At 49.4% G+C, this 70,079-nt stretch overlaps 2 protein-coding genes and 1 long non-coding RNA gene across 4 annotated transcripts; all 3 read left to right on the top strand.

Moving 5' to 3' along the window:
- Positions 1–35,344: 35,344 nt before the first annotated feature.
- BCL6 (BCL6 transcription repressor) lies at positions 35,345–51,404 on the top strand. Its single transcript, XM_048954607.1, has 10 exons — positions 35,345–35,436; positions 43,272–43,310; positions 44,226–44,393; positions 45,078–45,299; positions 45,436–46,416; positions 47,013–47,194; positions 47,993–48,160; positions 49,282–49,412; positions 49,583–49,720; positions 50,181–51,404. The coding sequence occupies exons 3-10, from the start codon at positions 44,233–44,235 to the stop codon at positions 50,322–50,324; spliced, it is 2,127 nt and encodes a 708-aa protein (XP_048810564.1). The 5' UTR covers positions 35,345–35,436; positions 43,272–43,310; positions 44,226–44,232; the 3' UTR covers positions 50,325–51,404.
- Positions 51,405–56,412: 5,008 nt separating this feature from the next.
- On the top strand, positions 56,413–58,643 carry SST (somatostatin). Its single transcript, XM_048954649.1, has 2 exons — positions 56,413–57,265; positions 58,124–58,643. Exons 1-2 carry the CDS (start codon positions 57,128–57,130, stop codon positions 58,334–58,336), a joined length of 351 nt encoding a protein of 116 aa, XP_048810606.1. The 5' UTR covers positions 56,413–57,127; the 3' UTR covers positions 58,337–58,643.
- A 1,269-nt stretch (positions 58,644–59,912) lies between these two features.
- Positions 59,913–67,855, top strand: LOC125697443 (uncharacterized). Of its 2 annotated transcripts, XR_007378793.1 has the most exons (4): positions 59,913–60,292; positions 60,764–60,914; positions 62,189–62,405; positions 64,044–67,855. It is a non-coding gene; the product is annotated as an uncharacterized LOC125697443 (long non-coding RNA). The 2 variants fall into 2 exon arrangements; XR_007378792.1 differs by having other exon boundaries at positions 59,913–60,914.
- The last annotated feature ends 2,224 nt before the right edge of the window (positions 67,856–70,079 follow it).

The raw sequence follows: 70,079 nt of genomic DNA, 5'->3' as shown, positions 1-70,079 counted from the left end.
AGGAGCCCTCTTATCAGAGTCTGGAGTCTAGCTGGAATCCATTTGGCTCAACCCTTCTCAAAGTTCATTTGTTTGGATTGAAACTTCTGATTCAGACTTATCTCTGATTTCAGATGGCCCCCTGGAAGATGGGTCTGCCAGCTGGCTTTGCAAGGGCTTGCTGGATGTCCAGTTGCGTCTGAGCTTTCCATTTCCTTCCCCTCTGCTCCTGTGTACATTGGGCTCCCAGCTCACACTTCACCCTGGATGTATTACATCATTGCTCCATTCTTAGGATGCTGTCACAAATGACAAAAACTTATGAACAGGATTCCCAAAGGAAGCCATGCTAAAGAAAGAGATGAGAGAGAGGGAAACCTTGCCTTTGCTGCTTAACTTGTGTCGAGCTCAATTCTTGTTGCATTTCTTGAGTTTCAGAGAAAAAGGAAGTGTGTCTGAAAGGATGCCTTGAATGGGAGAGGATGGTAACATGAGCAGTGAAGGATGAAAAGAAGAAGTAGGCACTGTGGGAGATTAGATGGGCTCCCACCCTGGGCTTGTATGCACCCAGAGGAGCAAGAATGAAACAGCCACTGAAACCAATGGGTTAGACAGTGCTTGAAGAGCAAACATGAAATGGAAGACAACTTTTGTGAATAAAATTTTAAAATAATTTTAAAAATCCCACTGTAGGTCAATTTGGAAGTGAAAACATTAAGAAACAATGTCCCTGCTTCCAAATAGAACACGGTAGAACAGCTAGAAAACCAGAGCTGCCGAGCTCTGAACCTGGTGTGCCACCAGCTCCTTGACCAGAGTGCCTACTAATTGCAGTGCTGCAGGCAGCTTTCAGAAGCTAATATAAAAACACAGAGAGGGGTGGCCAGAGCTATGGGGAAGCAAGTCAGGATTGACTCAAGGGGATCTGAGAGCGTTTGGAGTTTAATATCTCTGACCAGCTTTTGCCCATCTGAGAAATGGAGCATGTCTCATTTGCCACAGACAAAGCTGGGAAGTTAATAATGGTATTTCATGTCTGAGGTCCTCTGACAGAAAGCTGCCACGTAACACAATGCATTATTCTACCCTAAAGCCAAAGTCTCCTCCACCCAAATAAATATGTATTTGTGTTGCCTGCCTCCCATTTTTAATCTACCAGCTATTCTTACCAAAAAAAGCAACAACAAATAAAAATCTCTGGCCATACAAGTGTGCCAAGAGCTTGGCTAATCAGCGGGATTCTAGTATGTCGCTACAGATTTTGGCAGCCTTTTGTCAAGAAAATGATGCAACCCTGTTCCTGGGAACCAGCGCGATGGAAAGCACTTCCAGCTGATGCAGATTGTTTATTCTAGGTGAAAGTTTGCAACATTTCCATTTGGTTTCGCCACTGTGAGCTTTGCCAGGCCTTCTTCCCAGGCAATGAACGCTTTCTCATTCCTCTGCTTGATCTCCTATTTACAGGATTAGTTGCTACACTGCTTTTATTACTCTGGAAGGCATACACTTGATCAAGAATGGGTGGATTTCATCTTGCAAGAGGTGTAACTCTTTCATCTCGTGCTGACTTCAGTCAGGCTGCAGAACTAAACACCCATCAGCATGAGCAAAGAATTTATGGTTTTGACAGATTATGTCAGAGGAATGGCCAGAGCCTGGGCAGGAATGCGTTCATCATTGTTATTACATTTCTATGCAAGTATTTAATGTGTTAATGCTTTCATGGAATAAGGAAACGCATAGAAAATATTCCTTGCATGGCTACAGCCTGCAGTGCAATCCAGCAGGTGGTGTTGGGCAGTACCTGCAGCCTTGCATAGCTTTGATCCATAGAGCCAAGAGAATTGGTAGGAACAGGAGATCCAACTGTACACAGGAATTCCTCCCTCAGCATGAGCCAGGCCTGCACAGAGGCTGAGTCTACTTCCAGGAACATATTGGTCTGTTTTCAGCCCAAAACAACTATTTCCTCATTCTCTTTGTTCCCCTCTGTCATTTCTTCTTTCTGCAGCAATATAACCAAGTTCTACTTTGAAATGAATCACTGTTTGAATGCTCATTAAATTAAGGAACTGACCATTCTGGTGAAAATCAAGCTGACTAATTGCAGGTGCAGGTCGAATTTCCCCAATAAAACTTCTACAAAATCGAAGCCATTCCCAGCTGCCATTCAAATGCTGGGTATCTGAGGAGCTTAGAATATCTAGTCAGGGTGGCTTTCTAAGGAGAAGCCTCTCACAGTAATTGTCTTAGTCCATCCCAATCTGTCTGAGATTTTGACCTTTTTATTTCCAAATTTGGTGTAAGTGGCGAAGTAAGCTAATGCTAGATCTTCTGATCATTTTGCAGGCTGAGCAGTATTTCTCCAAAGGAAGGAGTGCTGACATATCAGCGGGCAATGTATTCACATGAGTGAATCATAATACCATAGAATGATAGGATTGCTTGGGTTGGAAGAGACCTTTAAAGGTTGTGTAGTCCAACTCCCTCATGTGCCCACTCTGTTAAAAAATCATGATTAGGACATAGATGCTTAAGATTGTCCTCTTCTTAGCCAATATAGAATTTCTACTAATCCACACGTCGTCATAAATTCTGATCCCTTTTACATTAATTATGGCCCAGGAAATTTTCCACATTTCTTTTCCACATCACTCTATTGGGGAAAGCAACAGATCCAGAAATACCCCTTCACTTACACTCTAGACAGTGTAAGTGTAAGTAAGTGTAAGTGAGGCCCTGCCTTCATTCCATATTTCCTGGGCTTTGATCCCCACCTATTCCTGATGGGAGGAATAGTCTCTTATTGTGATGCTATCATTTGCTTCACTTTGTAAAGAGCACTCCGGAGGAACCTCCACCACTTACTAAGACTTTTTGCAAAGTGTATCACGAGGAGCCTTCAGTCTCCAGGTGCTGCTTTTTAATAATAAACTCATTGTTTATTTTGCAGAGCTCATTTCCTAGACAGAGCACTGAGATGTCATGAATGCCTGTATGCTATACTCACTTTCCCCGTGGTTCCATGTGTCCTGGGTGCCTACAGGACAGTACTCTCGTCCCTATTGAGACTGGGGGCACAGAGGCACATCCAGGTGCTCGTGGCTTTCCAGCACCTGTGCCTCAACCACGCAGCCAAATGCATACTGAAGGCACCTGTATTTTACTGCCCCCCTTTTCTGCATTAATTAAAACACACCACTGCACACTTAAGCAATTTAAATGTTTTGGAACAAGTCTCAGGACAGCCAAGGGCATTCAAAGTGAAGAGAAGGCTGGCAGCTTGCCTTCAGCTCTCCGGCTTGCCTTGTCTATCAGTAGCACGCATCATGCACTGCAGAACTGTGAGATCTCTGCAGACCCAGAAACAACATTCTGGGGAAGAACACAAGGCTCAAGGCAGAGATCCTTGGTATTCCTGGGGCCCCATCGCACTGACCTGCTGCCAACATCTCCACTGATCTTCTTTCAGTTTTTCCTTTTTCTATTTTAACATTTCTCTATGAAAAGCTGGTGAGAACTCTTACTGTAGAAGTGCTCTATTCAGAATGATGGCTAATGAAAAGATCTGCTAGATCTGGGGTATGCCTTCATCTTGGGAATTTTTTGGAGCTATCTAAGGCAAGACAGAGGGAATTAACAGCATGTCAAATAAAATTCAGGGCTCACAAAGACTGTGTTTTGCACTTGAGGCCGTACTGAAGGTCAGGGTATAAGTGAACATTCCCCCAAAGCTTTGTTTGCCTTTCCGTCACCTATCGGTCGTCAGCAGGACACTGCAGGAGAAGGGAACCTCGGGTGACCTCCAGAGCTTCTGGTGAGCTGTGGACTCCAGGCAGCAGACAGTTGACTACAGTCTAGAATGGAAATGAAGGACTAATTTGCCCAGGGACATTCCCTTTTGTATTTTAAAGTAATGCAAAGTGTCTTTTCACTTTCAGCTCTGGATTTCAGGCCTAAGATGAAGAGTCACTGCCATTAGTTCCACACCATCACAATTGTAACATCAAAACAAGCACTGTATTAAAAATAAACACAGCAGGCATTCACTGGCATGATTAAAATGTATACATATGGGTGAGGTCATTGTAATAAGGACCTTATGCACAAACATATGCATTTCTTACCGTGGCCTTAGGCTCAGAGCAGGAACACTATGCATCCACAACTACCTGCTCTTGTGCAGTTGCGTCAGCCCAGGCTTTCTGGCTGTTCAGAACACCTACCACAAAGGTTCTTGTTGCATTCATGTGCAGTGACCTCCTCTTAACCCTCAAAAAGACTAGGAAAATCACACCCATGGTTTACCACATCTCTCATCACCATCAGACCAACATGTCAGGGTCCTCCATCTCCTCTGTCAATCTTCTGAAGGTATATACCAATGCTACTTGGAAATAGCTTGTTAAAAATAATTCCTTTCTCCTATCTTTATGCCTGGAAAAATCTCCACTTGTCAAAGGAAGGTAAACTGGACTTTCCAGAATTACATGAAAATCTTCAAAGCAATTAATGTCTATCTACACACTAATGCAGATCTTCTGTATGGCCCTGGTAAAAGAAGCCAGCAGCTTCCCCAGAGGACAATCTCCCCTTCCTGGACAGGGCAGAGGGAGGGCTGCAAGGCTACTGAGAATTGAGCAGAAGCTGTTTCCTTTCTCTATTTCCTTCTTGATATAGAGAGCTCTTTGGAAATATCTCTCCTTCCGAAATTTCTGTTGTTGAAGGTGTTCAAGAAAACTTTAGATGTTGTACTAAGGGACATGGTTTAGTGGGGAAATATGGGTGGTAGGAGGATGGTTGGACTAGATGACCTGGGAGGTCTTTTCCAACCTTAGTAATTCTATGATTCTATGATTCTGAAGAGACATCCAGGAATGTGCAGGAAGATGAAGTTGCCAATGGGTTTTACAAAGTAGTATAGCAGACAGAATGAGGACGATGTGAGGAGACACAATTGTCCCCTCACAGAAGGAGTCACAGAAACCCCAGAAGACACAAGAGGAAATACATCAGCCCAAATGTTGAGTGAGCATTTCCAAACACACCACGTGTCGTAACAACAGCCAGGCTGTGGGGCAGGGCAGCCCACATGGGTGACACTCAACATGGAGACAAAAAATCCTTGTGCCCATTGGGAGCATAGAGGCACCTGATCCACATGAACAGGATGAGTGACAAAATCAAGAGTGCAGAGAGTGTCACCTCCAGCTCCACCTCCAGCTCCCCTGGCCACTGTTCCCCTCTTTGTCACAGCTAGGTTCCCATAGATGACAGCTTTGGTGGCAACCAAATATTTGAGCCAGCTCTAATTCCCCTCTAATTCCCATGGTGCTGGTTCCAATGGATCTTGGCCTACAAAGTTTATTCAGACCTTGTCTGCACCCTTTGATCCTGCAGATCTGCAGCACACACCTCCCTGGATTTTTGCTGATCTCTGCTGCTGGATGAGCCATAAATTACCCCACAAATATGTTGCTTTGCTGATGTGTATTTTCAACCTCAATTCCATTTTAATATATGATAATATAGACGGTACTGTCCCCAGCCAGGATCCAGAAGGAGTGAGATGATTAAAAATAATTCATCTTACACTGAATTAAACAACTGAGAGCTGTGGGAATGGTCCCATTTGGGCTCAATACAAATCATGGGTGACAATCTGGGTCAGTTTTTATTGGGCACACACCTTTTTGTCAGCCCTAAATCTGCCAGCCACCGGTTAAGTTTAATAGGAAGGGACAATAAGGAGACAACAGAGGTCAGCCTCTACTGGGGAAGGTGGTGGAGGAGGAATGGCAAACGAGGCAGGAAAGGAGGCATTTCCCAGCAGATGTCCCAGCAGTGATACATCCCCAGCAAAAGAACAAGCAGAAATGCGTGAGGCTCTTTGGAAAGCAAGTGAGCTGCACCTGGAGCCCCTTCTGCTCTTTGCTGAGACTCAGCAGCCCAGATCACTTGCGGTTTCCTCTCTGAGCCTTGCCTCTGCCTGCAGTGACACACAGAAAGTGAGGGAAGGGAGACGAGACGCCTGCTGCTTTCTGTCCAGCCAAGGCACAGGAGCACAGGGCTGCATACCCACTCCTTCACTTAGGAAAGCAGCAGCAGGTTCCCTTCCCATTCCACCTCCACTGGACAAAACACCCCACAAGTCCCTTTCTCATGCCAGAGGCCTGTGCATTGCATTCTCCCACCTTGGATCAAACCACCTCACTTCCCCCTCCCGGAAATAACACGAGCAAGATGAATGACTCATCTGTGCGTATGAAGACATGCATACTCACATACACGAACACATCTTACATGTTGTGAGCCTGGGGCAAAAATTTCACCAAGCTTTTGAGCTCTCTGGTTCGCACAATTCTGTGAGGTTTAGTAAAAAGAAGGAAAGCCAAAGTTAAAAAAACGAAAACAAAACAGTAAAAGTCAGAGCCAAATCTTGTTACCATGCTTCTTGCTTGCAATGAAACCTTCCCCCACTACCTGCTGTCGCACACAGGTCCTGCAAAGCCTCAGCAGTGTGCCTCTGTTCTGTTAGAAGGAAGTTGGTTTGCTCAAGGTCTTGTCCACCAATGTCTGCTTCCAATCCAGCTGTGCCAGGTAAAGCTCTGACACTGCAGTTAACTTGGGAGATGGGTAGGTGGTGTCATTCTGTCTGAAAACCAGCTAATCTGACATGGTTTCTGATCAGTGATGCTGATAAAGGACTCTGCACACATGCCTGTGCCATCAGGTCGAGGCTAAGTGATGATGGTCGGTCTTGAATCATTCTCGCAGCTTTACAAAGCCGCTCCCTTCCATAACAGTCTCTGGAAAAATGCACCATACCAACAGAAGGAGCTTCAAGACCTTGTGAAGTTTTGTAGCCTGGTCTAGCATTCCCTTGTCCCATTCTTCACCAGGTTGCAAGAAATCTGGTGCTGAATGGCTGCACCAGGGGCACAGAGGCTTGTCCTATATTAAGGGTGGATAAGTGCATCGGGAGATCCAGATGGTCATTTCCCATCACAGCAGGGAACATGTGCAGCCCCCAGCAGCAAGCAGTGGAAGGCAATGGAGCTGGACCCTCAGCCACCAAAATGTTCCATCCAATGACACTGTTCTGCAGTGGGCAGCCACCCTATTGCCACCCCTGCACTCTGTCCTGGTGTGTGGTGTTGTAGTACTCTGAGCTCCCTCAGCCAGCACAGCCAGACATGATAATATGATGGGTCTTGAAAAAAGGGAGACCTTTTAATTATCCTGCCAGCAGAGCTGAGCTGGTGGATGGGTCTTGCTGCACAGGCATTTTGCGGCAGGGGAGGAAAATCAATTATTCACCACAGCATTGTTGTGACCAGGCATGACAAACACCCCGAGGCGGCTGTGTCTGCTGAAAGAGTCATCAGGTGGCATAGCCCAGGAAGAGCAGCTGCTCCACTTCACTTGGGTCAAAGCTCCTTTCTCCACAGCAGCCCCCACAGCCACTGTTTGTAGCCTGGCAGCATGACATGATGCATTTAATCAGCTAGTGGGAGGATGCTAAACTCAGTGACACTCATTTTACTCAAACTGGATTGCTTAATAAAGAGCACAATAATCAGAGATGCTAGTGTCAAAGGATTAGGTTTGCCTTTCCCCTCCAGTGTGTCTTACCATATGCCTTTTTGCCACATGTTCTCTGCACCTTTGTTTTTTCCTGCAGAAGGGAAGGGTAAGAAGAAGACTGCTGCAGAAGGGCAGGGTAAGTGTGTGAATGGTACGGCTGCAAAGGAAGGAAGTGGCGATGCTGATTCAACAGTGTGCTTTTCCTTCTGAGTCAGTGCAGAAGTGTCTCATTGGGCTCTGAAGATATTAGGACAAGAAGTCTGCTCTGAGTGTGTGTAGGCTTGTGTTTTAATCCCTCTCACTCAGAACATGGAAAGATTGCACAGAAGGGATGCTAATTATAATAAAATACACTAAAGTCCAATTAAAATTGTTGAGTCAGCGTGGCAGGCCACCTACCTGCTGCATCACTCTGTGGGCCCTTTGTTGTGATAGAGGGATATATATAACAATCACAGGGCATGAACCTGCTTCTAGAAAGCAGAATGTGTCAGGAAGAGGTATTGCTAAAGTCTAGGTACACGATGTTCTTGGATTGCAGGAGTTCCTGCTAGGAACTCCAGCCTGGGCTCCTGGGGAAGATCACAGCGCACTGCCGTCACCAGCAGCTGGGTGCTGGGTAGGCAATGTGAGTAGCAAAGAGAGAAAGCTACCAACCTGAATTTCCAACATTTTCTGCAGAATATCAGAAGTAGGAGGCCTTGCAAGAAAAGCTGTGGTTTGCTGGACCATTCAAAGCAAACACCCAAGAAAAGGAAGTCACACGGCAAACACATTATGGCTTCAATTCAGCCTGAACCCTCCAAGGCTAGCAGGGTGAAACCTGGGTCCAACAGGAAGAGATGATGTGTTGGTATGCTGAAGTTTTCATCATGAAGAAAAAATGTTGAAAACATCCTCAGAAGGATAAAGTCATAGTGTTTGTACCGCCTGTGCAAAGGATTTGGTGAGAGCCTTAGGGTGACGAAGACAAAGATTTGCACACATCAAGTCAAATCAATTCCCATATATTTGAGTTAGAAGGTAGCAAGTGTTTTGATTCATATTTTTGTTTATAGTCTTACTGAAAACATGAACCAGCCTCCAATCTCAAGGTTTCATGCACGTTTCTAGAGAACAGGCCCAGGCTGGAGGAAATCCGGCTAGTGTCCTCTTTCATGATACTTTCTGTTGAGCTCATTTCACCTCAAAGATTTGGGTGAGCCTGAACCCTGAAATGAAAGCAAAACCCAGGCGGACATAAAGGTAAGGCAATGGAAAGTGATTGCCCAAGCCACTGTGAACTGAAACTGCCATGTTTTGCACAGTGCAGGTGTCAGAAAGCTATTGACTTCACATTGCAACACCCGGATGCCACAAAGAACTCTGGCTTCCATCTCTGAAGCTGCTGTGAGAACAAGGCTTCTAACAACCTGCTGAAAGCTGCCCATGCATCACAAATGTTGATGAAGAAACATGGATCCAGCTGCTGGTTGACCCCAAGCGATGTCATGTAAGCTGCCCAGGGAGGTGGTAGAGTCACCATCCCTGGAGGTGTTCAAAATCCACGGAGATTTGGCACTGAGAGAGTTGATTACAGTGGGCTTGGTGGGGATGGGCAGAAGGTTGGACTAGGTCGTCTCTGTGGTCTTTTCCAATCTTAATGATTTTGTGATTCTAAGTGTGGGGATTGTAATTATCTTCTGGGCTCTTACAGCAGCCTCCTTCTCACAGTGTCTCTGTGTTTTTAATTCAGGCATTAAACAGCAGAGAAATATCTGCCCCGTCTGAGGCTTTGTTTCCATCAGTGCTGGGCTTTGGGTGAGAAGGAGCAGGGATTTGCTTGGTGGGGTCTGAGGCTCAGTGCCATAGCTGTGGTTCAGCTCCTGACAGTGCTTTGTCTCTTGGTACAACTCAGACTCTTACTGCAGAGAGCTCTTATGTGCTAGGGAAAAGATGTTACCAATTCCAGAGTTGATTTAGAACAGTCTAGGCCAAGGCTGTCTCAAAAAAGGCTGTCTCAAGGATAAGGCTCCAGGCTTCAAGCCTGACTCAATGGCTTTCTGTCTATCCATAAAGTGCTTTCGGTGCTCTGCAGGAACAATGTGGTGTTTGAAATTAAGTGTAACTCTTTGGCAAATACACATTATGCTGCAGCTGAAATACACTCTTCCCAAGGCTTTCTTAAGACGGCCTCAGATTTGAAACTTGTTATATTTACACACTTACCTCCTCATTCTCTGTTCCCCACTGAACTTTCGTCTCTCATTGTGCTCCTAAATCAGATTTTGTGACAGCAGCAGGTGTGTATGCAGGCATACACACGGACAGGCACAGGCAGAGGCTGCAGGAAGGCTGCTGGGTTGCAGAACTCCGTGTGCTTTCACGGTATGAATGTGCTGCTCCACATGCTGCTGCCCACAGCCTCACATGTCTGGGATGCAGCCTGGCCAAGAAGTCATAGCAAAAAAAAAAAAGGAAATCACAAAAAGAGAAAGCTGACCACAGCTGCTCTTCCTCTGCAGGTCTCCACACCCCAGCCTGCAGCTCTGCAGACAGAAACTCCATCCTCAAAGGGAGGCTGACGGTCCCAGCGAGGCATTTCTCAGAAGCTGGCAGCTATCTTTTCACTAGTTACAAATCTAACACGCTGAAACCTGGCATTCCTCATAGCCCTGTGGCCTGCTGGAATCCCAGGGAGCTGAACCCATCCTCCCCTGTGAGGGCTGTGCCAGGCTGAGCTAAAGCAGAAGACTCGCTTCTCCTGCCCTGCTAATCTGAGCCTGGGCACAAACACCTGGAAGGTATAGCTGATTTCTTCCCTCTCCCCTGAACTGATCCTGGGAAGGGAAGGGAAGGGAAGGGAAGGGAAGGGAAGGGAAGGGAAGGGAAGGGAAGGGAAGGGAAGGGAGAAGTAGCTATACAGCCTGCCTGCCTGTGTGGAGAGCCAATACCGCTTTTACCCATGCAAACTGCTTGGCACTCTGAAAATCTGGTGCTGGATATTGGGCAGACAGCTAAGCACAGAAGGTGGAGGTCTGGAAGCAAGGAGGGAAGGAAGAGTACAGCAGAGAAGGTGGGAAGATGGGGACAAACATGATGCATTTCAGTCACTTCCAGCTTAGCTGCAATGCACTGCAGTGGAAACAGGAGAAACTATCTGAGATGGAGATGGAGGAAGACAAGCTGCCCTAGCAGACAGTCATGCTCCCTTGATTGCAGCAGTTGAGAGCAGAAACACTGCAGAAGCAGCAGGCACCCAGGAGGACCCTCAGCAGTGCTCCCATCGGTGTCTCAGGTTCAGCAGGCCTCTGGAATGTTCCTCACCCACATTCAAGACAGCTTGGCTTGTTTAGTCTAGCAAAAGTAAGGAAGAGAGGGCATAGCTTTGTTGTCTGTAAATACACCAGAGGCATGAACACCAGGGTGGGAGAAGAGCTATCCAAGCTAAAAGATCCTGTTGGCACAAGAACAAGTGGGGGATCAGTTGGCGTATGAAAACAGTTGGGATAAAAATTATGAGGAAGCCTCTAATCTTAGAGTTTGACAGCAGCTGCCTGCAAGAGACAGGGTAGCAAGGAGCTGCACTGGTGCGAGGATGAAATTCATCTTGTTTCTGGAGGGATGTTGGATGAACAGGGGACCAGAAAGTCCTTCATAGCTAGAACAGTGGCAGAGGAAACACTGGGGACACTGGAAAGCAAAAACTGGAACTGAGCTCTGTTAAGGAGAGAGCACAGGAGGAAGCATTTCTAGACTGGGAAAGTATAAACCCCACTGAAAAGGGGAAAAAAGGCCAGAACATTTGGAAGCACCTCTCACCTCAGCCATATCTGAAGAACCACCTGTCTGAACTGACCTATCCTTGTCAATCAGCACTCACCCAGAAGGCAGTATGGTATTGTAGATGGAAAAAAAATACCAAACACAACGTCCAAAGATCTTCAATTTTCCTGTTATGTATGTTTGAAACATCTTAAAGCTGCTCCTCCTTGAGAAATCCCAAGGTTTTCCATTACCTCTAAGTAGTAAGAGAAGATCCTCCAATTGAAAGATTTTTGAGGAAAGTCGCAATATTTAGAAACTGGCCTGCTTAGGAAGGAGAACAATTCTCAAGTGCTAACCAGACCAATTCCCACCTGGTGGATTCGAGGCATATTGATGTATTTTCCATGCTTGCATCCTTTGAAAGACAGATGCAGGACCAGGATGCGCTGAGGATCAGAGACTGCAGCCAAACAGCCTTGCTCATTTTGCCAGGGAGAGAGGAATGTGTTCAGAGTGCTGATCTGTGAGTGGGAGGGAAGGCAAGAGCTGGGAAATCCATGCACGTATCTGTGTCTGTGCTTCTGCATATGCATATATAAAAATATGTATACACACTGAAAACAAAACAAAACAGTCCATTGCACACAGTCCTCCCTGGGGAGAGGGTGAAAGAGCAAACGAGCTGCAGATGTCAACCACATCACCTCACCTTCTGCTGGGAGAGCATCGGATACCAACATGGCATGAGCCCCACCATGGTCAGATCCCAAGGAGTTGGCCTCAGGAGAGCTGCAGCATAGCCTCAAGAACAGACCTCTTCCTTAGCTAGGTGTGTATTTTGTCTGTCTTACAGAAAAGCATCAAGAGCCATGGAGCAAATGAGAGTGTGGGCCCCCTCTCCCCCAGCGGCTCTTCAGAAGTGTTTTGTCACCTTTCATAGGTTGATGGTTGAACTAGATGATCTTAGTGGTTTTTCCAGCTTTAATGATTCTATGACTCTACAATTCCTCGTCCATCCTGGGCAGTGGTGCTGAATGCTGATAAGGCCAAACTTGAACAAACCTGTCAGACAGCTGGGGAAACTGGACTTTAAATAGCACTTCATGATTTGTTGTGTGCAGCAGGTTGGGATGAGTTGAGTTATTTGTTGTCGCTGCTGCTGTTTGTGCTGTCGTTGCTTCTCACCTTCCTCCTTTTCCAACCAATTAACTTCAATTTGTTTTGGCAGAGGACGTGATCATTGGGGCAGGGTTCCAGATGGTTGGGCGCTCAATCGCTCGCCATAAATAAGGCTGGATGAGAAGTGCTCCTGGCAGTACGCACTGAAAGCTGGGCTGCAAAGAGCTGGAGCCGCTGGACCAGAGAATTCCAGGGAGGAATGGGAGGGGTCTGCAAGGCACAGACCTACTCTAGCCCTGTTCAGAGGGCATCACCTCACCTCTCCTTAGAAATCTCTTGCAGAGCACCTCTAGCCTTGTTACTCTTTTGTCTCTGAATTAACATTCCCTTGCTATTGCCTTTGGAGTCCTTGAGATGTGAAGAACAAGCCTCTTCAATTTTCCTTTGCATAGCATCATGGAATCATAAAGGTTGGAAAAGACCACTGAGATCATCTAGTCCAAATGTCAACCCATCCCCACCATGCCCACTGACCACGTCCCTCAGAGCCACATCCCTGCATTTCTTGAATGTCTCCAAGGACTGTGACTCTCCCACCTCCCTGGGCAGCCTGTGCCAGTGCCTCAACAACACCTTTCTGTCCGCTTGAAGATCATCTCCTCTTGCTGCTGGCATAGACAACACAGAATCTGTTCTGCAAGGCTGGCAGCCTGTTGGACCTGGCCAAACACCACAAGGAAGCAAGTCCTTTAAAGAAATTCAAGATGTTTTCAAAGTTTTTCTAATTCTGAGATATTTTCAGTGTATTCCTAACAAACAGTGCTGTTAACAAAGCAATGCCTGACTCCCTCTTGTTGTGAAACCTTTATTGATTGACTTCTGTAACACTTAAAGATCTTCTTAAGAGAGTTGAAAGTACAAGGCTTATTATTGTTATTGTCTCAGGATTTACAAAACGGTGAACTGCAAACTGAATAGCTATCCAACATTTTATATTAGCTTAGACAGGTAGGCATTTGCTGGCAGTGTCTTATGCTTCAAGACAAATCACATTATTGATACATTTAGTAAGTAACAGATAGAAAACAATATTCTGGCAGAAGAGCTCCATTGTGGGAATGCTGAGCAATGCTGCTGTGCACCATGATCCATGTCATACTTTGGCCAAGCTCAAGGCAGCTGTGCAGAAGCGTTGCACAGGTGCGATGTGTTTATTGAGGCATTGAAGCTGGCCTTATTGCCACATGCAGGTGTCAGGAGCTCAAGCAAAATGCTGTTGCAAATGCTGCAAGGGCCAATGCAATCAACGGAATATGTCCCATCTTGTCTTGAGCCCAGTCATCACAATGTCGCTCCATTGCACAAAAGCAAGGGTATTTTTCCACTCACTGCATTGTTTCCAGTTGAGGATTTTCTGGAGGGATGGTGTAGAAACAAACTTCAGGTTGAACACAAGGAAATGGGCTCTCTTGCAGGACATACCCAGACCCTCCACCACTGGGAAACTGCAGATCCCATAGCAGTATTCATATGCAAAGAGATGGAGCAAACATTCAAAACTGGTAACACTCACAGATGGGCAAATGGGAGCCACAGATGTAACACCGACCAGAACCCACAGCTCATGCAACTGCTCTGAAACAGGTTTGGATGTAGCTCAGTTCACCTCTAAGCCCATTGCAAATGCAAGTATCCTGACACACCTATTTTGCAAGATGAGAGAATCATGGCAGTATCTGAAGAAGTTAGAGATGAAAGTGATCTATGAGGTCTGTTTGCAATCTCTCATAAGCCAGGCAGAATTTTGCCTGAGCTGCATTTGTTCCTTTGCATGGTCTTGTTTTTAATCACTCAAGCAAAGGGACTCGAGCAGCCAGGCAAAGTTATGTCATTCTGCTGCAGCAGTGACACTGGGGAACCTTATATCTCTGATCAGAACTGAGCCCCACAGTTGTACAATGTGTACTTAGGCATGTTTAATGTGGTTGAATGAATCCTATGCAGAAATGCATTTAATTTCTGTAAGTACTCATCTTCCAAGAATTTCTAAGACCTTGCAATAAACACAGCCAAAGCCATCATTCAACAAATTGAAATCACAGTTATATAAATGGGGTTGCTATATTCAGATTAATTTTAACCCCGATGACCTTTCTTTGTAATCCAGCAAAGTGAATGGGTCACCAGAAGCCGTGATCAGAGCGCTGAGTGGGCATTTCTTCATTGGCATCTCACCACTGCCATCATGACTTAAGGCAATTCCCCGAGGAGCCCCAACTGGGCAGCATGCACTGGAAAACGTATTTATATGGATGTTCTGTTTCCACTGAGAGTCATTCCTGGATTTGACACGTCAGGTGAATTCAGTGTTGTTTTCCAAGGTCTACATATCAGTCTGTCCTTTTGTGGCAGTGACTGCTTTCAAGTGAGTGATGCCCCACCGCATGCAAACCAATAGCAGTCAACAACTCAGATAAAATGTGATGGTGAAAGTCACTTTCTCACTATTCAGGGTGGTAGTTTACTTCCCTTGGAAGCATACACAACGGTGCTTTCCTTCCCAGCAGCTCAAAGAGATTGCAGTTCAGATAAGTCACAGTGTGCATGCCACGCTCTGCTAGTTGTGCTCACATAAGGTAGAACAAGACCCTTTTGCTGGAGGCATGGCACTCTAAGAACAAATGCCCAGAGGATTTCCTAGCTCAGTTGCTTCCAGCCAACCGACATGCTTTGTTTTCTTAAAGTGATCCTGGAGGTTTCTGGGGTCAGCAGAGCTAAACAAAACAACCAGCAGCAACACTGTAGTCTAGGAAAGGGCAAGCTGCTTCAAAGGCAAAGTTCCTCTTGGTGGCACAGCTCCTCTACAGAGAGAAGAAAGTTTTTAAGTCGTAAGAGAAGCAAGCAGTGACCTGTGGAGAAATGCAGGGCCTGGTGAGATACGCAGCGCCTTGCTAACAGTCTCCATAGGTGGGTCAGAAAGTGCTACTGAAGGGGACAGCCTCACCAGAAATCCAGTGCCTCCAGTCAGCTGCATATCCTGATGGTTGGACTTGATGATCTTAATGGTCTTTTCCAACCTTAATGATTCTATAATTCTAAGCTAAAAGCTTCTCTGACACGTACCTTTTTGGTCACCAGATTTAAACTAAGCTAGTGATGAAATTACATGGACCTCTAAAACTTGCAAAAAAGGTTGGGATTTTCTTGGCCAAATATTTGAGTTAGGAAATTGAGGACATGTGTAGATTGTACCCTAACAAACTCATCCTTTTTCTTCCTCCTCTTCCAGGCAAAGTTGGCAGTTTTCTGCCCTTAGCACATGGTGTTGCCTAATGAGAACACAGACAGGCCAGCCTAGAGCCAGCTTTCTGCCTGGTCCAGAAACCGTCTTCTGGCACTGAGAAAAATGGCTGAGGATTGATGGGTTGGGAGTGTGGTGCCAGACACATCCTGCTGCTCCAGCTCCTCTCGGATCTGTCTGGATCCCCTTCTTCCTGCCCAGCTGGCAGAGCAAACGGGCTGCAACAAGGTAAGCTGGGGCTCGGGGCAACGCAAGCCTTCATTGTGCAGCATGGGAGCTGATCTGGTTGCTGAGAGAGGGAAAGGCGTCCTGGGAGGCTTTTGAATTTAGAGCCATGAATGCAATTTCAAATAATGAGGATATTTTGAAGTGGTCCCAGGCCTTGGCCAGGTATTGCAATATTGGAAAGCCATGCAGCCAAGTCAAAGAATAACAGAATCATTAAGGTTGGAAAAGACCACCAAGATCATCTAGTTCAGTCAGTGACTCATCCCTACCATGCACACTAACCAGTGCCATATCTCATATTTCTCAAACACCTCCAGGGATAGTGAGTCCCCCTGGGCAGCCTGTGCCAGTGCCTCATGGCTCTTTCTGGAAAGAAACTTTTCCTAATATCCAACCTGATCCTCACCTTAAGGTGCAACTTGAAGCCATCACCTCTCATCCAATCCCTGTTACCTGGGAGCAGAGGCCGAACCCAACCTCGCCACAACCTCCTGTCAGGGAGCTGTAGAAAGCAATATGATCTCCCCTGAGCGTCCCGTTCTCCACACTGGAACATCCCAGTTCCCTCAGCTGCTCCCCATAAGCCATGTTCTCCAGACCCTTCACAGCTTCGTTGTCCTTCTCTGGAAACCCCCCAGAACGTCAATATCTTTCCAGGTCCTTGAGAGTACCATGAAAAGAAATACTGTAAGCATTTCTCCTCCATTAGCATATCCCTGCTGCACAAGCCTCAGTTTGGCACTGCACGTGTTGCTAAACCTCCACGCCTCACAATCCTCACCCTCTGCAGAGAGACACGGAACCCAGCGCAGAACGGAGAGGTGCCACACACAGCCCTCCCCACCGACAACTGCCACCCCACTGGGCATGGGCAGGGTGCACCGCACCTCCTAGCAGCACCCACTCCAAAAAAATAACGAAATTTTAAACTTTGGGCTTAGGAGACGGTCTGGGGGAGGGCTGGAGGTGGCCCCGTTGCTTCATGCTGTGCATTAGCAGCCGAGTTCGCAAACACAAGGTGCGCTGTCAGAATGGCCTGGGGCAAAGTTTGTACTTTGCTTGAATTCTAACTTTTGTTTACCAAGGTAATAAACCGGTCTTCTCTTCCAGGTGTAAATGCTATTATGAAAAGGCATATTTGTGTTTCATCTCACCTCAGATGTACAGTATGTGCTCACATCCTACACCGTGTGTACAGCCCACACTGCTCCGAGAGCAAGAAGAAATGAAAAGGGATAAAAATAAACATCCCTACTCTGTCCTCAGCAATGCAGTACTTGGGACCTGAATGGGATCACTCACTTCACACCTGTGAGTAGCCTCGAGGATGGGCTCAGCCCTTTCCCACATCCCCCTTAGTGCAGACCCAGAGCGGGGAGCTGGGGGAGGTGACCCCATGCAGACGACAAGTCTAGAGCTTTTAGTTTCCACCCAACTAGTCAGCTTGGGTCCCTTCCCCTGAAGCTGCCCATATCTCCATAATGCCACGTGCATTCAGATACGTATTTGGTGTAATCTCACTGAAACCAATGGCAGAGAGAGGAGAAGTAGGTGAAAAAAAAAAAAAAGAAAAAAAAAACGGAAAAAACCCTGGCATTGTTGTTTCTTTCACTTCACCTCCTGTTCCTGGTGGCGTGCCCACTTGGCAAGATCTAGAGATAGCAGACGCGCTCTGGATAAAAATGACCTAAATGTTTCCTCATCCCTTCAAACCTGTTCGGTGGCCTTCTGTCTGCAACCCACGAGTAATTTGGCCTGGCCGCTGAGGCCGGCACCTGAGCACTCGTGAAAACCAACACCTTGAGATCTGCAGTGAATGAAGTGGTCAGGGATCTGCTCCAGAGCGTGGCTTCCCCGGCGCAGCATGGCATGGCAAGGAATGGCACGGTGGGCAAGAGCACTGCTTGTAGAATCAGCATGCCTGTTCCAGGCATCACCTTGCTCCTCTCCCACTATGGTCTGACCCCACCCGCTCCCACCAAGCTTATAAAATTTCATGAGATGACATCTTGAAAAGCTATGTGTGAAGCGCCAAGATTGGATGGAACCCTCACAGAAGCTGACCAGCTGCGGGTCAGCAGTAATTTCCTCCCTCGCCTGTTGTAGCCATTTGTGAGCACATTTAAGAGGGCAATAACTGCACAGTAATTTTTTTATTTTTTAACACAAGCTGTTTATTCTATTAAAAGCCTGTGCCCATAACTCCATCTGTGCAGCAGAACAACACCGGGAGAGATGAATGAAAAAGGGCTGAGGAAGATGGCGGTCCCCATGGCATGCAGCGATGGTGACGGTGCCCAACACGGGCGCTTTCTCAGAATGTTTTGCTCTTGAAATCAGAAACCCTGCAGATGGATCCAGGCTGCCAGCATTGTACAGGTCTGAGCCTGCCTGCGCCCAGCCGCCCTCCCCACCCCCAGTGTTTATGCAGAAGCGCTCACACCGATGTGGGCCCCGAGATCCATAGCCCCGCATACTCTGCTTGCCCCAGTGCTGGACCTGGGACAGATGGGGGGGATGTGGGTCCCCTGCTGTGCATCTGCTGTCCCACAGAACCTTGCCTGAAGAGGTTTGATGTTTTGTGTGTGTTTTTTGTTTTTTCTGAGTGTCTCAAAGGCTTTTAGCAACTTCTGGATGTTCTCTGTGGGACGTGGCACTGAGGGACACGGTTAGTGGGCATGGTGGGAATGGGCTGATGGTCAGGCTCAATGATCTTAGAGCTCTTTACAACCAGAATGATTCCATGATTCTCAGCTTGCTTGATTCCTTTATAAACAGGGTGCATAGCCCACAGGAAAGCAATTCCCCTCAGCTGCCAAACCACACCTGGTCCACCCCAGAGGACGGAGCAACGTGTCACCCCAGTTTGGGAACAGGTGTGTTCAGTGGCCAGATCAAGGCGCATTAAGAAGCCTAGAACTTGTTTGACTTGGGCTATTATTTCATGGCATCTTGAGTCTATTCCACACGTCCTTTAAGTGCTCCAGCAAAGTAATGGCCCGGGCCAGGCTTTCCAATCGTGTTCCTCTAACATGTCAGATTGGTTCTTCCAGAACAGGGAGGGGGTGGCGTTTTGCCAGCATTATGTAAGAAGCAGAGTGATTGCATAAGTTCAGTTGGTCGCAAAGGTATAAAATAGGCTTTATTGGTTGTTATTACCGCTGGAAATATTTCCAGAGGCCTCTGGGCATTTGTACAAAGAGCTTGTCCTTTTCTAGATCTGGGCTACCTGGGGATCCTCTTTCTTCTAGGTGGTTTTGCTATCAGAAAATTAGAATCGTGCGAAGCAAAATGTTTGTTTTTGCATGGGAAACAGTAAAAGGACATTGTATGTCATTTCAGTGGAGCTCCCTGAAAACCTTGAGTTGCCTTACCGATGTGCAAGCTGTGCCCAGGCTGAGGCAGATGCTAGTTTTAAACCAGTTCCCAGATGCAAGTATCCAGGTGTGGTCCAGGTGAGGTCCAGGTGCAGTGTGCTCTTGTGCCTTTCAGAGCAGGGGAAGAATGATACAGCATCTGCAAGCGATCAGAATGTGACCCACTGTAGCATACAAAGAGAAATGGCAAACTTAGCTTTGTTGAATAACTCACAAAGACGTACAACATTAAGCATATGGAAAATGCTTTGCAAGACCAAGGGCTGATCAGAAGCTAATGCACTCCCAGGTTCAATAACAAGTACACTCTGTACATCGCAGGAATGGCAGGCTGCCCAGAGCTTTTGGGCAGATGCTGTTTCTAAAGAAATTAAATGCATGAATAGATAATAACCGAAGAAATCCCTGCTGGAATAGAGAATGGACAACCTCCATCTGATAAAATCAAGTTCTTGCTCAATCATTCTGCACTCGAACACGAAGACCAACCTGAGTCAGTCCTGAAGGTCCTGGAGTTTTCAGACAAGTGGTTGGGTTTCTCTGGGTTTCTTTCCTGTTTGTCACACTGTGTCTTGTCTTGGAACTGGCAAAACACAGCAGGGATGGCTCCTCTGTCGCAGCTGGAACATTGCAGGAGGTCAGCTGGCTCTGCAGGGCTGGAGGAGTCGCCCGGTTCCTTCTCAGATGGTTTCCTCCAACCCGCTCAGGGTAGGGGCAAGGCGGAGAGGAACGTGTGGCTACCCCCTGCCCTCACCACGCAGATCCATGCAAAGCAGGGGGAAACCAATGTGACACAGCAGGGAAGACCTGCAGAACAGCAAGGGACCCAGCAGTGGGAAGATGAACATGAGATCAGTGAGGACTGTCTGAACTTTGACGTGGGAAACAGCGAGGTGAGGATCAGGGTCAGAGGATGGGGAGAGGTCACCTCAAACCTCCACAGTGTTTTGAGCAGCTTCCAGCCATGACACAAGGCGATGCTCTCAGCTGCTTTCCCCATCTTCTCCCCAGGCTGTGCCCTGCGTGTGGCTGGGATGCTGTTCTTGACCACTGGGACCACCTCTGGGGTGCTTCTGAAACGTCTCATGGTGAGAGGGAGATTCAGTGCAACAGTCATCCAGTACAACTGCAAGGTATGAAGTTCCCAGATCTCATGCAAGCTCTGAGATACATTTCTGGTCTATGTGACAAGTGGTTTATTTTCAACACCTAGAGCACAGAAGGCAGGTGAGATGATGGGCTGTCATCTAGGGCACTTTATACTCATTCAGTGCCAACTATGCTACAATATCATTTTGATGTCACTATTTCCTCCTGCTGAAATAATAATAATAATAATAATAATAATAAAATTCCATTGCCAGACAACATTTCTCAGCAGGGAGATCTCCGGGTTTGTTTTCCATTACACCTGCTTTGTATGACTTCACTGACTTGTGCAGCAGAGGAGGAGAAAGAAACTAGAGGGAACAAAATTTATACATTTCTATAACTTTAAATCCTTTTAATTATAGAAGTCTGAAGCCTTTAAAGACTACCTGACTTCGGAGCGTCAACATGAAGTTGATATAGTGAAGTATTTTCATGGGGGTTGGGATTAAAGCTGACATTTTTTAGTGATTAAATTTGAGAACCTGTTGAGCAGAGCTGGGTTTTCATTATTCCCTTGACATGAGTGGAAAGTTTCAGAATTTGGCAGTTTCTAAGCAGCCAGCATGTCTCTGTGGAGCCTGCACACCTCAGGGAGATGCTGAGCCCTCTTAGAGAGACCTCTTCCATGCAGAATGTTGTCCCTGTTGAGTATGGCAATGCAATATCCACTCAAGGACCCTCTCAGGACATTTGTCCTCAGGAAGAGACTTGTTCCCTGAGAAAAGCACCCTGCAGAGGATTATCCTGCAAAGTATCCTGCAAATGAGCTCTGCAAGGACCAGGCTCTCCTGAGCAACACCTGGGAGTGCACAGTCTGAAAAAGGCCCAGGCTCCCTGCAGGACATGCCAGGGGACAGCTCAGGGACAAAGTTCCGAGCCGCTGAGATTTGGCAGCAGGTTTTGGTGACACCTGGTCTCAGCTTTGCTCAATCTAGCGCTCCTGCTCAGGAGATGCCTTGTTCAGCCAAGATGCTCCATCCTACCTGGGGCAGACAAGACTCAAACTTCTGCATGGCTCTGAAGGTAAAAATAGACAGTAAAGGTAGCTGGGGAAAATGGGAGAATTCCAGCCCTCAAAAGGATAGGAACTCTGCAGTGCCATCACCTCTCCCAGGGCAGGAGGAGCTGAGCTGGACTGCCAGCGCCCATGGCATGAAGAGAATATCTCAAAACCTTCCTCCTCATCAAAGGTTCATTCCCTCATGCTCACTGTTGCAGGAAAAGCAAAGCCTTGCATTTCCATGGGTCTAACACACCAAGCCACAGAATCACAGAATCCTTAAAGCTGGAAAAGATCAGTAAGGTCACCTACTCCTAAAATCACCCATCCCCACCATGCCCACTAACCATTTCCTCAGTGCCACATCTCCACAGTTCTTGAACACCTGCAGGAACAGCGATTCCACCCCCCTCCTGTGCAGCCTGTGCCAGTGCACCGCCACTCTTAGAGAAGCTTTTCCTTATATCCCACCTGAAGTCGCTGCCCTCCTGCACCTCTTGAGCACTCTGGTGGTAGAGCTCACCAGAAAACTGTGCAGGAAAAGCAATTCTGAGTTTCGTTATTTTCTCCTTCTGCTCTTTATTTCTTTTTTCCGTGGAGAGGAGGGGAGATGAGCTGGGGGAGCTCACTAGAAGTATATGGTATAGGGAAAAAATATCCGCTGCTCTCTAATCAGGAGTATTTCCTTGATGCAGACAAATCTCTGCCCAGAAGGCTGAATTGCTGCTGCTTCCAGCTGCTGAGAGGCACACTTTGTTTGATGGGAGTCTGATGAAAATCTTAAGTGGTGGCAAAAATGGGAATTTTGCAGAGATAGCAGCTGGATCCCTCCGAAAGGTCACGTCTGGATGCTGAAAAGGTGTTTTCAGCCCTTCTTTGGACCAGATCTATTAGCAGGATGGCTTTGCCTGAGATGAAATAAATGGTTCAGGAAAAGTGGATGACAGATGGGGAGAAGGAGTGAGGAATGAAGGTCCTTCAGTGCCTGCTCAGAACCAGGAGTGCTGACCTGTGACTGATAAGAGGTTTTACTTGGGGACTTTCAGTGTCCTAATTCCAGATCTGGTAACAGTAACTTGCATTTCCCCCCCAAAAAAATATTGGTAGAGTAATTCAGAGTGCTACAAAGGTGGTGCTATGCAAATGTCTGGTGGGAAATACAGCTGTCTGAAAGCATTGATAGCCTGTGGTTTCATTTATGTGGTGGCTGTTAATGTGTCTAATGGTTCTGAGAAGAGCTGCATGAAAAAAATGAATTTGGGGTTGTGTTTTTTTATGAATAGTTCTGAAAAGTCAGGAAGGAGGGAATTAGTTCAGATTGCAGCTAGAACTATTTATTTAAATTACAGCATACGTGAAAGGTGAGGAGAAAATGCTGCACTTTGATTTGGAGCAATTTACAAGTAAAATGGAGGGGAATTTCAAACTGAAATAAACATTGCAAATGTACTTTCTTGGAATGTTTTTTCTCAGGACAAACCATTTAGCACAGCCAACACTAATGTTCTCAACTATTTGTCACCAAATTTGCATTTTTCACACAGGGGGAGTTTCAGGTGAAATATTTTCACCCAGCCCTGAGCCTGGGAATATCTCAGCTGGACACTCCCACCCAATAGCTCCCTGCTAAGAACCCATCCCAGTGCCTGGATGAGGATGTGTGGGTCACAGAGTCATAGAATGGTTGGGTTGGAAGGGACCTCAAAGACTATCCAGTTCCAACACTGAATCACAGCATCATAGAATGGTTGGGTTGGAAGGGACCTCAGAGCCCACCCAGTTCCAACTCCCTGCCATAGACTTCCTGCCATTCACCAGATCAGGATGCCCAGGGTTCTACCCGAGGTGACTCTGAACACTTCCAGGCATGGAGCATCCACAGCTTCTCTGGGTGCCCTTCTTCCACCCTCCTTCCACCATATGTAGTCCTACAGTCCCCAGCCTGCAGGCAGGGGAACCCATCCCCTAGCTCTGCTCCAACTCCAGCATCCAGACCATGGATCCAGGGGCAAAAGTATCAGCACAAGGTCAGCTTTTTGGCTGTGTGGCTGCAGAGAGATCAGCCCTTCATGGCTTTGTTCTCTGATGGGGGATGCAGCATCTTCTCCCCTCCACCCTCCAAATGGTGCCAGGAGGTGGTGGCACAGCACAAGCCAGCTGGATCTCAGCCAGCCCCAAGTCCCCATGGAGCACAGCAGTGGTTAATAACATCGGGAAGCCAAGGCGAGGAGCAACATTCTTCTCAGCGGTAAGTTAAGTGAGAGGAAATAGTTTTTCTTCTGAAATGGCCTGAAAGTCCGTTTTATAGCCATGTGCATTAACTCTTCAGTAGCAGCAAGCTTTGGTGATACTGCTAACAGCTGCCTTGAATCTTTTGGAGCAGCATGGAATAAAGCAGCTTTGGAAATAGTTCCTATTTTCTGAAACATCTCAAAAGAGCACCACGAAAGTGGCCTGAATTTCCCATCCTCCAGAAGCTGGGCAAAAAAACCCCTATTAATTAAAAAAATAAAAATAAAAAAATCAAGCATTTTTAAATCCAACCCCCCCCCCCTCCTTTCCCATCACTTTAATCATAACCTGTGACCTGCAAGTGAGACAATGAAGTAGTGTGCTGGGGCCTGAGAACTATTCATTAATGTTTACAAGACACTGAGATAACAGGGGAAGAGAACATACAAGGAAGAGTGCATACTACTAAATGATAGAAACAGAGCTTTCAGGCTCTGTAATTACTTGTGCTCTCAGAACTGAGCAGGTGTATGGGTTTTCATGGGTTTGGCCCAAAGACGCCTTCAGATCAACCTGCTTGCTGTGGGATCACGGGACCCACTCAGAGCAGAAGGGGGTGTGGGGCTGGGGAGGTCCAACAGGACAAATGCTGTTTGGGTTTTCCAGTGCCAATTACACTAGGAACAGAAAAATGTATTTCCATTTTCCCCATCCCAGACATTCCTGGGAGCATAGGCCGCGGCTGTGCTATTTTTAAAAGCCAAAAAGTTCTTCAGATGAAAAAGCAAAGTTCCCGATCCCGTGAATGCCGCAGAGGAAGGATCTGTCCCCTGGCAGCCAGGCTCCCTGCCAGCTGGCCCCACTGTCCGCCAAGCCTTGTCCCAGCAATGCACAGGCTGTCTCCTATCTGGCAGGTCGGGCTGGAACAATGGGATTGAGACATTGCGAGATAGCATCTGGGGGAGCGAGAGAAATCAAGGTGAGTTGGTTTGTCAATCCCTGCTGCGTGCTGTAAAACAAACAGCCAGCGTGTTGCCATCACAGCTCTGGCTGTGCTGTGCCTTCCTGGCACATCCGTATGTCTGTCCACACTGCACGTGTCCATCTGTCCGACGCCTGGTGCCACAGCCCTTCCAACCTGCAGTGCCATCCCACCCCCTGTACACCCCAAGGGCACTGTGCTGCCTGCAGCATCCCTGTCAATGCTGAACGGTTTGGGGCAGAAAAGCAATTTATCTCCTCTGTTCACAGAGTGTGATGGAGACATTTGCACAGTGTGTCCTAAATGGAAACGGGTTTTGCTCCAGAGAAGTGCAAAACCAAACCTGCTTCCATTTGCTATGTTTGCTCTCTCTTATCAGCACTGCACGTAAGCACACCGTGCCAGCAGTTTTTGCCCCAGCACCAGCCAGCTGCAACCTTGTCATGTTCCTAGCCCAGTTCTATACTGGCTACTTTGTACCCATTGAAACATCTCACTTGCTTTGTTAGATCAAGGTCTTCTCACTCCCTGTTACAGTTCAGCATTTGGGCATTCGGAAATGGCAAGTTTCAGCTGTTCTGGGTTCTTGCAAGCACCTGGCTCTGGCTGCAATCAGCAGCAAACTGCAGATCAGGGCTGCAGAGAACCCAGCCAGACACAGCTTGCCCTATTCCCAGGAAAGCAGCATTTGGGGAGGTGGGATCAAAGGGGCCTTCCCCTCTGTTGCCAGTATTTCCTACAGCAACACCTCGAATAAAGCAGCAATGCTGTGCGAGGATAATAAAGCCACTCTATAAAAGCACTGCATGATTGCAGTGAATATCTCAAAGGACTCTATGACAGTAATTAACCCATCCATCCTAACCATCATAAAAAACAGTTATCTACCTTCTGCTGCAGGGTCAGCAAAAAGAAGACATATTTCCCAAAGGTTCCTTTGACTTTCCATGCTCCTTGTTAGCCCCATACACACGGGAACTGAGAGAGGGAAATTCTCAGTGTTACCATTATGTCACAGTGTCTATAGAGGCCCAACCAAAGCCAAGGGAGTTGATTTGCTGGATTCCACCTGCTGAGTGCTTGGAGAGAGTTTCTTTGCCCGTGGACCTACTCAATAAGATCCTGGGCCCATAAACTCTTAAGGCACTGCCATGAAGCCTCTGGAAAGGAACGTGAGTCTGAATGCTTCTATCGAAACACTCACCTGCTGAGGATTAATGAACCCTCAAGATACCAGGAACGCTGCTACTAACAAGGTTGGCCAATGCCTGTGTTGTCCAGGGGCTGCAGGCGTCTTAGCTGAGCTCTTCCTGCTCAAGAGAAAGCTAATTAATCAGCTCTGCTATTCTGGCATCACCCAAAAGTGAAAATACTTTCTGGCAGAGCAGCAGGCACAAAATTAGCTGCTGCATTAAACTGCCAAATCTCCTTTACTCCTTTATTAGTTGCATTTGGTGATGATGAGGAGCGAGGCATTAACCGGTCCCTGATGGATAAAGAAACTATTACTCCGCTTTCTCTTTGCAGCAGGGAGGAGGAAATAGGTTTTATTACTGAGATTTCCTTGAAGACATTCACTTGACTTTGTGGTATCAGAGATGGAAGAGAAATGAAGAACTCTTGGCACAGTGGGAGAGATTGTGCACAAATAATAAAAAAGCGAAGCACCAGGTCAGCTGGGATCTGAGACGCGCGGAGGTGACTGAATGCTTGCAGCAGGTCAAAGCACTGATGATCTGCTGGTCTTGGGGTTTCTGTGCTGGCACTGGGGGCCTAAACTGTGAAACTCGCTGGTAACAAACAGTTATGATTCACCAGAGTGGCATAGAACAGGGATGACACATTATTAAATCTTCTTTTATTATTATTTTCAAAATTAGATTTCGGGCTTTTACTCCACTTAGTTTTAGATGCTAGATAATACAACATGAGCCTCCTAAAGGGAGAAGCAGACTGGGAGAGCCCTTATGAATCGCAGCATTCAATGCTGTAGGAAAAAATTTCTTCTCAGAGTGGTGATGCATTGGCACAGGCTGCCCCGGGAGGTGGGAGGTTCACCATCCCTGGAGGTGTTCAAGAACCGTTGGGATGCGGCACTGAGTGACATGGTCTACAGCAGTCACACACACGATCTGATGGTTGGATTAGATGATCTTATCAGTCTTTTCAACCTTAATGATTCCACGATCCTATGTTCTGGCAGAGAGTTGACCTAAGTCGGTGGGGGGGATTCGATGCACACATGCAGGGTGGAAGCTGGAAGAAGCATGTGTGCAAAGAAGTGCAGCCAGAAACCAGAAGCCATGCTGGCAAGTTGGCAGCTTCCAAAAGAATACGTTGGCCAAGAGCTGTGCTGACCAGGCCATTGGCCCATCTGGTCTTCCTATTCTCCACCACTGAGTAACCATCCTCATTCCATGGCCTCTTAGTGCCCGGGCACCAGGAGGGCTTGGAAGGTGAATGGCACAAAACCATCTCCCTCCATTGGTTCTGACACCAAGGGCAAGGAGCTGTGGCACGGGTGCCTTCATCCATGCTTTGTGCCCTTGGAAGGGAGCACCTCCCCAGCTCACCACATCACAGGGACATGCATTTATCTCACAGGATGTGCTCTCCAAGTGCCTGGTTATGGCTGGTCCTCCTCCAGCTTCGCTTTCCGTGTGCACAATGTTGGTAATTGCAGCCCCGAGAGCAGAGCTGCATGGTTTGGCTTCACTCACAAACACTCGGAGAGGAAAAGTGCCTGAGAGAGCAGGGTATTGTTATTACTAATAATTACAAAAATTAACCAAATATTTGTCTCGCAGCATCCAACCCCACTGCTGTTTCTTGCATAAATCACACGCACTCCCCAGCTGCCAAAACCAAGCCCCAGCATCGCTCCATGAGCCCTCCGGTATCAAAAAAGGGGGCAAAAAGTACCTTGGGTCTGAAAGCATCGTTTGCTTGGGCAATTAATTTAATTGGCTTAAAAATAATGCAGGTAGGCTGCAGATTGACAACAAGCCCAATGAGGCCCAGGGGCTTACCCTGTACCTGGGGGTTTTCCTCCCAGAGCGATGCACCGCACGCTGCAGCCGAGCCGGGATCTCATAAAACGTTTATCAATGCCTGGGCATCTTCCAAGCCCAGAAAGGGTGCGTGCGGAGAGAGGTCTCCCCTTGCCGTCAGCAGGGACTGGATTTCATCACTGGTTTTAATTCACATCTTTATAATTTTATTGCATTTCCCCCCCCCCGGTTTTCTAATAAGCTCCTCTAACACCTAATAAAATCAGTCCTTTCCCCTTCTACTTACCTCCCCCTGCTGCCATCGCGATTACCTAGGCAAGAAAAACACAGCGCACGGGGTTCTGCCGGCTGAGGTTTAGTGACTGATTTCAACCGACGTGAGCAGAATCAGCAATAAACCTCAATGTCACGGCATTCTGCTTCCTCCTTCCTCTGCGTTGCATGAAATATGTGAAGGGGGCAAACGCTGAGGAGGGAGAGGACTCCTATCGGGTCGCATGGCCAAAAATGAAACTAAGAACGGAGCCATTTCCAGAGAGGGAGATGCAGTCAGCTGTGCGATGGTTGTCTGTAATAGATGGCATCTCACTGCTGTGATCTCTACAGTTCTCCTATCTCAGCGTCTCACGGCCCTTAATGGGTTATTCCTTCCAGCATCTTTTTGGTGCCCTACCATTGTCTCACCCATATTTTGCCAAAGGGGATTAGAGGAGGCCAAGCCCATCTCCCCTCACCTCCTTCGGCACACATTTCTCTCTGGTCATACTCTACAAACCCATCTGCATTCTGGTCACTGGGCTATTTACCCCTGAATTTATTTGTAAAAGGTACATAAAAGTGCTTTGTGACCACAGAGAGGCAAACAAAGCTCATAAAAACCAAGTTGGTTATTTCCTGCTCTGCTTTCAAAACAAAATGCCATAATTTTAGCAGACAATTAAACTCCCCGATTTCCAAGGGAGGAAGACACAGAAATACTTTTGAGGATCTGAGCCCACAGGGTTATGTAAGGAATTAGCAGGAGGGCATTAACCCTGCTGCCGAGCATCCTCGTGGTGAGGGGGACGCACCAGAGGGAAACAGAAATCACAGAAAGGCTTACAATTGAAGTCAGGATAATGCAAAAAACAAAAACAAAAACAAAAAAAACAACAAAAAAAAGTCATCACGTCGCTTCAGGTTGGGGTATCTCCTGCTTTGCCACCATACAGCTCTGCCCAAAGCCAGGACAAACAAACCCAGCTTGCTGAGGGCTTCTTTGTGGGGCCAGGTGTGAGATGGAGGCTTGGGGTGCACGCACGGCCCCTTCCCTTGGCACCACTGAACGCCTTGTATGGGGCACAGCAAGCACGGGGCAAGGCAGCAGGAGCGCAGGGTTTTCACATCTCGGCAAGGAGCTCCGCATTCCTCCCTCCAGCCCGGGGCTGCTTATTTAACATGTTGTCATAACAAAACCAAACTATTACAAAAATAAGAATAAAAAAATATAAATATATATATGTATATATATATATATATATAAGTGAGCAGGATTTGGGGAAGCCATAGGGCTGCCATGGGCCCTGCTCACCCTTGAAGCATTTGGGTGACCCTCAGGGACGTGGAGGCACAAAGCAAGGCAGCACGTCCCCCTGTCCCAGACAGGGTGGGCTGGAAGGGAAACCTGGCTGCTCGCCCACATGTAACACTGCCACGATGCCATTTATCACCCCATGAGCAGGGGATTGAACACTACAGCCGTAGCCGGGGATCCTCCCAGGGTGACTTGTTGAGACGAGAATTCGTCCTAAGGGAGAGAGGAAGGTAAATCTGAGGGGAAAGAACAGCATTTTGTGATGAGAAGTGGTTGTAAGGGAAAGAAGGAGAGAGAGCCACAAAATTCAGAGGGGTCGATGAGACTTCTGAAAGAAAGAAGAATGGGGGAAGAGAGGGGGAAATACTCATTAAATAGAAATAGAGAGGGAGAGAAAAAGCAGTTGGGTTCGGCTTCCAGTTCCTATTTCTGCTTTGTAGGAATCACAGTGCATTTGTCATTGACTAGATTAAATAAAAATAATCCCGGAGTTCAATTATTTTTAGGACTTGAAGAGTCACATTCCGATGGGCAATAATCTGCTTGTAACGCTCTAATGGGGTAATGGCAATTTCATAGGGCTCGGGGATCGATCCTGCCCCGTGTGCCACATACCCAAGCAAATAAATACCCCGTTCAGTTGGTGTCCATATCGCACAATCTGCCTGCTTCCCACTCCTTTAATATTTAATTATTGAAAACAAGGAGAAATCCCATAGGAATCTCGGTCTCAGAAAATAGCTGGATTATTCTCGTCGTCCGACGGCAGCAGAAAAGGAATGAGAAAATCCGATTCTTCTTCAGCCCTAAAACTGAAACTCAAATAGGGGGAAAAAAAAAAAGGGACGAGGAGAAAAAAAAATATCAAACCAACTCCCCCCCCCCCCTTCACATGAATATTCTGCTTCTTTTTATTGTAGCTATTCATAGTCACACCTAAATGCAGCCTATAAATCCAGCAATCTATTATTTAACGCTCTCACTACTGGTATGAAAAAAAAAAAAAAAGATAAAATATTTTGTTGGCAATGCATTTAATTGCACTCCTCTCAGAGGCAGCTTACTTTTGCCAGCCGGGTTTGTAGGATGGCGAGGAGGAATAAAAGAATTTTGGGAGGCAGCAGAACGAATAACGGCTGCTTTCGCCGCGACTTCTGGAGGCTCTCCCACCCGGTCCCCAAATCCTTGGTGTTTAAATCCAAGTGCCTCACCGCAGGAAAATGTGCAGGGTATAAAAATGACGCCCGTGCTTTATTAGAAGAGAGAAATTGGAATTCCCACAGCACCCGATGGTGCACTACGAGGTGCGAGGAGCTGCAAGAGCCCTGAGCCCGGCCTGCACACGGCAGCCTGCAGGCAGAGAATCACCCCTGTTCCCCCCTTCAGTTCCCAAGGACAAAACTTCAGGGTGCCCTTTTCCCCAAGCTTTCTGCTTTTTGATATTGGGAATCTGAGAGGTTCTCCAACAAGAAATAAACAACGCTGTTAAACATCCACGGCCTTTATTCTCTCTCTTTTTTTTTTTCCTCAGATCAACCTGTTTTGTATTAGGTTCGAGGTAACCCTGAGCAAATGAGAAGGTGTCTGTGGGATTACTGAAGGATTTGAACCTCAACAGCTGATAGCTGTTGGATCTGCAGCACCGTGACCAGTCGGCATCCCGGCAATGAAGATTTCCAAAGGTTCCAGGACGGCAAAAGATGGGGAAAAGTGGGTGAATGAGTATGATGGGCTCACAGGGTGGGAGGGGAACGTGGGGCTGTCACCACTGGGCACGCAAATGCTCTGGACCCGCACAGCCCCATCGAAGTGATGTCAGACTCCGGTCTGTAGATGGTTAAAAACGGAGGGGGATCCCCTGGCTGGGAGCCTGGTGAGGTCGGGGCTGCTTCCATCCAACCCCACTGAAATCACAGCAGGGCAGAGCCGTGGGCGCTGTGCTGTGCTGCACACCTCTGTGGGAGCGATGCTTGCTGGGCCTCGTCCCCACTGTCAGCAAGACGGGGCAGGCAGCGAGCGCTGCAAGTCATTTCTGACAGTAAGTTTGCACTGTCTCAAGGCACCGAGAGACACACCAATAATTTGGGCAACTGCACAGGGATATATCCTGGGTCTTAATCTGAGTACAGTGGAACCAGGAAGATCAGAAAGGGCTTTTTGCAGGAAATCCACCCAAGTAATGCTTACTGCCCCAATTGGGGCACGCAGCAGCAGCTCTTGGGCAGAGCGATGCCTTCACAAGTAGCCGGGGGGCACCGCAGGGCACCCCCACTGCTGCCCACCCCTCCATCCCACAGTCCCTCTGCAGTGCCCTCCTTCCTGCTGCAGGCCCAGCGTTGGGCACAGAGCTTTCTGCATGGGGCGTGATGGGGTCAATGAAATGAGGCTGGGGGCTGTCGGGGTGGTGGCAAGAGCATGGGGTTGGGTGGGAGATACAGCTCAGGTGTGCCCGGGTTGTGCTGGAACAGCCACATTCCAGCTTTTCTACTTCCAGTTCTTTGCTTGCAGGAGAACCAAGCCAGATTGCAAACGCTCCAATTAAATCAAAAAACAACAACAATAAAAAACAGAAGAAAATAACAAAAAAAGCCACAACGCACCCCACGATGCCGCACTCCCTGCCATTCACACGCTGCCCCGCTGGAGCCGATGCCTCCCCCGACACCAAGGGAAACATTTTGATCCACGTGAAGGCTGCAGCCGGCACATGGCCGAGAGCCGAGCAGGGTTTGTGTTAATTGCAGCCCTGAGTTGTCCTGAGTGTGAGCAGGGGGCTGCAGGGAGCTGGGGCTGTGCTGCGGGAGTCTCCTTATCGATAAAAGTAAGTCTCCTCCGTGGCAATTAAGGAGAAGCAGATGGGACGCATGCACGGTGGTGTGGTTTGCTTGGAAGTGAAACTCAGCACAGTGCCTCAGCAGTCAGCAGGATGGGAGCACTGTCCCTGCACGGCACTGAACCCCCTCAGACTCCATCAGAGGGGAAAGGGAGCTCTGAGCAATTCTTGCTCTGACGCTGTCAGAGAGCAAACATAAGTGGTTTGTTATGATGATACACTAAAAAATAAAAGAGGGGGGGGGATTGGGAGTGGAGGGGGGGGGGGGAAGCAGCCCATGTGATTTTTATGCAAATTGGGTGATTGGACGGTTAAAAAAGCCGAAAATGTCAGGTAGATAAGATCATGTGCACCTCGAGCACTGTCATGGTATTCTTCGTGCGTGACATTCATACTGGAAACCGAAGCGCGTTACAGAAATCAGACACCCACAAAAAGCTCTGAGATTGCACCGAGAACAGAACAGGTTCCTGCACAGCACCGACCTCTGACCAAAAAAAAATAATAATAAAATAATAATAATAAAAAAAAAGTAGGTTAGATTAGCAAACAAGATAGCTCCATGGAGGCAGGGAATGCACACACATGGCCTTGTGCGTGCAGCCATCCCCAGGCTGGGACTGGTGGCTACTCTGAGGCTGAGTGTCCCTCTCCTGGACTTGTTTTGTTATTTTGTACAGGGCTGAGGAAGGCCCAGGGCCTGAAGAAGTTAATTAAGGAGTTAATTTCCAAAGAAAAAATCCTAAAGGGGCTCTGTTTATTTAGTAAAGGAGGAGGCACTTCTTCCAGGAGTGCAGCTCAACTGGGAACAGGCCTCCAGGATGCTCCAAACCCATGGCTATGGGACAAAGGCCCCACAGTCCCCATCACAGAGCTGGGGCAAGAGCCACCCCACAGCCCCATCCCCTGTGGCAGAGAGGCTCCTGCAGCACCACGGGGACCAAGCACAGCCCCCATGATGTCCCCACCCCTACATCACCAGGGCCGCAACTCCTGGTGCAGGAGTTAGGGCAGGCAGTACCCCACCAATTGCTGCCCCCACAATGTCACCTCCCATTCGCACGGCTGCCACCAAGTGCAAAGTGATCAACCCTTTAAGCCAAGGGGGCACAGCAGAGGGCCAGGGGCAATGAGGCCTCGGCTGCCCAGCACTGATAGGAGCAGGGAGGGGGGATCCCAAGGAGATGCACCTCTCCTGACACCCCAAAGCCACTGCTGATTTTTTCAGGGCCCTGAAGTGGCACCGGGACGCAGCATGGCAGCTCCACGGGTGGGGGACGAGAAGGCATTAAATTGGAGGAAAAACGCCAAAAATAAAGCAACCCCCCACGAATGAAGTCAGGCCGAGCTCCGGGCCCAGCGGGGCCGCTGCTGGCTGACACCAAGCAGGGGACATTCCGGGACCGGGCGCACACTGAGCCCACCCCGGAGCGGCCCCGGAGCGGAGCGATGCAGCCCCGGCCCGGCAAAGTGAAAGCACCGAGCTGCAGGAGAACGACAAACGGCAAAGGGCTTGTTTTGTTCTGGTTTGTTTCTCAACCCCATTTGCTTTTTAATTTCCTTACTGTAAAACAAATAGAATGTAAATTAAAAACAAAGAAAATAGGAAAAAAAAAATAATAGAAGGAAGGAAAGCCCCGAGGGGAGCTGCCGGAACGGCTCCGTGGCACAGGGGGCAGCTCCGGCTCAGGGAAAGCCGGCCTCCGAGCGATCGGTAGCGCCGTGCCATCTCCCCGCTGTGCTAAAGGACGGCTCTTCGCACTCCCCCTTCGCAGCCCCGAGCATTTCGGCTCCGAGACCCATCCAGAGCCCCGCGCTGACGGCTCCGAGCACCCGGCTCCGAGCGGAGCGAGAGTAGCGGGAGCCGCGTCGGTAGCGCTCATTGACACATTTCTGTTAATTGCCACGGCCCCGGGTCCCCAGCAGGAAAACCGTCGGGGAAAATCAACCGGCGGCCTCGCAGCGCAGCCCCGCCGCAGGCCCGGTACGAATAAATAAACGCACACGGCTGAGAGATGGGGGCATCAATCAGCGCGCCGTATTTTCATCCAGGGCCATACATTTCCATACTCGAACAACGCTTGGCCGCCGGCCCCCCCTCGCTCCCCCTGAGAACCCGGCTGCAAAGAGCAGCGCAAACTGCACGGGCCCCCCACAGCCCCCCCCCCCCCAACCGCAGCACCGCTCCGTGTCCCCGTGCCGGCGGAGCCCCGCCGGGTGCACACTTACGGGGCCGCTTTTTGCAATAATAACCACAACGGCTACAAAGAACGCGAAAGAGTCCTGGGAAGAGAAAAAAAAAAATGCATCAAAAAAAGAAAAAAAAATTGTCACAGTCTTTTTTTTTTTTTTTTCCTATTTTTTTTCTCCTTTTTCTTTCTCCTTAAAGATTCCAGTATTGAGAGCAAAGCCAAAAAAGAAAAGAAAAAAAAAGAAAAAAGAAAAGAAAAAAAAAGTAATATATAGAGATATATAAAAGATAAGAAAAAATAATTAAAAGATTCTGAGAGGGGAGAAAAAAGGGATAGGATGCGCACAGGGGTGTCCGGATGGAAAAAGCTCCGTTCCCCCAAAGCGGATCCCACGAGCAGATGGATGGGTTACCAAAAATATGCTAAAAGGAAAGAAGGGAAAAATAATGAAAAATAAAGAAAAATAATGAAAAAATGTAAAATCCGGTGCCATGCAGCAGGATGCTGGCTTCAGTCTTAGGGGGGAGGGCGACGCGCTCAGTGCGAAAGCGACCCCCAAAAAGCAAGAAGACAACAATTAAAAACCATTTCTCGTTATGAAAGAAAGCAGCAGCGCTTCTCGCAGCCCTCGCCCCGCGCCGCGTTTTGGGGGCTTCGTTCCGCACCGCTCCGCTCCGCGCCCCGGGACCCCCCGAACCCCTCCGCTCCGCGCCGCCGCGCGCCGCTCCGCGCCCGCGCGCCGCCACCCCCGCCGCGCCCCCACGTCACACCGCCACCCGCCGCCACGTGACCCGCGGGCCGGGCGCGACCACTCGGGGCGCGGAAAAAGGGGGGGCGCGGAAGGGAGCGCGGAGCAGCGGGGGTCTCTCCGCCGCCGCCGCCCTCACGGCCCGGCGGAACCCCCCGCGCTGAGCCCGAGCGGAGCTCGGCGGGGGGCTGTCGGGGCGCGGGGGCGCGGCGGTGACGGCGGAAGCGCGGTAGGGGAGGTCCTCGTCCCTCCCCGCGCTGGTGGCGGTGGTAGAGTCTGCAGCTCAAATTCCGAGAATTGGGCTCTGTTGATTCTTAGAACTGGGGTTCTTAGAAGTGGTGATGCAAGGAGTTTCTAGGAAAGCCCGGAGACCAGGTGATTGCTGCTTCTATTGCCGCGGCCGATTTTACCCTTTAATTCTCTCTCTCTCTCTCACTCTCTCTCTCTCTTTTTTTTTTTTTTTTTTTCCTCTCTTTTTTTCCCTCCTCTTTCTCCTTCCTCTCTCCCTCCGCTCCTGGCGCTGAGCCGCCCCTATATATTTCTTCCCATTCCCCCCGTTCCCGCGGCAGGTGCCCCGACGGCGCTCGGATATATTAAAAAAAAAAAAAAAAGCAACAACGACAACAAAAAAAAAACCCAACCCAAACAATCTCCATCCTTCCATCCTCTCCCCCGCTCCCTTTTTTTTTTTTACCACTCGCTCCGTGGCCCTAATTAACTAACCGACCCCCGGCGCTCCCCTCTATCCACGATGCGAGAGAAGCGCTGCCCCGTGCCTCCCGAGGCCGTGCCCGCACCGCGCTGTCCCGCTCCGCCGCTCCGTCCCCGCAGCGCCGGCAGCGCGGCCGCCCCGCACCTGCAGCCTTCGGGCGGGCGCAGCGCGGAGCCGCTCCCGCAGCCCGTTCTGCTCGGGGCCGCTTTGCGCTCCCGGGGCCGCTTTCCTCTCTCGGGCCGTGTTTTATATTTTTATTCTCCTCATTTTTATCTCCCTTTCTCCTCTCTTTCTCTCTCTCCCCTCCCCCCCCCCCGCGCTGTCGTTCTTTTCCACCGCGCGAAGCCGCCCCGCAGCCTCCTCCCGGGGCCTTTTCCGCATGGTTTCCATTCCCTTTTGCTTTTATATTTTTATTACTATGATGATTGCGTTCTCTCCGCGTTTCGATTGTTGTTATTCCCTCCCCGATGCGGCTGCGATTTTTGCAACCTGTGGCGGGGCCGCGCCGCGATCTGTCAAGCCCCGAGCGAGGAGCGGGCGCTGATGGAGGAGAGTTGCGGCATTTCCCGGCCCGGGGAAGGGGGGAGCCCGCGGGGAGGCCCGGCCCGACCGCCGCACGTCCTCTCCCTCCCGCCGGCCTCGGGGCCGATGAACCGCGCTGGCTTCGACGGGGAACCGGGGTGGCTGTGAATAAAGCGCGGTGCGACGCTTGGGAACGGGAGAGGAGGGGGGAAAGTGCGTGAAGCGACTCTGAAAATAGCACGCAGCGCTCAAAATAAGAACGACGTTTGGGAACGGGGGGGGGAAAAAGTGCGTGAAGCGACTCTGAGTGTAGCGCTCAGGGCTCAGAGTCGGGATCGTAGTAACAAAACCGCGGGGAGGTCCGCGCGGAGCGCAGCCGCGCACGGAGCGGGGATCCCGGCAGCGCTGCGTCGGGGTTCGGGGCAGCCCCCGGTGCCCCCAGCGCGGCCCTTCCCCTGTGTTTACTACCGCGGCGCGTTTGGCGTGGGGACAGAGCTCGTAAATCTGCCGCCGGGAGCCGCGCGGTTGGCCCCCGGCCACGCGCTATTCCTGGAGCGGCCGCGCAACCTCCGCGCTTGGCCCCGCTGCGCCGCGCAGCCCCTCTCACCCCCCTCCCCCCCCCCCAAAAAAAAATAATGCAAAAAAGGGGTGTGCGAAAAGAAAATGCCACATTATCATTATTATTATTATTTAGCGGGATTTTTTTTTTTTTTCCACAACCCCCCCCTCATTTAAAAAAAAAAAAAAAAAAAAAAAAAAAGACAAAACAAAACCGAAAAAGCCCAACTTTGTTGTGAAAACTTTCGTGGTCGGGCGGCAGCGACCTCTCTCGGCCGTGCCCCCCACCCCGGTCATTCTACCCCCCCCCCCCCCCCCCCCCCCTTCCTCTCCTGTAGTTTGCAAAGTCACAGTATGAAATGTTATGAAATCGCCTCTTGGGAAGGAGGGAAACAGAAAGCAGGGCGTTTGTTTGGAAAAAACTGGCAGCGGCCTCTCAGATGTGCCTAAAAAGCTGCCTTTGACCCCCTGTTGCATTTCCAGGGAAGAGGCAAATTTGGGCTTAAAACCGTGAGTCGAAACCAGGACAAACAGAGCCGGCCTTGCTTTTGCTTTTTGCCACTGATTTCAGGAGTGTGGGGTCGGTGCAGAGCTGGGCTGGGAGTGGGCAGATGTGGGACCAGGGCAGCTCCATGCTGAGCCACATCTGTCTGAGCCCCAGCTCTTACCCCGTGGAAGTGTCACTGATTGGGGTCAGCCCTCCTTCCATCCGGGGCTGCACGCCGAGCCCTGGCCAGAGGTTTTAAGTGCTTGGAAAATGAGGATTTGCTGTATTGTTTTGACTGCTGGAGGGATGAGAGCTTTGCGAATGAACGCAGGCTTTCTCCATCCGTCCTTGGGGGGTTACAGCTCAAAAATCCCTTAGAAAATATTGTAGGGCAGCCTTCTCTCTATCTATAGAAACAGAGAGTGAGGCAGAACCTGAGCTCCTGTTATTGCTGCTTTAAAGCCGTGTAACGCAGACAGCAATTTTTGCCCCGTGAAACAAACCATCAAGCCATTCAAATATTCAGAGGGTGTCGAGCAATTTTCCAGGGGAATGGATTATTGCGTCGTTCCAGTAAGGAAAAAAAAAAGCTCTGTCTGCAAGCAAAGCAGATCAAAGAAGTGGGGATGCATTTCAGTCCCAATTTCCAATTCCCCTCCGTTCTGACTGAGTCAGTATTCGGAGGGGAAGTGAGGGTGAACCGGGTGGTTGTTGTTGCAAAGGAAGAAGTGGGAATGAGAAGTGATTCTTCCCGATCCCGCTGAAAGAAAAAAAAAAAAAGAGAGAATCTGTCAGGAGTCAGATACTGTCAGATACTTTGTAGACATAGCAGGGAGGACCTCCAGGCTGCCCGATGAGACAGAAATAAACCCCGCAGGAACACGAAGATTCGAAAAAAATAAAAAATAAAAAAATAAAAAAAAAAAACAAGGCTGGAAAAGCTCATTAAAAAAAAATAATAATAATAACGTCGCTCAGACGCGTTTTAAGAGAAACAGAATTACATCGAGCAAATTATATGTTTTCCAGGTTTGGTCGGAGAGTTGTGTTTTGCAAAGGGGAGAAGCTCCGTCCCGCAGCGCAGCTTACTGCTGCCATCCAGCGGTGCTGCGCGCTGCGCGGGGTCGGCGCTCAGACAGCGGCGATAGACGGCTGTGGTTTTTTTTCCCTCCCCCCCCCCCCCCCCCCCCCTTTTTTTTTTTTTAAATCCGAATTTCTGCCCAATTTAGAACGGGACGTAAAGCTGTGCTGCTTTTATTTCGTTGTTTATTAGTTTGTTTTTACTTTCAGCAGCCTGATGTTGGGCTTGTAGGGTTGTTGTCGTTTTGGGTTGGTTTTTTTTTTTAGTAAACGCACTGACTCTGCCCTCCAAGTCCCATTACAAAGCCAGGTGGTAAAACTCGGTGTGTGCTTTAGCAGCGGGGGTGGATATCCTCTTAATGTGTTTGAATACCCCATTAAAAAGAACCTGTTGTTACAAAGTCCATAGGTGAGCAGAACGGAGCTCTCACCTATGCATTTCTCAATGCAGTTTCTGTCCGTCCACGTATTTCTTGTGGTGGTTGAAGAACCATTTCATGCCCATTTTAGTGCTGCAAAATCCCAATGAAGGGCTTTTATGGGTTCGGACAGAGCCTAAAATGTTGTTTTCAGGTTTCTGAGAAGTTTGTAAAATCTAAATTTGGTGGAAAGTTGCCTGCGTTCTCGTAACCTCTCATTCCGTTTTATAGCAGCATGGGAGTCTATAAACAGGAGCCCTGTGTGTTGAGTGCCTGTATTCTTTCCTAGATCTATTTTTAAACCATTCTTCTGTTTGGCAAAAAGTGACACTCGGTTTCCATGTTTACAGCAGGCACTGGCAAACCTCAGGAGTTCACAGTTTGCAGTTGGGTTAGATGGATGTCCGAAAGTTAATGTCTGACCAGTCGGCTTCAGACTACAAATTTAGACTGCAAATGGAGTCCTCCCTGCATTTATTCTTATTTCTTTTTAAATCCGCTCTAGACCTTGTGTTCCCACTGCACCAGGGCAAGTCAGCCAAAAAGGCACACGTAACCCTGAAGCATTTAGGATGCTTGAAAACCCCTGCGGTGCCCGTGGAGCTTCATACCTGAAGCAAGTAGCTGGGAGAGGAGTAAGAATTTGGGGGTCTGTATTTTCTCCCCCCCATTTCTCCTTGCTGATGTGCTCCCTTTGGGCTGCCCACTGGGATCCTCTGAGAATCCACGGGTTCTGTGAGAAAGATGGGACTGCTGCTGGCAGCAGGCAGAGCTCAGGATAAGTACAGTGCAGGACAGTGGGACCCAAGGAAGATGTCCCCTCCTTAAATCCATTTGGCTCTACAAATACAGAGGTGCTCTCTCCTGGGTAGTGCACCCCGTGCTGCACTTGTCCCACTGCAGCCAGGTGGGATGCTGGGATCCTTGCTGCCAACTATGCTGCGTCCGTACAGCACAGAGATGGGGAGGGCCGGGTCGGTGACATATGGAGCCCCACGGGGATGGGGACTCTGCCAGCTGAGCGGTGCTCAGCCTCACTCCATTGCTTCGGCTGGGACGTGGCTGCTGCCTTCCCTTGAAAAATTCACGTGCCAAGTTGCTTGGGGTCATTGGGAAGGCTGCAGCAGGCTCAGCTCCACGCTTCCCAAGGGCTCTGCTCAGCTCCCAGCTACGTGCCCTCGGTGGGAAACATCGAGGGCGGCTCTGCTGCGCTCCCCCCCGCGCTGCGTTGATGGTTGGTTTGTTGTTTTTTTTTCTGCAAAGACCAAAACAATGTAGAGACTTAAGCCGGGCTGGCTTTCAAGGGCAATCCTTTTAAACCCTCTTTTGAAGTACGAACTATAAAGTTCCCCGCAGTGCTCAAGAAAATATGCAGTTTTCCTGGTTCCAAATGCTGATAATAAACCCGTTCAGATAATGTATTGCATTTCCTAGAAACATTTGTTTGCTGGCAGGAAATTGGATCAGATTGAAAGTTAGCAGAGCGCTCGATAGAGCGAGTGCAATCTGCTGGCGGAAGGGGACGATGGAAAAAACGCCGGGGCTCGTGCTGGCAGTGCTACGTTTGATCTGTGCTGACAGTGTGCTAGGACTCTTCTCTGTCTCTCCTTTGCTTATTATTAACCAAGCCACGTTTTGGCCTAGACGCCAACCAGAAGCTGCTAAATTAATAAAAAGTGCGCTGTGACAGCTAAAGGACGCTCGGTGCCCCTTGATTGCGTGGCACGGGGAAAGCTGAGCTGGGAGCTGGCATACCCTCAGTCCCCCACATTTCATTTCTTTGTCTGCCTCTCGGCACTGGAGGAACCTAGCATCCATCTGTGGGATGGGGGGCAGCTGGCAGTATGCCCAGGCTGGGGGTGGGGGGGCAGGATGGAGCTTCCCCTGGGCGGGCAGTTTCGGAGTGCTGTGTGGGATGAGGTTATGGGGAAGAGAGACTTCAGCCATCCACTACTCTGGGGTGATGCAAAGGAGTTCGGCACGGCGGGCGCTGGAGGGGTAGGAGAACAGGTGCGGGGGTGATGGGTGCCCTCCTCCAGATTATCGGTATGGGGGGAAAGGGTAGGGTGAGGAGAAGCCTCCGTGCAAAGTGGGATAGGAGAGGAAGGAATCTCCTCTTTGTGGAGGGTGAGGGGATGGATGGATGGATGGATGGATGGATGGATGGATGGATGGATGGATGGATGGATGGATGGATGGATGGATGGATGGATGGATGGATGGATGGAGAGGGATTCCTTAGATGAAGGAGTGGATGGGTGGGAGGAGCTGCCCTGTGCTTGGCAGAAAGATGGAGAGATAGGGGTTGCAGCTTCTCCCCTCTCTGTGGTGCAGGGGGCAGCTGTGGGGGTATCCCCTCTTTGTGGGGTGGAGCTGGGGGTTCCTTCCCCACACAGTTGAGCTGCTTGGCACTGGCAGAGCAGCAATGGCCCTGGGCTCCCTTCCAGGAATAGGCTTTCTCGGGGAGGTGCCAGCAGGGAAGGGCCGTTCCCTGAACTGCTGGGGCAGACCCACTGCCTTCCTGGAAGGCAGCAAGCACTGACAGTCCCGTGTGGCCACCCCCGAAATGGGCCCCGACCTTCCTCTCCGGGCACAGCAAGCCCCGGCGTGCAGCCTCCAGCACTGCCACTGGCCCACACCTCTGAGGTACTGGGCAGGAAAATTTCGGGGTGGGGGACGTTGGGGTGACGTTCTGAATGCAGCTGAACCTGAGGGAGCATCTGAGGGTGGGGGGGCATGGGGATGGAGAAGATCGTGCTTGCCCATGGTGGTCTTCTGTGCTCCCCATCGCTTCTCTCTGCTCCTCATCATTGTCCCCTTCTCCTCAGAGCACCCTCCCTGGAGCACAGAGGTTGGGAGGGGCAGGGTTAATGCTGCTCTGTTAGAGAGGGGACGGAAGGATCCTGCATCCTGCAGTCAGAATGCTTGGAATGCACCTGCCTGCCCCAAGCACTGCGCTGGGGAGAGGGGATCTGGGAGGGTGCATAGGGTCTGGGTGTCCCCCACCCCCCGCACCCCCCCCCCCGACTGCTAATGCTGTGAGTAAGGGAATTTGGCGACAGCAGCAGCTCCTCACGTGATGCTCACAGGCACAGAGTTCATCTCACAGTTTGTTGGTTTACAGACAGGTCAGTCCCTGTATCTGTGACACCGGGGTGAGCCACCGGGAGCCCAGCCAAGGGCGGGATGTGACCCAGCAGCCCCAAATGGTGGGAACACAAATGTGTGCTGAGCTCCTTGCAGAGCCCGGGCTTTCAATTGCGAGTGGCTGGCGGTGAGCAAGTACAGAAAGGTCAGAGCCTGCAGGATTTGGGAAATGAGTCACTTTTTGTGCGCAGGCTCAGAGTGGCAGGTCTTGAAGATTTGCATTTGGTGGCTGCAGTAGGACTGTAACACCCCTCTAGGCTCTGCTTGACATCACGCCTTAAATCATGCCCCTTCTTCCCATCCCAGCCTCTCTGGAGCAGGAGGGGAGCTCCATCCACCTCACTTGCAGGTACAGGGCTGCACATTCTCTCTGCAAGTGCTGGTGGTCCTGCTGCATCACTCCAGCTTGCAGAGTCAATCACTCGCTAACTGCACATCTCCTTGTTCCTGCTGAGGACTTCCCCCTTTGTTGGTGCCAGGTTCATTGTGTTTGCTGGTTTTTAGTAAATGTGGAAGTAACAGTGTGAGTTAACTCCTGGGTTTCCTTGCTGTGCTGCCCCAGCCCTGCTTCCAGTATTGCCAGCTGCTGGAGACAAAGCTTGAAGTCTGGGGAAGGCTCTTCCAGCAGCTGGAGGAAGGCATTTGTTTGGGTCCTCATCCGTCCCCGCCACCAACTTCCTACACGATCTTGGCCAAGTCATTGTGGCTCTTGACATCCGCATCCTCCCGCCTCTGTCTGGCTGTCCTGTCCCGTAGTGCTTCTCCTGCTGCTCAGTAAGGGTGAGAGCGGCTCGGGAGGACCAAACTCAGCTGCTGTCCAGGTTTCTGAGAAGAGCAGCAGCAAGTGCTGATGTGTAAGTCATACCTGTTAACGAGGTGGTGGGAGCGTGGCATTGGTCTTGGACGTGGCGTTGGCTGGGAATTTGATGTTGGCAGGGGAGAGCTGTCCCTGAAAGAAGTGGTGAGAAAATTCTCACTTGACTTCCCTTCCCCACCTGCCTTCAAGTTCCTGAGTCATGGAAATGAAAATCTCCTTGGCATACGCCCATGGTTTGGGCTAGAGGGTGTGGAAGAAACTATGATTGGATTCTCAAAGCCTGTGGTTGTGATAAGAACATATTGTACCGGAAGAAACAAATGTTAACCTTACTGGAGAGTGCAGGGTTTGTTATCTCTAACTTTTATCCCACTGATACTGTAGGGAAACAGCAAGCTTGTGCCCTGCCGCAGCCAATTCATTATTATCTGCTAACACGGTGTTTGTTTTCTTGTGCTTTATTTACAGGTTTGAAAGAAACTTTTGGACTGTGAATTGAGGCATTGGGTATGTACATTTCAGTATTCCCCCTACCCCCCCTTCCCTTTACAACGTTGAATTAAATGTTTCATTAGACCCAGCTGAGATTCGTTTTCAGGAAAGCAGCTGCTCTGTAGAAAATACATTCACATGAGAAAGGAGGAAGAGATGGGGCTAGGAAAGAGGGGTCAGAGTAGAATTTGGTGCTGGAGGTGCACAAGTAGCCCAAACTTTAGATGTGGGGCAATGCGGGCTGTCATGGGAGGCTGCTGGACATCTCTGAGATGGGTCACTGGGTGCTGTGTTGGGAGCAGGCTGTTGTTCCTCTATTCACCACATCCTTCCTTGCTGGAAGAGGCTGGGCTGCAGTGTGGGCAGCAGCCCAGCAGGTTGGATGAGCTCCACTTCTCACTGCCATCATCAATTTGATGGGAAAGAGGAGATATAGCTCTTCTCTGGGCTGGCCACCTGAGAGCAGGGAAGAAGTCTGATGGTGGATGATGGCTGGTGCTCCACCATATGAGCAGATGTTGAAATCCTTCAGCATCAGCTGGGGGCTTCATGGCTCATTTTGATTCCCATGGCCAAGCTTGGGTGAGGGAACTGGCTCCTGAGGCTGAAGCTGTGCTGGGAGCTTCAGGAGATGAATCAGAGGAGCAGTGGTGGTGGGAGGAGTGGGCTGGGGGTGGGGCTGCCATGGGTGAGGCAGGAGCCTGTGAGATAATCCTCAGGAGGGTCCAGTTGTCTTTGCTTGCAGGATGCGACTGAGGCACATCAGCTTTTGATGCTGTCCCAGGGGCCTCGCCAGGGGACCTGGAGGCATCCCTGCAGGGCAGCAGGCTGCACATAGGCATCCTGGAGCAGCAGGGGGCTCTGCACTGAGGTTTGGGTGCTCTCCAGGATTTTTCTTCATTCCCATCTTTCTGCTTCTGTCCTGGGCAGACTCAAGATGGCCTCACCAGCAGACAGCTGCATCCAATTCACCCGCCATGCAAGTGATGTCCTCCTCAATCTCAACCGCCTTAGAAGCCGGGATATCCTGACCGACGTCGTCATCATTGTGAACCGGGAGCAGTTCAGAGCCCACAAAACAGTGCTGATGGCCTGCAGGTGAGTGGGAGCTCCCTCTGCTTTTAACCATTCCACAGGGTGAGTGAGCCCTCTATGACTGGTGTATCTTCTGCTATTTTTGGAGCTGTTCCTTCTGGCTCTAGGGCTGTGGATTTTCAAGCCCAGTTGGGTCTGAAATCCTTTTCCAGGTCAAGGATTGCTTCCTAGTGACCTCTAATTAGCATCCCACCATTACCTCACCTCATTACTGCAGATGCCTTCCAGGGTTTCCTGCTGACAATCTAAAGATTTGGAGAAGCAAAGATTTGATTATTAAGACATCTGAAAAATGTTTTGCCAGCATTTTTCTTTTCTTTCCTTTGGGTTGAAAGAGTGAGCATGGATGCCCCAAGAGGCTTCTGAAAGAAGTGAGTCAGTGGGGGAGAGGGTGGTGGTAAGGACAACAAAATAAGGGGAATTTCTAAAGCAAGGCAGTGGGGAGCTGTTGAGCAGGTGAGGTCTAAAAGCAGGCTGTGCTAGTTGCTAAAAGTGCAGTGCAGAAGACGCTTACTAAGCTAGGAAACCAAGCTTGATAATAAGGGGGAAGCTCAGGGAATACTGTAATTGGACTCCTTGTCCTCCTCTCTTCCCATGCACAGGACTCTGTGAGCTAAGGGATTTCAAGTTCTCCTTTCTTCTTCTTAATTGTCGTAATGATTGTCTTCCTCTGTCTCCTCTCTGCAGTGGCCTCTTCTACAGCATCTTCACTGACCAGCTCAAGTGCAACTTGAATGTCATCAACCTGGACCCTGAAATTAACCCTGAGGGGTTTTGCATCCTTTTGGACTTCATGTACACCTCCCGCCTGAACCTGAGGGAGAACAATATCATGGCTGTGATGGCCACGGCACTGTACCTGCAGATGGAGCATGTGGTTGATACCTGCCGAAGGTTTGTCAAATCTAGGTGAGCACCACAAGTGAACTTTGGAGAGCCTGGCACGGTGTGTTTGGGTGGGAGAGGGGAGGGCTGACAAAGTAGCTGCAAACTTATCTTTATGTGCTGAAAATGAATGCATCTCTTCCTTTTTGCCTGATTCCAGTGAAGCTGAGATGGTGTCTGCTGTGAAGACCCCAAGGGAAGAGTTTTTGGCTGGCCGGATGCTGAACCACCCAGAGGTGATGGCTTATCGAGGCAGAGATGTCTCAGAGAACAGCATGCCTCTCCAGAATGGGTCCCTCTGCAATGGGAGGGCCTTCGCACCTGGCTTATTCAACAGTTTGTCTGGATCCTCCATTTCCTACCCTGGGTACAGCCCTCTGCCTCTCAATGGCTTCCTCGTGGATGATGACTTGCGGGAGATGAGGATGCCTCTCTCCGAACTCTCAAGGGTGAGTGCCTTCCCCAAGGAGAGGATCCCGTGCGACAGCTCCAGGACGATCCCCACGGAGTACATGAGAACCATCACCGACATCTCGGCCAACATGTGCCACGCCACCATCTATTCTCCAAAAGAAGGTGCTGCTGAAGAAGCCAGGAGCGACATGCACTACAGTGTAGCTTCTGGCCCCAAACCTGTTGTCCCCTCCATCCGGAACAATCCCTACTTCTCTTGTGACAAAGTGGCCAAAGAAGAGGAGCGGACCTCTTCAGAGGATGAGATCAGCCAGCACTTTGAGCCCACCAACACCCCCCTGGACCGCAAGGGCCTGATCAGCCCCCAGAGCCCCCAGAAGTCAGACTGTCAGCCCAACTCTCCCACTGAGTCCAGCAGCAGCAAGAATGCCCGCATCAGTCAGAACTCCAACTCTCTTTTCACCAAGAGCCCCACTGATCCCAAAGCCTGCAACTGGAAGAAGTACAAATTCATTGTCCTCAACTCTCTTAACCAGAGCACCAAACAAGACAGCGCTGACCAGAACGAGATGGGAACCCTCTCTCCTCGCACCTACATGCCCATGTCCACTTGCCAGCAGTCCATGGAGCCAGAGCATCTCAACGTGCAATCCCCCACCAAGATGAGCGTGAATGGAGAAGACTCCAACATCCCCCAAGCGAGCAGACTCAACAACATTGTTAACAGGTGAGAAGGTGGCCCCTGGCAGACAGGACTCCCTGTGTTGTTGGTGAGAGTTTGGAGGTGTGCGACATAGCTGTAGTGTTGTGTTGGGGTGTCTGGCTGTGAGCAGGTGGAAACCTCTGTGCTTGTTGAAGCACTGCCAGGGTTACCGGCTGGATTCCAGCTGTCCCCATGATAGCAGTGCCAGCTTGGCCTCATGGTGGAGTTGGGAACGCAGGGTCAGGAATTCCTGACCTGCTTCACCAGCTCTGGATGGTTTCTGGAGCATGAATTTGGCAAGCATGGTTTTCACCCAAATCACTGCTTAGAGCTTGTGGTTGGCTGTAGGCACTGCAAGGCTGAATTAGCATGGAGCAGTGTGCTGTCCCCTGGACCTGGATGTTCCTAGAGAGCTTTGAGGTCATTTTACAATGGGCACCTGCAAGGTGAGGCTGAGGGACCTGTTGTTGATCAGGGCTATGCTGTGCGTCTTAGCTTAGAAGTCTCCCCATAAACCATGGGTGTTCCTTGTGTCTGGAATGATGCAAACAACAAGGACCTGGTAGCTCAAGCACAGCAAGAGCCTTCTCACAGCTGTATGTGTTGCTGTCCTTCCACAGGTCCCGGGATGGGTCCCCACGCAGCAGCGAGGGGCAGTCCCCTCTCTACATGCATTCGTCGAAGTGCAGCTCCTGCGGCTGCCAGTCCCCACAACACACTGAGATGTGCCTTCATACCTCTGGCTCAGCCTTTGGAGAGGAGATGGGGGAGACCCAGTCTGAGTACTCTGACTCCAGCTGCGGTGAGTCCTGCATCCTGTTCACCTTTTCAGCCAGCAGGCGAGGGGACGCGTTCACCCAGAATCCTTCATCCAAAGGGATTGCCAGATCTGCCTCTGGTGCTGGTGGATCCCAAAGTGCTTTATGGTGTTAACTGGCTGCCCAGCTCTGTGCACATGTGTGAGATGCACGCATGTGGGCACTGCTTCTGTCTTCCCCTTCCCCAGCACCATCCAGATACCTTGTGTGGGGAGTTAGTCACCTGCTGCTAACCTGGCAGCTAAGGACAGGAAATAAATTGAACTCCACCCTGCCACTATCACATGAGAACAAGCTTGGCAGATGTAACGATCCTAATGGGGATTGGGCAAGGTAGTGTGTCTCATGCATCCGTCACGATACCTTCATTATCAGGGAGCCAAATGTGCACATCTGGAGAAATGCAGATAATGAGCCTTGCAATCTTGTTGCAAAACCCCGCAAGCCCAGAGACAATATCTATCTGCCCGTAGCTCGGGGAGAGGGAATGCAGAATTGTCACTGTGGTGTGGGCAGAGATCTGCAGCAGTAGCACAGGTGTGATGCTCGGAGCTCCACACAGCATTTAAGAGTTGGGCAGCCTTGTAACAGGGGACCTGCCTGCTTCTTCGGGAGATGGTGGTCTTCCCATGCTCACGGAAGACATCTATACTGTGAGAGCTTAAGACCTCTAAAGGTGCTGGAGTTGCTCCAGAACCAAGCATCCTTCAGAAGATGCCTAATAACTGGGGTGCATAGAGTTGTGCATCACCCATCTCACCGCTCTCCTATCTGCTCCTCAGAGAACGGAGCCTTCTTCTGCAATGAGTGTGACTGCCGGTTCTCCGAGGAGGCCTCACTCAAGAGACACTCTCTGCAAGTCCACAGCGACAAACCCTACAAGTGCGACCGCTGCCAGGCCTCCTTCCGCTACAAGGGGAACCTCGCCAGCCACAAAACCGTCCACACAGGTCTGCAGCTCCTCTAGGGCTGAATTTGTTTGCTATAAAGCACTGGGTGTTTCTAAACGTGTGGCTGGGGGCAGATGTGTGCCCTCTGGGTTGCGCAGACAAAAAAGGAAAATAAAAATAATCATGTCGGGGTTTTTTTTTTTTTTTTGGTTGTTGATTTTCCTACATCCTAGAAATCCAGATCGTATCTAGCCTGGCAAAAAGTCTGCTGATAGGAAAATCTGTGAACAAATAGACCCTGTGAATCAGCACAATGAAAGCTGGGAAGGGAAAGGGATATTAGGGGGTTAGTCGTTTGCTGACAAACCTGGGGATTTTTATTTCATGCTTTTATTATGCCAACAACCAGTTTTCTGGCTGGAGAGGGAAGGTCCCGCAGTCCCACTGGAGCTCCACATGGCTGCAGAGACAAGCAGGGAGACACAAGCACCGGGCTGGGTCTGATAGTGCAGGTTCAAAGGCCTTCAGACCCCCGCTCCCCCCCCACCCCCCAGCCAATTAATCCAACAGGCAGGAACCCATTTGCCTTTGAATGCTAAACAAAAGAAAAAGGCAGGAAGGGACAGGCGATGGCTTGTTCTGCTCCCCATTGAGCTCATCTTCAATGAGCCTGAAGAAACTAGTTAAAATCTTTCTGCAACTCCCCCCTTGCCGTGAAAAGGCAGCCAGGGCTGACAGCAGGAGTCGTGTCTGAAGAATGAATGGAGCCGGGTCCCCAGGCATGCCTTGGGTTCCTGCTCTCTTGGCTCTTCTCCCTTCTCCAAGGAAGAATGGGACGTGCCTGGGACTGTCAGGCAGCTGTGTGTGCCCTGCTCAGTGCTGTGGGTCACTCAGGGTACCAGCCAGGAAGAGTGATGCTGTTAATCCTTGCTAGTAGAGCTGCCTGACTTTCTCTTTTGCCCTGGAGGCTGCAGATCCCAACTCCAAAAACACCAATAGCAAGATGAACTCTGCTCCAGAGATGAGCAAGGCTGCTTCTGCCTGCTGTTCTCTTCCTAAAATACCTGTGTGCTACAGACACCTCTAAAAGGGTCAGGCACATGACAGGACCATGCTTTGGGGCTCACATGTGTATGGCACAGTGATATTTATCCCCTTGTCCTTTCTGTTGGACTCTACAGGAGAAAAGCCGTACCGCTGCAACATCTGTGGGGCGCAGTTCAACCGGCCGGCCAACCTGAAAACCCACACACGTATTCACTCCGGAGAGAAACCCTACAAGTGCGAGACCTGCGGGGCCAGATTTGTCCAGGTGGGTGTGAGCTCTGACCCACAGCACCCAGGGGTGGGACATGGCCAGGATCCTGCTGAAGACCTGGAGGTGGCTGCAGGGCCATGCAGAGGATAAACTGGGGTTTGATGGTGGTGGAGGCCAGCTTGTTGGCTCAGTGGGAAACCTAACCTGGGGCTGCTCTCCCCCAGGTGGCCCATCTCCGTGCTCATGTGCTCATTCACACTGGGGAGAAGCCATACCCCTGCGAGATCTGTGGCACACGTTTCCGGCACCTGCAGACCCTCAAAAGCCACCTTCGAATCCACACGGGCGAGAAACCGTATCATGTGAGTGATCAGCCTCCTTTCTTCAGGGATTGGGATGCTAACCAACCCAAGGGGTGGGAAGACACCAAACCATTCAGATGGGCTTGCTGCAGCATTGGAAATGCTCTGATGTGTGGCCAGCATTGGGTGCATCAGAGCTGCTTTCCTATTCTTCCCCAGTTCTGGAAGAAGGTTACGCTTCTCCAGATAGCCATGGCTTAAATTGCAGCCTCCTGCTGCATGTGGGGATGGAGAGAGGAGCTGTGGCAGCACACTGTGCCTTGCTGGGGTCAAGGCTTGGGGGTTCAGCAGCTTCCCCACTGCTTCTCCCACCGTACTTTCTCCACTCCATCTGTGCAATGGGCGCAGTACACGGAGAGGACGGGCATTTGCTCGGGCATGCTGCTTGTCCTCTTCCAAGGGATGCATGCGTCCCCCGATGTGATTTTGACCCCTTGTGCCTTTGCTTTCTGCTCTGCAGTGTGAGAAGTGCAACCTGCACTTCCGCCACAAAAGCCAGCTGCGGCTGCACCTGCGGCAGAAGCACGGGGCCATCACAAACACCAAGGTGCAGTACCGCATCTCGGCCAACGAGGTGCCTCCAGAGCTCCCCAAGGCGTGCTGAAGGCCGAGGATTTCCCAGGAGGAGGTCAGAGGGAAGCTGTCCAAAGGATACTTGCAACACTTTAATGGAGAAAAAAATATATATATATATATATAAAGGAAAAAAAAATTCATCACATGATGGAGTGCCTCTAAACCCATAGTGCAGATAGGTGGAAAACATTAGAAACAAACTAAAAAAGCATAAAAAAAATAAAAATAAAAAAAAAAAAGAACAAACACGGGTTTTATTTTTCCCAGTTATGTGAAAGAAAAAAAAAAAAAGAAAGAGAAAATTATTCAGATCTTATTGTATATAGAACATAAACATGAAAAGTAGTCATTTTAAATGTCTGTGCAGTGGAGTGTTGATAAACTCTGGAGTCTAACCTTCACAGCCTTTGCCGTTTGAAGATGAGGAATGTAATGTTGATTTATGGGAACAGATTTTTTCTTTTGTATGCAAAATGTGTGTTCTTTTAAAGAGAAAGTATGCTATTAAAGAGAGGGCTTTAACTTTTTTAACCAAAGGTGAAGGAATCTATGGCAGAGTTGTAAATATATATAGATATAAATATATAAATATATATATAAAATAAATATATATAGACCTTTAAAAAAGCTATATTAAAAATATATAAAATGCATTAAAGGCTCAGTTGGACTCTGCAGGCAGAAGCCACTCTGAGAATCTTTATTATGATAGAGCACTTAACGAGATATTTTAAAGTATTGCATCTGTACAAGTAAGAAAATATTTTGTCTAAATGCATCAGTGTATTTGTATTTTTTTGCAAGTGAAGGTTTACAATTTACAAAAAAGTGTGTATTAAACCAACAAAGCTGCAGAAGGAATTTAAAATAATAATAAAATGTAACTTTTTTGTTCTAGTTCTCAGTCTGTATATATGTAAAATGTGGTTTCGCACGGTGCCTTTCTTTTCAATGGAAGTTTTCAATGTATGGACTATATTGAGCTCAGTTTCTTCTTCAAGGTACAGCCTGATGTTGCAGAAAGAGTTTTGGTGGAACTCTCTGTTGGGGAATGTTTTTATTTTGTTTTTGTTTGTTTGTTTTGGATTATATTTTTTTTTTCCAGTCTTATTTTACATTGCTTGTGTTATAAACAATCTCGGGAGACAGGGTTTGGGCTGTGTCTAAACTGCATTAATGCGTTCTGTAAAATATAGCTGTACAAATAAAAGAATAAAATGAAGAAAAGTGAAGCGCCACGCAGTGAGAGGTCTGGTTTTTTTTTTTGCCTGCCTTCCTCCTGGAGCCTCTGAAGCATGGAATGGAAGGGGCTGAGCCCCTGTGCTGCTCCCAGCTGCAGCCGGGTGGGCTGGGGATTCCTCTCAGCAGGGAGAGAGCAGCTGGGGCTGAAGCCAAGGGGGGCCCTCGGAATGGGGGAAGACCCAAAATGCCTCCTGCTGCGTGCTCACTGGTTGCAGCAAAGCAAGGGGGACTCACTGAGGGCGGCTCTGTGTGACATGGGCAGCGCTGCTGTGGGGCAGGACTCGTGTTCATTTGTGACTAATTGGGGTGCAGGGCTGGAGGTGACTCACTGTGGTGGCTCTCAAAGTACCAGCGGGAAGAGGAGCTGTGGCATGAGGTCCTGCTGGCCACAAATCCAGGCACACTGCTGTGCCCACCAGCCACGTTCAGGCTCCTCCCCGCTGTCAGGAGCTGCCTTTGAGGCTTCAGCTTTTCTTGGTCCTTGCATTTGGCACTTTTGGAAGCTGCTGGCTGTGCTGACAGCTCCTGCCATTCCCAGATAAGCAGGCCTTATCCCTGTGACCTCCTTTTCCCATTGCGTTTGCAAAACAAATACTATTTTCCTGGATCATGGCTGTGTTTCCTCCCCCTGACAGATTATCATTCTTTTAACAAAGACGTCATGCCTTATCCAGGCAGTCCAGCTGAAGTGACAGCCACCTCTGCCTTTTGTCCCCAGGTAGAGGTGAGGGAACACTCAGCTCTACACTACACATATTTCAAGCCTGTAAATGATGAACTGGTCAGGCCAGCCCATTGAAAATCTAGCTCCAGAGAAGGGGGTTGAGCAATTCCAGTCCTCTAAAGGACAACAGCCAGCTGATAAACCGACCGCTTTCCATGAAGTTTCCTAGAGTATGTCTGAGCAGCTCTTTCAGTACCCATCTCACTGCCATTCCAAGCAAAGACATCCCAAAAGATGGGAATGTGGCCACGTTTTCTTTCAGATTTCATCTGCAACAGAAAGCACATCAGTAAGCTCACAGCTCCAGCCTCGTTTTACTTCTCATATGGGACCACAACCAGAGAAATGGGTCGGGTTCCCTCCAGCTGAGCCTTTTGGGGGTTGCCTCTCCATTCCTTGGTGCTGCATAACTCATGCTGAAGTACAGAATATTTAAATGCAGGCGCCGCACCTGGGGCTTTCCCAAATGTGGCACTGACCTCAGAGTACAGGGGGACCAAAGGACGCTATCTGCACCTTATTTCTGCTGGCAGCTGCGAGGGCTGTGTCCCTCAGTGCCTTGCAGGATGGTTTTGAGGCACTTGGCTGCGTTCTGGCGGATGCCCACGAGAGGGCAGGCGAGGATGGAGTTTAGGGAGCGCTAGGAATGAATGATAAAAAAAAAAGAAGGAAGAATCCAGCCTGCACTGTGACGTCTGTTGCTCTTGGGAAAAATCTTAAAATCTTGCACCTGAGGAAGAAATGCTACTGGGAGAGACCTTGACTGGTTGGCATAGGTGAACGTCATGAAATTCAACACGGCAAGTGTGAAGTGCTGCAGCTGGGTTGGAGCAATCTCAAAGACAAACACAGACTGAGTGATGGGATTGAGAGCAGCTGGGGAGGGCTTGAGGGTCAGAAAAACAAATGATCACCACAACCTTAACATGCTCTAGCAGTGTGCGCCTGCTGTTCAGAAAGCCAGGTATATCCTGAGTGATGTTGAGGCTAGCAGGTCAAGGAGGTGATTGCCTTTTTCTGCTCTGTCCTTGTGAGGTCCCACCTGTAGTGCTGTGTTGAGCTCTGGAGTCCCAGCATAAGAAAGATGCCAAGCTGCTGTACCAGGTCCAGAAGAGGCCACAGAGATACTCAGAGATCTCAACATCTCTCCTACGAAGAAAGACTGTGGGAACTGGGCTTGTTCAGCCTAAAGAGAAGACCTTATTATGGCTTTTCAATACTTAAAGGGGCCTATAGAAAAGATGGGGAGGAACTCTTCAACAGGAGATGTGGTGACAGGACAGGGAGTGATGGCTTTAAACTAAAAGATAGGTGATTTAAGTGAGATGTTAGGAGGAAATCTTTCACTCAGAGGTGGTGAGACCCTGGCACAGCTGCCCAGAGAAGCTGTGAATGTCCCATCCCTGGAGGTGCTGAATGGGGCCCTGGGCAACCTGAATTGGGGCAGAGCAACCAACCCATGGCAGGAAGTTGGGACTGTGTGGGATTTAAGGTCCTTTTCACTTGAAAACATTCTGTGAAAGTTTGCAGGCAGAAAGACGTTGATGTCCTGCAGTTTGTCCCTGGCCTTGCTTGGATCTGTTGAAGGGAAAGACCAGCTGTAGCCCGTGGTGGCCAGGAGCAACCAGAAGAATTTCACAGCTCTGGGTCCCAGATCACAGCTTGGCACTACAGTGTGGCTGACTGCTGCAATGTAAGAAGAATGTTTTGTCCCTGCTGTCACGGCAATAATGTGTGGTAAAACTGTTCTGCTCTTGAAAGCAGAGCAGGGAGAGCTTGGAGAGCATTTTGCAGGTGACAGCCGGGGTGGTGAGGTGCAGTAAGAGCTGTTCCTGCAGGCATGGTGACAGCAGAGGGCACACTGTGCAGGCACAGCGCTGAGCGTGCAGCCTGTGCACTCAGCTCAGGCACTGCTGGACTGCTCTGGATTTGTGTAGCAAGCCGGAGGAGAGCTGGGGTAAGGAAGCAGTCATAGGAATTCAATGCAATTCAATCGTCTGCAGAGCTACATGCCCCGCAGCGCTGCTGCAGAAAGAAAGGAATCGAGTCACCCTCGCCACAGACTAACAGTGATGGATTTATCTGGCTGGGGAAAAAAATCTGAACGTGCTGATCCCACAGAGAAGTGGGGGAGTGGGAAGTGGCAGATCTGCACCTTGCTCCTCTTTGTTTAAACCAGAGTCCTGAGGCCATCTGACTGCCTGCATTTCCCATTGCCCAGGAGGAACAGAAGGAGATGCTGCAAAGGTGAACAGGGTAGATGGGCTCCCTTTTTCCTGACCCTCTCAGTTGATTTCCTTCAGGTCAGCACAAGAGGGTTTTCTGGACCAGAGCATATGTTTTCACATTTGGTTAAATTGAATTTTTTCTTTCAGATCTTTTTCTGAAATGGAATGCTGAAACTCTTCTGCTGGAGAACATCAGAATGATTCTTCAGAATTCTGCCTGAGAGCACCAAGAATTTTGATCCTTTCAACGTTTTACCAGGAACAAAGTTCAAATCTAATAGAAGCTCCACCTCAGTCCATTAGAACAAACCAAGACGAACTTTCCAACCAGTGCCCTGGCTCTGCTCTTACCTTTACAAGCTCTGCAACCTCAGCTGAATCCCAGGAGAGAAGAAATGGACAAGGTGGGTGTCAGGGCCTTCCTGAGGCTGCTCTGGCTCAGGGGCCAAGCCATCTCCTGATGGGATGCAGGACCAGAGACAGCAAAGAAGCTTCTGCTTTGCCCCAGTGCTGCGGAATGGCAGAGTCAGAGCCAACCTGTTACTCCAGATCTTGTCTCTGTGTGGCTGGCAGAGTTACAATATGCACAATGTTGATACACCATCAAAATCAGGGATCCCCAGGGGGACCAAGGGTTTCTGCTTGCCTGGGACTAGGCTGCAGGGATCATATATCTAACTACAGCAGCACTGCTCCTAGCCTGAAGCCTCACTGAATGTTACTACTTTGCAGAAGGATGCCTTTCATCCTTCTTCCTTGTGTATGGATATTAAAAAATGAAATTTGAAAGATAGGCAAGGACAGCAGCCAGTGAGGAATAACCTTTTGTTGGGGCTGGATTCCTTGCTGCAAATGGTGAGCTGAGAAGCTTGGATGTGGACAAGGCATTAAGAATGGCTTCTGAAAGCCCCATATGGACTAGAGTGTTACCTCACACCTTTTACACCAGTATGACCACACTGGCCATGGGAGACCTGGGGGTCACTTGCTGCTACTGGCACAGCTATGAAAAGTAGGGGATTTGCTGCTGAGGGGAGGGAAGCCACCCCTAGGAAATGGCTCTTAAAGGTAACTAAGAGGGCCAGGATAGGAGTGGTGTTTAACATCTGTAGTCTTGGACACCTGCCATGCCCAGGGCTGGCCCTGATCCTTTGACTGCAGGAAGGAGGAGTGATGTGCTCAGGTCCAGCTGCTAGTATGGTGATGTGAGAGGTCTGACAGTCATGGCCCTTGGAGCCAGTCTGCTCTTTTTTGGTCTAAATCAGTCCAGTTGCATTCTTTTGCTCCAAAATTTGGGGAAGATGCAGTGGCTGAAATGACGTGTGGCCGCAGATGTCTGCCCAGGGGAATGGATGCACCCTGCAGGGTAGGCAGCATCTGCTCAGCCTGGAGGTCTGCCTAGTTGGGAACCAGTGACCAGCACCAATTTCTCTAGCTGGGCTGTAAAGCAGAGCAGGAACTTTTCCATACGCACTCTTTGTTCCCAGCTCAGCAACGCTGAGGTCAGGGAGTGTGTTGTTAATGGGAGCGTTAATTCAGTACTAACTGGAATAATCCTTCTGGAGGTTTCTGGAGCAGTAGCTCACTCTTTGTTCCCACAAGCCTTTGACTTTCTGCCGCTGGGAATGGGAGGAGGGATGCCCTGACACCACGTGTCTGAGTAGTAGCGGGCCGTTCGCAATTTTCTCTGCTCCTGACACCTGGGACGGGGCTGATGTGGCCCATCCTTCGGGGTGCAGGGAGCCGTCCTTCCAGCAGCTTTGCCCGCTGTGGGCTGCCAGGCAGCCCCCTGGGGATGGGCAGGGAGAGAGGGGGGAGACCAGTGGGACGGAAACGTTCCCGCTGAGATTTTAGTGGCTTTGAACCAGACACCGGGGGAGGGGGGGTTCCCTGAGGGCTCATCAGGAACCTGCACGGCCAAGACATCGCCTGTGCTCTCTTTCCTGAGCTGCGGAGATGTCGCAGAGCCGGGCTCTGTGCGGCAGGCTGAGAGCAGAGCTGCCCCGACGGCGGCCGGAGCAGGTCGGGGACTGTTCGGAGATCTCCGTGAGGACCGGGGAGGCAGAAAGAGCCCCTGGGGGTAGCTCTGCATCCCTCGGTCCACGCTGGAACCGGAGGCAAATCCGCCTTTAAGGGAAGGATTTGCAGCTTCGCCGCTGTGCGGCCGTTTGTTACTCGGCGGGGCGGGAGAGCCGAGCAAAAGAGAAGCTTTGGTACCGGGGCCGTGGGGAGGGCGGTGCACAGCCAGGAACCCCTCACCGCCCCCTGGGGGGGCTTTGAAGCTCGGGGAGGAGAGAACGGATGAGTAGAGTCGAGAACGGGATAAGCAGCGGTTTGGGGAGAAAAACCCTCCGGAGAACGGATGGGGGGAGGAACGCAACCGAGGGGAGCACCGCAGGTGTCTGGCCAGCCCGGGGCAGAGCGGAGCATCCCCGGCCGCGGCCCTCCTCCCCCCCGGGCCGGGCAGAGACCCACCCCCGGCGGCGTGGGGCGAGGGGGGCGCCCCCGCCTTGACGTCAGGAGAAGGGTTTAAAAAGGCGACGGGAGCCGAGGAGATCCCCAACGCCGGAGCCGAGCAGCAGCGGAGCCGTCAGCTCTTCCCCGCCGCCTCCTGCCCGAGCCCGACCCGCCGGCGAGATGCTGTCGTGCCGCCTGCAGTGCGCCCTGGCCCTGCTCTCCATCGCCCTGGCCGTCGGCACCGTCTCGGCCGCCCCCTCGGACCCGCGGCTCCGGCAGTTCCTGCAGAAGTCCCTGGCTGCCGCCGCCGGGAAGCAGGTGAGAGCCCCGCGACGGGACGGACGCCCCGCTGGAGCCCCCGGCACCCTCGCTGCAGAACCCCGCTCCCCCTCCACGCAGTCCGCTTCTCCTCCTGCTTCCCTCTGCAGACCCTCCTTCTCCCCCTGATAACCCGTAGCAGAATCCTGGGTTCCCCGTTGCAAACCCCTCTGGTTTCCCTCTGGACACCCTGGTGCTATCCGTGCAGATTCTTCACCAGAGCTCCTCGGTGTCCCCCACTCCACATTCGGGTTGCTCGCTGCAGAGCCCGGTTCCCTGATAGCTCCCTGGTTCCCTGCCAGAGCTGAGCTTTATGACTAGGGGCAGGAAGGTAAGACCACTCTTCCAGCACATCCTACTGGGGGATAAGGAGCAGCTGCTGCCAAGACAGAGAGCAGAGCCCCTGGGGAAGCTTTCCAGGGCGCTGAACCAAGGTTGCGCTGCAGGGGAATGTCTTCTGCTATACAAAGGAACAGTAGGACTTGGAGGGATGAGAGAGAAAATCACCCATGATGAGTGCCCCCACTCAGCTTCCCCTGTGAGCTTTTTCTCTTGCTGCACAGCATCCCTGCCGAGTCTGTCTTCAGTGCCAGACCAGCAGTGAGGAAAGGGGTTGTGGGGTGTTGTAGGGTGGTGCTGGGATGAGCTCCTTCCTGGCGCAGCCAGGACGGGGAACTCCTCACTGCACCAGGTAGGTATCAGCGCTCTGCTCTATTCTGTAGCCACAGCTGCTCGAAGGCAGCTGCCGAGCTGAGCTCCTGCGGAGCCGTGTCCATCCATGGGCACAAAGGAGGTGAGCCCCCAGTAGCCAAAGAATAACTGTGATCTCTCTCTTGCTTTCTCTCTCCTCTCCCCAAGGAATTGGCCAAGTACTTTTTGGCAGAACTGCTCTCAGAGCCAAGCCAGACAGAAAATGAAGCTCTGGAGTCGGAGGACTTGTCCCGAGGGGCCGAGCAGGACGAAGTGAGACTGGAGCTGGAGCGTTCAGCCAACTCAAACCCCGCGCTGGCTCCCCGGGAACGCAAAGCGGGCTGCAAGAACTTCTTCTGGAAAACTTTCACATCCTGTTAGCTTTTGAAACCCACCTGTCCTCCCCATCCACCCCTGCCTTCTTCCTATTCCCCCGCCCTGAGCAGAATCTTCACCACGAGAGGCGAAGACTGTAAATACACGGTCCACGGTTATGGTGAAAGTAAACACACAAGGAATATTTGAGTTTGATTTCGAGTTGTTTTAATAAAACTTTCAGTTCCAATTGTACACGATTTGCTTGAGTTGTGATTTCTGACTAGTTCTTTGATGACATGCACTCTGCGATTCTTTCAGATGTACTATTTTTAATTCTTTGTTGCAATAAATTTTATGTTTCGAACAGTGATGCTGAGACTGGCTGGTCACTGAGAAAAGCTACATCCCCTCGCTCAGCCTTCTTGTCTTGGAAACACTGCCTGTCTCAGGGCAAAACCAGCGAGCAGTAGCGCAGCCTCTGCACACACATGCACACAAATGCACAGGCACAATTTCTCTAAGTGAATTTTTTTGCTGCAGTCTTTCTATGGTACCCAGACACTCTTTTAAACATCAAATCCCTGTAATTAGGGTTGAGTCAAATGCACAGCGCTGCTGGTTTGGCTGATCTAGAGGATTTACACCCAACACCACAGTAAATCACAGCTGCACGTTTGCAGAGATGGGATCGTAGAAGAGGATCACAGTACAGGCTCACCCCATGCATACCTTATTCCCTCCTCACTCACAAACACTGAAATGTTTTCTTACCTTTATTCCTTGCACCATCCCCAACAAAATCCATCTGATATTCCCTTGGAAAGTTCTCCTTTGTTCCACTGCATCCCTGTAAAGGCGCAATATTAAGCCTGCATTATCAGTATCTCTTCATCTGTAAATTGGTACAGTGGTTTTCTACCCATTATGAATTAAAGGCAACATTTAAAGTGTCAGCTGAGCAGGAGATAGCATCAAGAAAAAGACACATCTCAATGGAAGAGAATTTCTTTGTGCTTTTCCAGCTTATCTTCCTAGACGCACTGGTTTCTGACATGCAGTCGTTGGAGAGCTGGAGATGTGGGGAACAAGTGTCACTTTGATGAGAAATTCATCACTAAGGAGTAAAGATAACAAATATTTTGCATGCGTTGTATCTGAAAGAAAGCTGCAAAATGAGGGGGGTGCAGAGCAGATCACGGGCACAAGCCTGACCCCCATGGAGGAGGATTCTCCCAGTGGAGAAGGCATTGAGTCCCCCTGGTCTGTGCTGGAGGCAGCTCAGATGGGCACAGCTACTGTGCCAACTCTGCACCTCCTCCCCCTGCACCTCCCCGCTCATGGCTGAGCTGAGGGCTTTGCAGGCACAGAGGGACAGGTGCCACAGCACTGACACTCCCAGCACTTGTGGGAACTGAAGAAGGAACCCCAGGTACTGGCACTGAGGGCATACGTTGGTACCTCCCTTCTCTCTGATGGGTGCAGCTGGGCAGGGTGCAGCATTAACTCACCCCCGGGTGGAGACAGATGGTGGCCGTTGTGCAAAAGGTAAAGGGAAGAGATTAGGGGAGCTCCGGTGGTGCTGATCAATTCCCAGCCCTAAAAGCAGACGGGGGGGGGGGGGGGGAGAATGGGGTTCTTATTGAATGCATGGAGGAAGATAGAGGGGAGGATGCTAGCCCTAGGTCTTTATTGGATTCCTTGGCTGTTGCACTTCCTAAAGGGTGCAAGTTTCTGGGGCCTCTGCAAAGCAGAGATCTCCTCATCCCTGGGCATTCACTGATGTCTTGACTGAGGATCCACTTAGCCTTCAAAAAGCAGCAGTTCTTCTGTGTTGAGGTGGCTTCAGAAGTGCAGCTACGGGAATAGGAAGGAGGTGGTGGGATCAGGGCTTGAATATTCTTAAATCGTTTCCTTTTTGCTTGAGGTTTTTTTCTTGGTTGCTATGCTTGGGCAGTGCTTTTGAAAGGAGCTTAATCCTGCCAGTTGCTGGAATGGAACCCATCACCAACAAGGATACAGGTGATCCAGAATTAGACGAAGTGATTTACTTTCTGCACTAGCCTGTTTCAGCACTACAGCACTAGTAATCCTGGGCACTGTGAGCTGTGCAAATAGATGCCTAGAGATACCCTTGCTTTGCTGAGCTAAAAAGACAAGAAAGGTTTATTGCTTCCCTTTGATATGTGAGAATTATGGGCTAAAGAAATGAAGTGGCTGTATGTAATCCCTTGTCACACAGCCACCAAGCAGTGCCCTGGACTGGGAAGACTCTTGCTGGGTGAGGTTGAATGTGGGATGACAGCACACGGCGGGGTCAGCCTCCAGGGGCTGGAGCTGCCGAAGTGGGGGCAGCATTTGAGAGAGGATTTTTAGCCTCAGCTCCATGGAGAAGCAGCCTCTGCACTGGCCTCAGGGAGACTGAGGGCTGTGGTGCCCCATGCTCAGCTGATTCATCTCCTCTCTTGCACTCAATGACGTGGGCACACCCAGAGCAGTCCCCATTGAAGATTCATCTCAGGTTCTGCAGCAGAACGTCAGTGAGAAGCCTCATAAAAGGATGTGGAACTGGATGCCAGATTTCCAACATCTGACAAAGAAACCCACCTGGATGGGGCCTCTTCCCTCACCACTCCAGCTGCAAGTAGGTGCTATGCTGTGCTGCGGGAGGGAATGCTCCTGTCCTCTGCCCTGACACAACCAGGCCTGCAGAGATGCTCCCAGCCCTCTTGTGCCCATCCCTCAGCCCTTGTTAGGCTGCATCCCCTGGATATGGAGCAGAGTCAGAGAATCCCTCCCAGCCCCATGCTCAGCTCAGTGCTATGGTGCCCAAGGTACAGCATTTCCTCCCTTATACAGCTCAGGGTTTTGCCTTCAAGGGAAAGATTGTTCTTCCCCTCAGGCTGGGCCTTAAGGAAGAAAAGGATCCTCCTAGAAACTGGCTGTTGTGTTTGCAAGGCTCTTTCCTCTGGCAATTATGTTGTTGTTTATCATCTGTGTGAATTCCTTACTCAGTTGTTCAAAACCTCTCAGCAGGAATAGTGGGGGCAGAGGGAGGAGGGCTATGTCCACTTAAAGGCTCAGGGGACCCTATGTTACATCTTGGTGGCACTTGGGCACAATGTATAGCAATTACCATTTCCAGGCTACTGGGAGGCTGCATCTTCCTTAGCCTGAATAACCCGCTCTTAAGGGGCAGTGAGGGCTGGAGGTCATGCTGCTGGCTCAGACCCACCTGCAGAAGAGCAGGGTCTGCTGTGGCTCTTTAAGGAGGCAGCCTGGGCATGGCACCGACCTCATGAGTTCCATCACTCGTGGTTGGCTGCTCCGGGTGGTGGTCCATTGGTAATGGTTGGGACCCCCACAGTCAACCCTTGCTCAGACACATAGAGAGATTAGGAGCAACCAACATGGATGAACCAGAGCCTTCACTAAAGGAATGCAAGGAAAAGGCAGAAGCTGTACTCCCTGACACCTGCATTCAATGCTTAGAAAGACATAACTGGGATGAGCAGGTGTGCAGCATGGATGTGATTCAGAAGGCAAGTAGTGGTGGATGCCCTTGCCTTCAGGCAGAGGGAGGGCAGGAGTGGAAACAGGAAGGAAAATGGAAGGGGAGCACTGGGGAGGCTCTCTGTCAGGGAGTGCTTTGATGTTACAGAGCTTAATGCTGGGAATGACAAGGTCAAATCTTTATGGTATGTGTGTCCAATCTTTTGGCTTCCCTGGCCTGCACTGAGTGAAGAGGAACTGCCTTGGGCCACGTGGGTCACTCTAAAAGTAATGCCTCCTATTTATTTCCATGGAAACTACTGCAGGTACAAAGAGCACGGTGACACTGTTTGATAGAGCAAATCCTCAGCTACAGAACCCTATTTTTCAACATAGTCATTACCATTAGCTGTGCATTTTTTCCAGCAATGAACAAGAGCCTGCGTGCCACACTGCATGTAACAGTCTGTACCAGTGGAAGTGACTTGCTGTCTCCACTGCTGAAACCTTGTCAGACTGTCCCTCTGCTGCCCTCTTTTCCATGGCAACGAAATGTAACGCTGTTGGTGAGAAGGTTCAACCTCAACTGCCATACCACCAGTATCCACCTCTGACACCGGGGGACAACGTAATAAAGTAGAAGGTATTACTTTTGGAGTAGCCTTCATATGTAGTATATAACATGGTTAATTTAAGTAAGTAACAAAATTTATTTTAATGTTTAGTACTTTCAATTAAAAAATGAAAAAAGAGGGCAACAAAAAACATAACTAGTAGGGTGTGCGACCTTATTTTTAGTGGAACTGATGCATCAGCCTAGTTCCATGGTACTGGCTGCAATTCCTAATGAGTTCTCAAGGTGCTCATCAGTGATTTTTGGATGAAATTTTATTCTTCCTGTGCTTCATCCTTAACAATAATTGTTCACTGATGTATCCACTGCCAAAAAAAAAGTGGTGCCATGAATAAGATGTGACTGTGAAGTGAGGGATATTTTTTCTTGTAAGAGAGGTCTCAAAGTCTGGTAAGGAGTCATGATCAGGTTTTTGAGCCGAATATCTGATTGCAGCTCTGTACATGCAATTCGAAAATTTGCAGATAATGTATTTATGTTGAAATAGGCTGAAAATAGAGTTGCAAATTTACCAAAAAAAGATATTTTTTTCAGCAATCTCGTAACCTATTTTCAAAGTCCTTTATCAAAATGTAAAGCAAGGCTGTATATTCTTCTCTTTCCACAGGGCTGTTCAGCAAGTGTGTTAAAATACATACAATTATTTCCTGTATTTTGAATTATGCCCTTGCCATGCTGTGGTTTCAGCCCAGACAGCATTAATAGGGGAAAGTCATGGAGCAGATCACTTTGAGTATGCTTATGCATTATGCGTGGAACAGTCAGGAGACCAGGCCTAGCCAACAGGGGTTCATGAAAGGCACGTCATGCTTGACCAACCTATTGATCTTCTATGACCAAGTGATCCATGTAGTGGGTGAGGGAAGAGCCGTGGATGTGATTTGCCTAGTAGAACCTTTGACTCTGTTTCCCACAACTTTCTCCTGGAGAAGCTGGCAGCCCATGGCTTGGACAGGTCTACTCTTTGCTGGGTAAAAAGCTGGCAGGTCCAGGGAGTGGTGGTGAATGGAGTTAAATCCAGCTGGTGGATGTACACTTGTGGTGCTGGTCCTCAGGGGTCAGTACTGGGGCCAGCGTTGTTTATTATCTTTATTGATGATCTGGATGAGGGGATTGAGTGTATGCTCAGTAAGTTTGCAGATGACTCCAAGCTGTCATCTGGGAGGAACTGTTGATCTGTCTGAGGGTAGGAAGGCCCTCCAGAGAGATCTGTATAGGCTTGATCAATGGATTGAGGTGAAGGGGATGATCTGCAACAAGACCAAGTGTTGGGTTCTGCATTTTGGTCATAACAACTCCATGCATCACTACAGGCATCACAGGGGCAGAGTGACTGGAAATCTGTTTGGAGCACAGGGATCTGGGGGGTGTTGGTTGACAGCTGGCTGAAAATGAGCTATCTGGAGCACAAGTCTTGTAGTGGCTAAGGAAACTGGGATTGTTTACTATGGAGATGAGGAGGTTCAGGGATGTATCAGAGCAAGCAAGCCCTTCTTCTCACACACATCAATGGGCAGGTGGTATGAAGCTCTAGTCAATAATGGAACAAATCTGACATGTGTAACAGGGGTTATCTGGGAGCTGGCACTGTAGACATGCAGACCCCAGGAAAATGTCTGAGTTTCTGCTTTTGTTGCTGTTTTTCAGAAGAGGAAAGAGTGGGAGAGTGGTACTGGAGGAGCACAGGTCCCAGCTGAGAAGTGTCAGAAGAGTGCATGTCCCTGGGCAGGGCACAGCTCAGGCCTGGGCTCAAGTGAGTGTGCAGAGAATGACTGCTTCCCCACATAGTTCAGGGGGATGATGCCCTTCCCAGCCAAGGAAGACCTATGTCTTAGAACTTGGAGAGTACTCAGCAAGGAGCTGTTTGAAGATGTCAAAACAGCATCTCTGCATTTCTGTGATAGGCACTAGCTCTTACAAACTGATCAGGTGCAAAAGCTGTCATAGGAAATAAGAAAAGCCATTTCTGTTTAGGTAAAACTAGTAAGATGTAGACTTTTACACCCAACTCTGTGAAGCAGAAAAAGTTCAAGAGCAGAGTTGCTGTGGACATCCACAGAACATCAGTGCCTAATCCCAATTCAGCCCTTCCACATTGCCCAAGGAGCACTCTGCTGCTTTCATTGTATACGCCCTTGATTTGTCTTTGACTTTCCTCTTGTCTGTAAGTTCCTGTAGGTAGCAGCCCCCAGAATTTTGTTCTGTAGAACTGTAAACACTGTAAGGATATCTGCTAAATTACAAAGCTTATTTTCAGGTAGTTGTTTCAGCCAATACCATTTTTTAATTAAAATGCATTTTAAAATGGTCTGAGCATTGGCCAACAAAAAAAATATATATATACCCTAGAGATCTCCAAGTTCTCTGAATGGCCAAAATGTCTTGTTTGCTGCAGGCTGTAATTGACTCCGCTGCTGCAGGGTCACACAGAGTTAGAAACTCTGCCCTCTTCACACAGAGCCATACCTGCCCTGGGGCTGCTCCAGGGCACATGAAATCAGTGCCTGGTATGACCACATCCATTTGCTGGCTGGGTAACTGGAGAAGAGACAACGTGGCTGAAGTGTCTATGGGTTTTTATTCTTTGATTCCTTCCTGCTTTGTCCTTGGGTTGCTCTTTCTTTGTGCTGAAGGACTTTAACTGCTTTGAGGCTGGAGGAGAGCAATGTAGCTCAAATTCAGTATAAATGTGTGACCATGACATTGCCATCCAATTGCACATTCATACCCATGTTGAACAGTGAGGCCAAGCAAATGGATGTGGTGTTCCAGGAGATTTCCTACAATGGTGGTCTCCCATTTGGCTGGCTAACCAGTCCCTCATAAGCAGATGCTTTTATATCTTCCTCTCCATTGGCTGCAGGAAATGCTCTGTAAGAATGCATGAGCATCATTCCAGCACAGTTATCAGGGAGTGCTTTCTAGCTACTGGCCTGTCATTCTGTCCACACTGGTTGTTGCCCTTGCAGAAGTTGCAGAGACTGTAGGAAATGGGGGAAAGTCAGGCATTCCAATCCCTTCAGCATTTGCCAAGCAGACAGACTGCTCCCTGGAGTCCTGCAAGAGCAAGTGAGCTTGCATATTTGCCATACGTTGTTACGTGTACCCATCAGTGTCCAGTGGGAGTATCTGCTCCAGCCAACAAGGTGATGATCTACAAAGTACTCTTCCTTGTGCCTCCTTGTGCCTGAAAACAGCAGGTAGTGGGGTTTTGTGGTCTAACGTGTTTAGGTGCACATTTTGGATTTTACCCAACAATCACGTTTATGCTCATGATGCTAAGGAAGAGAGCAACATCTGAAAATATGATTTGCTTTCAGGGCATGACCTATTTCCAGTACAGACAGCTCAGCCTGCCAGAAAACCCTGCCTTCTTATTAGGGGGTCTGAAGAACACAGGGGGCCACAGATATCACTAGTGAAGCAGTGCTTAAGGAATCGGTCCTACTTACACAGGAGGAAACCTCAGGGTCCTGAGATGATCTGGTCACCACTATGGGTTTACTATGGTTTTCTCAAGGACAGTTCCATCTTCCTCCATTCCACTTCACCGCCAACCATCATCATCCTCTACAGCTGTGGGGAAGAGCAAATAGCAAAAAAAGTGCTGGGGTCGGTAGGTGAAAAAGAAGAGCTGTGAATTGCTCAGGAGGGGAGAGCTGACGGGTACCTTTTGCTCTTTCCTGGTTCAGGTCAAACTCCCTCTTCCATTTGCTGGAATCGTGACCAAACTGCACGCTCAGGAGACAGCAGGGTCAGGGAGATCAAAGAATTATAAATAAATGCAGTATAAACAAATCAATCAGAGAGATAAAACATTAGACAGAGCCACACTAATTAAAAATATAATAATCCACATAACGGACATTTGTTTTAAATGGTGCAATTACAGCTTTTAATCATCTTGGTTTAAATTAACGGCAGCAGCAAAGTGGCTGTGCAAACGTGTTCCCTGTAATGAACTGATATTAGAAAGCCAGCTCGCTGATCTCTCCCTCTCTCAGGCTAATTCTCCCTCCGCTTGTTGTAAAATAACCTTTTGATGTCGTTTTCTTGTGGAGTCTTGAAGATGAAGACACAGTATCAGAGCTAAATTAAATCTCCTTCACATATTTCTCTTCTTTCAAGCTGTAAAAATTGCTGGTATCAGTCATTCAGTCTCTAGTGCTGACGCAACCACACTCGAGGAGAACATCTGGGGGCCCCAAGAGTCATTATAAGGAGAATAAAATCCTATACTACAATCAGTCAGCAATTAAAAGACAGGATGCAGGAGGGCTGATCCTGCAAGATGGTCAACTTGTGATCCTCTGGGTCTCTTTTCTTCTTCTCTGAGTAGGTGAAGAGGAGGCTAGAAAGTTCCTAAATCTGCTCCTACCCATGCAAATGGTCTTGGAAGTAGATCCTTCGGGTTCGGATCTATGCAGAAGTCACAGGTTTAGTACCTGCTCACAGCCAGGTCTGTGGCATTAGAGGGCTGCTCCTGAACTTGGCCCTGGTGTTTGAACAGCTATGGTGTGGCTGAAGGCTACGTGTGGTGTATGAGGTGGTGCCCCCATAGGAGAGGGGCTCAGTGTTGCCGCCACCAAATCAAAGGCATGGAATCTCTGTGTCCTGCTCAGTTCTAACCTACTGAAGCAATGCCTCTTACCTCTCCTTAGCAATCTGCATGTTTTTCCCCACAAATGTGTAACTACAGCTGCCCTATAAAAGCAGAAGAGCTTTCCTACAGAAGAGCTCAGTGCCTACCAGCCAAGATGCCAGCCAGTGCTCAATGCAATGACAGAAGTGAGGAAATTGATGAAGTCAAAGCCATCCGGATAAATCTGTCTCAAGGTGGGTTTAAACCAGCTGCCCAAAAGAGATGAATCTCCACTGCCTGCAGAAAGAGCTCAAGGAGCTCCCAGCAGTCAGTCCCACACATCACGCTGGTGACAGCACAGTGCTGGTCTTGCTCCCTGCATTAGGATGCGTCACGTCTCAGCTGGGTGTCCTTATGGGCTGCAAGGGATTAAAAAAGCACCAAGCAAACAGGGAAAAATAGTCATTTTGGAACCGTGGAAAGATTTCTGCATGGGAAATGTGCAGGGAGAGCATCCATGTGAGTGTGTGCATGTGTGTGTGCCTACACACATTTCTGCCTGCGAAAGTCACGGCTCCGGAGCTGCTCACCCACCCACTGCTGGGTTTTGGCCATTGCCACCAGGCACAATCACCGACCTGTGTGCGTTGTTCCGAGCACGCAATTAAAACCAGGAGCCCTTTGCAAAGAGGATTTTGTCTTGCTAATTAGCACCAAACCCTCTTCATTTTCCTGTTTACCCAAAGAGTGTGCAAACACAGAGCAAGAGAGTCACACAGTCTTGAGTGCCGCAATGGGCAATGCAATTACCTGTCCTGCACATTAGGATTAATAAATATTAGCTTTACTTGCGTTTTTACTGTCCACCTAAGATGGAAACAATGAGCTTTGCTACTTAATCAAATTAGAACCATAAAATAATTTCCCTTTTAGAAGGTTCACTTCTGTTTCTCTGGCAATTAACGCTGATGATTTGAGTCCCATCTTTAAAACATTTTGAAACTGGGAAAATGGCAGAAATGCCACAGTGCATTAATGGAGCCATAATACACATCAGGTAATAAAGCTTGGAGAGCCTGTTTACTCAGAGTACTCTAATTATTTGAGAGCTTTCTTTAATAAAAGACAACAAATTCAACATGTGAAAATTTTTATCTCATTTGAATTAATTTTTAAAAACAAACGGGGAAAAAAAGAGAAAGAAAAAAGAAAAAAGAAGCACCCTTTTGAAGTGTTGCTTTGAAATTCCCTGCAGACAGATCAAGCCCCAGGCAGACACGAGGAGAAAATTCCTCCTCCTGTTTTTTCTCCTGCTTTTATTGCTTTGGGGTGGGCAGGGCTGAGGGGCCAGGTGGGGGTTGGAGCGTCATACAGTCACCCTGACACCCCCCAGGGCATCAGTGCCATCCTATCATGGACCCTTCACGGAGCTGCAGGAGATGGACACTGCCTGGTCTGAGAGCTGACAACTGCTTCACTTCTTTCAGCACAGCCTCGCAAGCGTTCCTCAGCTGTGGCTGTGGCCGCAGAGCAGTCAGCATTGCATGGAAAGAACCGAATGGCTGATAGCGGTGAGAGAAAACACAGCCACGTCCTTGCAGTCTGCCTCCAGCACTGCCTGGTGAGGGTTTCTCACCACTTCCCTGCAGCTTCATGAGTTCTGTGCAGAACCAGCCCCCGGATCGCATGGCCTGATTTTTCCAAAGCTGTCCATGGATCGCTTCACCAGTCAAGTGTATCTGCAATGCTGTACAAGCCAAGATAAATTTGCCCCAAAAGTAATAAGTTTTCAATTACTTTCATTATTCCTTGCTCAACGCAAGAACAGCACAGCACCTCTTGAGGGAGCAGCCAAGTATTCCTCTCCAGGGTGCATATTTATTATTTTAAGAATCATTTAATTTTCCATCTGAACATAAGGGGCAAATATAGGTCCTGAATGACTCCAGGGCCCTATTCAACACCATGCCGTGTTATCCATCATGGCAATTACACAGTAATCTATCTCTGAGAAACTTCGATAGGCAGCTCAGAGAGCATTTGAGGTACCTGGCATGGCTCACTGCTTTGGGAACCCAAGAAGGTGTCACACACGGGCAGCCTGGCTTTCCAAGGCTTCCATAGCAGCTGCCTGCCCCATGCACGTCTGTCCAGGGACAAGAAGTCCAAGAGGATCCCCTCAGTGCTGCCACTACTTGTGTCCACAGTCAGCAGCTATGGCAGCACAGCAAACCTCAGAATGTCCTGCATTTCTGCACTGGAAAAATCCACAGGAAAGCTTCTGAGATATAGATTCAGGGCAGAAATTTATGAGATAAGCTCAAACCTGGCGTGCTTGGAGCCAGACCTACCCATGAGGCCAAGATGGAAATGATGAGCAGTCTGAATGATGCTCTGCTGAGGAGCTCTCCACACAGCTCGTGGGAGCCAACCTGAAAATTTGGCTAATTGGAAAATCATCTCAAATGGCTGTGGAAGTAAAGAGCCACTCCTGAATTATCACTGCTCAGAGAACCATTACTAACAGGGAAGCAGAGAAAAGATATCTCATGCATTTGTGTTCCCTGCTATTTTTTCCTCTATTCAACTGGTTAAAAATATTTCTTCACAGTTCTTCAAATTATCACAAGCCTGGAAATGCCTACCTGCTGCCTCATTTAGGAAATAGCCCCTACAGTGCCAAAAAGCATATGGGTCACTCAGCTCCAAAGTCCTCATCATTCCCATATTCCTCGTGCTTTTCTCCATTAAACTGTCCAAGGGATTCAGCTTTGCTTTTGATCATTAAAGAATCATTAAAGTTGGAAAAGATCATCAAGCCCAGCCTCAACTCATCACCATCATGCCCACTAAACCACGTTCCTCAGTGCCACATGTTTCTTGATGACTGGGCCACTTCTGTGCCTAGATCCTCCCATTTCTAGGGGTTCAGCTCTGTGCACCAAAACATTTGATGGGGTATTTTGAAACAAAAGTTAATGTCTGACAGGACAAATGTGACTGTGCCAAGCACCGCCCCAGCTCTGCTGAGGTTTGCCAGACTCATGTTCTCCTTTATCTCACTGCACTCCCGCAGCACAAAATACTTTGAGCTTGGGGAG

The sequence above is a fragment of the Lagopus muta genome, chromosome 9 (assembly GCF_023343835.1).
Source record: "Lagopus muta isolate bLagMut1 chromosome 9, bLagMut1 primary, whole genome shotgun sequence".
Taxonomy (NCBI): domain Eukaryota; kingdom Metazoa; phylum Chordata; class Aves; order Galliformes; family Phasianidae; genus Lagopus; species Lagopus muta.
The sequence above is the reverse complement of the archived record's forward strand: the minus strand, read 5'-3'. Positions and strand labels throughout refer to the sequence as shown.

What these genes read in the sequence shown, in the direction of transcription:
- BCL6 (XM_048954607.1), top strand. Translation starts at nt 44,233, where the DNA reads ATGGCCTCACCAGCAGACAGCTGCATCCAATTCACCCGCCATGCAAGT. An exon ending in CCACAAAACCGTCCACACAG is followed by an intron (nt 48,161 to 49,281) that starts GTCTGCAGCTCC and finishes TGGACTCTACAG; the next exon opens with GAGAAAAGCCGTACCGCTGC. An exon ending in GCGGGGCCAGATTTGTCCAG is followed by an intron (nt 49,413 to 49,582) that starts GTGGGTGTGAGC and finishes GCTCTCCCCCAG; the next exon opens with GTGGCCCATCTCCGTGCTCA.
- SST (XM_048954649.1), top strand. Translation starts at nt 57,128, where the DNA reads ATGCTGTCGTGCCGCCTGCAGTGCGCCCTGGCCCTGCTCTCCATCGCC. An exon ending in CTGCCGCCGCCGGGAAGCAG is followed by an intron (nt 57,266 to 58,123) that starts GTGAGAGCCCCG and finishes CCTCTCCCCAAG; the next exon opens with GAATTGGCCAAGTACTTTTT.